The sequence below is a fragment of the Ruditapes philippinarum genome, unplaced genomic scaffold (assembly GCF_026571515.1).
Source record: "Ruditapes philippinarum isolate M1 unplaced genomic scaffold, ASM2657151v2 ctg6100_1_1_1_1, whole genome shotgun sequence".
Taxonomy (NCBI): Eukaryota; Metazoa; Mollusca; class Bivalvia; order Venerida; family Veneridae; genus Ruditapes; species Ruditapes philippinarum.
The window spans coordinates 49,900-121,988 of NW_026865023.1; the positions used below are offsets into that span (position 1 = coordinate 49,900).

General features: G+C 32.8%; 6 protein-coding genes across 10 annotated transcripts in view; 2 read left to right on the forward strand and 4 right to left on the reverse strand.

Annotated features, from left to right (window-relative positions):
• The first annotated feature begins 17,521 nt into the window (after nucleotides 1-17,521).
• On the forward strand, nucleotides 17,522-21,102 carry LOC132727592 (uncharacterized). Its single transcript, XM_060713151.1, has 2 exons — nucleotides 17,522-17,660; nucleotides 18,995-21,102. The coding sequence occupies exon 2, from the start codon at nucleotides 19,025-19,027 to the stop codon at nucleotides 20,435-20,437; it is 1,413 nt and encodes a 470-aa protein (XP_060569134.1). The 5' UTR covers nucleotides 17,522-17,660; nucleotides 18,995-19,024; the 3' UTR covers nucleotides 20,438-21,102.
• Nucleotides 21,103-22,225: 1,123 nt separating this feature from the next.
• LOC132727589 (gastrula zinc finger protein XlCGF71.1-like) lies at nucleotides 22,226-31,993 on the reverse strand. 3 transcript variants are annotated; one of them, XM_060713145.1, is made up of 2 exons: nucleotides 31,887-31,993; nucleotides 22,226-24,310 (listed from the first exon to the last, which is right to left on the reverse strand). In XM_060713145.1, exon 2 carries the CDS (start codon nucleotides 24,252-24,254, stop codon nucleotides 23,493-23,495), a length of 762 nt encoding a protein of 253 aa, XP_060569128.1. In that variant the 5' UTR covers nucleotides 24,255-24,310; nucleotides 31,887-31,993; the 3' UTR covers nucleotides 22,226-23,492. The 3 variants fall into 3 exon arrangements, with proteins under 3 accessions (XP_060569128.1, XP_060569130.1, XP_060569127.1); XM_060713147.1 differs by lacking the exon at nucleotides 31,887-31,993 and adding an exon at nucleotides 25,901-26,242; XM_060713144.1 differs by lacking the exon at nucleotides 31,887-31,993 and adding an exon at nucleotides 25,625-25,861.
• LOC132727587 (tRNA N(3)-methylcytidine methyltransferase METTL2-like) lies at nucleotides 31,917-50,926 on the forward strand. 3 transcript variants are annotated; one of them, XM_060713141.1, is made up of 10 exons: nucleotides 31,917-32,051; nucleotides 40,950-41,125; nucleotides 42,071-42,162; nucleotides 42,597-43,012; nucleotides 43,260-43,309; nucleotides 45,500-45,560; nucleotides 46,340-46,479; nucleotides 47,356-47,462; nucleotides 49,675-49,740; nucleotides 50,674-50,926. In XM_060713141.1, exons 2-10 carry the CDS (start codon nucleotides 41,028-41,030, stop codon nucleotides 50,838-50,840), a joined length of 1,197 nt encoding a protein of 398 aa, XP_060569124.1. In that variant the 5' UTR covers nucleotides 31,917-32,051; nucleotides 40,950-41,027; the 3' UTR covers nucleotides 50,841-50,926. The 3 variants fall into 3 exon arrangements, with proteins under 3 accessions (XP_060569124.1, XP_060569125.1, XP_060569126.1); XM_060713142.1 differs by having other exon boundaries at nucleotides 31,961-32,043; nucleotides 40,948-41,125; XM_060713143.1 differs by lacking the exon at nucleotides 31,917-32,051 and adding an exon at nucleotides 39,841-39,905.
• A 9,128-nt stretch (nucleotides 50,927-60,054) lies between these two features.
• The window catches only part of LOC132727593 (DNA ligase 1-like), a 13,331-nt gene continuing 1,296 nt past the window's right edge, over nucleotides 60,055-72,089 (reverse strand). Inside the window, exon 3 of the mRNA XM_060713152.1 lies at nucleotides 60,055-60,947. Within this exon, the coding sequence (XP_060569135.1) occupies nucleotides 60,059-60,947 (889 nt within the window). The 3' untranslated portion in view covers nucleotides 60,055-60,058. The remainder of the gene's footprint in view (nucleotides 60,948-72,089) is intronic.
• LOC132727594 (uncharacterized) lies at nucleotides 63,369-67,251 on the reverse strand. The gene is made up of 4 exons (XM_060713153.1): nucleotides 65,687-67,251; nucleotides 65,239-65,366; nucleotides 64,480-64,533; nucleotides 63,369-63,594 (listed from the first exon to the last, which is right to left on the reverse strand). Exons 1-4 carry the CDS (start codon nucleotides 67,196-67,198, stop codon nucleotides 63,369-63,371), a joined length of 1,920 nt encoding a protein of 639 aa, XP_060569136.1. The 5' UTR covers nucleotides 67,199-67,251.
• Nucleotides 67,254-68,448, reverse strand: LOC132727590 (uncharacterized). The gene is made up of 2 exons (XM_060713148.1): nucleotides 67,360-68,448; nucleotides 67,254-67,264 (listed from the first exon to the last, which is right to left on the reverse strand). The coding sequence occupies exons 1-2, from the start codon at nucleotides 68,207-68,209 to the stop codon at nucleotides 67,254-67,256; spliced, it is 861 nt and encodes a 286-aa protein (XP_060569131.1). The 5' UTR covers nucleotides 68,210-68,448.

A 72,089-nucleotide genomic window follows, 5' to 3' on the forward strand; every position in this document is an offset into this window, starting at 1 on the left:
CACCCGAGAGCTAGATATTCCTGTCTGTACCAACAACCGGTGTTTGATTCTTTTTCTTGCATTTAACATATCAATTATTTTCAAGCAGAAATTACAAAAACGGATATTCTTATAACGCACTTTTTACTTATAGTAGCGTATGAACTGACAATTTCATTCATAACGGTTAAGTGACGTCATCCTAAGAACGCAATTCATTCATAAATGGCTCGCGTCAATGACGTCATTTAAAACACGCGACTTGTCTTACATGGGGAGTGTAAGATAGAGTTTTCTAGCACCGGTGTAAACGGTAGATAATCCTGTCTGGTATGCAAGAAAATTCGCGTGCTTTAAAATGACGTCATTGCTGCGCGCCTTTTATTAATGAATTGCGTTCTTAGGATGACGTCACTTAACCGTTATGAATGAAGTTTTACGTTCATACGCTAGTATAAGAAAAAAATACGTAATGAGAGTATCAGTTTTCGTAATTTCTGTTCTGAAAATAATTGATATGTAATATGCATGAAAAAGAATCAAACACCGGCTGTCGGTACAGACGGAAATATCTAGCTCTCGCGGAAACTCGGCAGAACCTCGTTACCACCGTAAACAGTCACCCTCGAGCTAGATATTCCGGTCTGTACCGGCAGCCAGTGTAAGAGTCTTTTATTGTTAACTAAGCTTACCTTACAAATTATATTTTGTGGCAGAAAAATCAATTTATAGTCTATTTTTATCGCCTATTGTTTGAAATCTGTTCGTTTTAAGTAAAATTTAAAAATTACTTGCTAATTCATATATATTTTCTTTTCATTTGTGATCTTCTTCGTTGTCATACTTAATAATTCTAATTATAATGGAATGTTGCAAACGTTAAGTCCATGCTTATAAATTCATACACGATTTTTTTTCAAATGTCACGGAGTTCTTGTGATCACTCTGAAGATGTCCTAGAGTTCTTATGATAATAACTTTTGTTACCGCCAGTGCGTTTCATGTGCTAAGTTATGACACGTTTTAGCGTATTTTATTAGCCAATAAGTGTTTACTAGTAAATCGTTATGAAGCGTAGTACACTTATCATTTGCACAAAAATATGGTTACATGATATTGGTTTTGTGTGTATCTCAGTTCAAGAGATATTTTTTCTTACCTCCGTTTCTTGCGCTTGTTTTATTTTATAGAATTTTTTAGCGAACGCAGATTTTGTAAACAAGAAAAAGGTTTTATGTAGAACATAAACTTGCGGGATATAATTCTTCATTTATGTTCAATGTTTATGAGTCTACAAAATCTGAGTCAAGGAAAATTCTAAAAAAAATGAAAAAACAAACGCAAGAAATGGAGGTAAGAAAATATGATAAGAGTACAATGCTTCATAATGATTTACACACTTATTGATTGATACAATACGCTAAAACGTGCCTGAACCTAGCACAAGAAACACACTTGCATTAACAAAAGTTTTTATCATTAGAACTCTATAACATTTTCAGAGTGATCACAAGAACTCTAAGGCATTTGAAAAATCAGATATAAATTCATTAGCCTGGGCTTTACGTTTGCAACTTTCCATTATAATTAGGTAATTAAGTATGACAACGATGAAGATCACAAATGAAAGGGTCAACATGTACGAATGAGCAAGTAATTTGAAAATTCTAATCAAAACTACCAAATTCTAAACAGGAGGCGATGAAAAATGGACTAGTATGTTTTTTGTTTGCTTTATTTTGGGGGGAGGGGGTTTACAAATAATACAATTATAAGACAAGCTTAGTCATCAAAAATTCATTTTGTACCTCGAACTCTCTTTTTAATGTAGGAAATAACCATTTTAATGAGTGTTTCTTCGGTATATACAAAAGATTTTCGACGAATTCCGTGACGTTTTTCAGAAACTCCGTGACAGTTATAATACGAACTCCTGACACTTCATCCTTCGTGTAACAGTTCTTCCCCCGTACTTAGAATATAATATAAGTTGTTATCGTGTACCAGTCAATAGCACATTTTGTTAATGATGATAAACAACTTGAACGTAGCCTTTATCGAAGACTATACGCTCAGAATATGCTTATGTACTTAATTGGAAGCGAAAAATATTTTGATATTCGACAAATGTTCAGGTCATCATCTATATAACAGTATCATTACTTTTCATCAGGCAACAAGAGCAGTTGTTACACTGAGGTGCGCTGTTGTCCTCGGAGTAACGTCGTCCAGGAACACTTTCACATATCGCCTTGTCATCGTTGCCATACATTTCTCTATCTTTATCAGTTATATTGTAGCACGTGTGATCATAATCCCACACTACAACAACAGCAAAAATAAACATGAAAAAAAAACAAGAAAAAAAAAAACGTTAAAAAGAAATACATTGTTGCTGGTAATTATTCAGGGTTATATTTTGTAATAAAACAATCAAGATCCGATGGAAAATCACAACCAACATGTGAGACTTTGTTTCCAGATTCTAATAAGGAACTGACTAATGTTTTCAGATAGAGAGATATAAATAAATTTCAGATCATTCGCGCACTTCGTTTTTCCAGGATTATTATTCAAATTGTAAAATATGACCCAAAATGAAAAGCATTTAAACGCTTTTCACTCAAATCAGGCTAAGGAAAGCAGAAAAATACGATTTTCTATTTATTTCAAAGTATATTTCTTAACTATCGTTGCATATATTTCTGTTTAAAGTGTCCCAGCTCATTTATGTAATACATTCAAATGTTATGTTTCTAGGCTTTTAAACCTCAGTAGAGTCCCTTTAAATCGAAAGTGCTTAGTGTATTTTCTTCAAGCTTTTTATATTATACGAGTTATTTCCTACCGTTATGTGTATTATATAAATAAAGCCATACATATTATAGTGTTTTATTAATAAAGCCATGCTATAAAATAAAGTAATGCATTTACTAGAGTTTTATGAATACAGCCATTTAGTCACTTGTGTTTAATAAATATAGCCATGCAGTTACTAGTGTTTAAAGCCATGTAGTGACTACTGTTTTATTAATAATGTTCATGCAGTTATAGTTGTTATATGCATATAATGTTCATGCAGGTAGCGTTGTTTTATGCATAATGATCAAGCAGTTATCGTTGTTACATGAATAATGCTTATGCAAGAAGGGTTGTTATATGAACAATATTCATGCAGTTAGCGTTGTTGAATTAATATTGTTCATGCAGTTATAACTGTTATATGAATGATGTGCAAGCAAATTTTATCGTTGCTATATGAAAAATGTTTAAGAAGTTATCGTTGTTATATGAATAATATCAAAGCAGTTATCATTGTAACGTGAATAATGTTCAAGCAGTAATCTTTGTGTTATATTAATGATGCTCAATAAGTTAACGTTGTTATATGAATTATGTTCATGCCGTAAGTGTTCTTATATGAATAATGTTTATGCAGTTATCGTTGTGATGCGGATATGTTCATGCAGTTATAATTGTAATAATGCACGGATGGGCACTTCACATGCAAGTAATGGTCGGATGTCACCATGTGACATTTTCGGTATTGGTGAGAGTTAAAACCCAACAAGCAAACAAAAATATTTGACTTACCCTGTGGTACATTTTCATCACATGAAGGAATACGGCATGGGAAGTCTAGAATCACCCCTCGAAATCCACGTTTATCAGTGTAACACCAAGTGTAACCTAAATAGATACATGTATGGTCCTTATTGGTTTGTCCGAAAAGATTGATATGTTTATCTTTCTTGATAATACATGTATGATTTTATAACTTTGGAATGCACCTATAACGGACCCCTTGTATCCACGCTTGCATGATTGGGTTATTATTAATTTATACATGGATGAAGTTCCTCACCACTGTCCCTAATTATTGTCACCCCCAGATTGATATAATAGTCCTACCCTGTTGTTTATCCTGAGTTTAAAGATTTCAATATGAAATATTAATATAAGTTCTGGCAACCACAAAATGTTATATTGCTTTAAAACAAATTTAAAACTTTTGTTAACACAATGTTCCGCGATGGTAAATGTGTGAATATACCTGTATCGAAAAAAAATCATCACAAAATTATATGATCTCTTGAATTGTGTCTATTTTGCTTGGTATACATACAATAGTTTATTTCAAACCTTACAAAATATAACATAAGCATCAAATCTTATCAATTTAGCATCTTTTTCAATTCCTAAGTCCTAAGAATCCTTATCAAACCCATATGACTCTCATCCATATCGGCTTGTATTCAATTCAATAGTCCAAAAGGTTCATATCCAAACCATATCACACTCAATATAGCCTCTTATTCATTTAAGAGTCCAAAATGTATTCAAAATCCTAATTTTAATTGCAGGTACAAAGTTCTGGCAAAATATACGAAAAAGGTGGTGTAAAATATAGAAGTAATTAACATGGTTCAAAACAAAACTAGCTTTATTTGACTCGTACAAATCTGCAAAAGAAATGAATCATACGAGGCTACCACCTCCTCGGATATAGGTGTGACAGCTGTGTTCTCGTCAAGTAGGATTCAGTATTGTATCCAGCAATGTAAAATTAACTCATGACATATAGTTTTATGCTTAAAATTTCATTTTATTACCTCTTAAGTCGGGATCACGGCAATAGTTACTTGCATTAACCAGAGATTTTTCTGGAAAGTTATCCGGTTCCGGTACTTTCTGAAGGTATCCACCCCAATATCTACAAGTCTGTCCGTCATTGGTAGTACTCCATTGTCCGTCATACTCATGCGAATCGCCATTTCTGCAACCTAGAGTAAAGAAACTCCCATCATCAATCTGATTTCGTCACAAACATATGCATCAAATATGAGATATAGCTTCGTGACTTTCCACAAGACAAATTTTACTTTTCGTACCAATGATATATCTTTTGGCAACTAATAATTCTTTAGCTTCTTAATTTTCCTTAACAAAATTTACCATAGCTTTGTAACTCTTTGCAACAAACATTTTTTTCATAGCGTATGACTTTTTGTTATTGTTATGGTTTCGTGACTTTCCGCAACAAAGATTCCCCTAAACGTAGCAAAGATTTTTTATAGTTTCGTCACTCTCCGCTTGACATAAATATTCGCTACCATATTTTCATAGTATTTTCAGAGTGTATATCCATTTGTTACCATTGGTAGGGTTACTTACCGTTAGCAAAGGGTGTCATGACATAACTAGATTGAATCACAAGAAAATAAGAGAAATTGTAAATTCGTGAATTTAAAGGTAATATAAAATATTATATTTACTGTTCACATTTAACTCCAGCTGCAAAAATGGTGTAGTTGTAAAAGTGTTTTACAAAAATATTTTTTATAAAGAAACAAACTTATTGTTTTGATTTAACTGATGAATTACAATACAAAATACAAAAATAACCTGATCAAAATAAAGATTAATTTTAAGATCGGTATCTGGATCAACTGATTATTCACTGTACCGAGCAAAGTATAACGAATATATATAATAAAGTTTTCTTTGGTCTATCTGCCGTTTGATTAGATATATGTGATTGTTAAATGATCAAATATCAAGAACAATCAAGTTAGATTAATAACAATGGTTTTCCCAAATAAAGTCTAAAATACCTACTTAAGTGAGCAAGTATACAATAATTTCACAGCCTAATAAAACACTAATTTAACCAATATAGATATCAAGCCGCAACCCGATAATTCCCTATAGTCCAGCAACTACCTCCCTATCTATGAAGCGATATGCTTCTATTAGATATGAAGATAAGCTGCTGGTAGGGATTTATAACAAAGTTCCAGCTAGAATATATATATATAATATTTATATTATTTTATATATGTCTGGATTTTTGATAATTATACGTTACGAATTCCCTGATAGCGAGGCTTTAAGAAAATGTGACGGTCTATAAGTACCCAGAGTAAAATGCAATTTCACAAACTTTAATACAACGACACTTTATCCATGAAGCAAGGCTTCAGTTGGAAATATTTTCTTTAGCCAATTATTCTTTTATACCTAAGAAGCTAGGTTTTAATTAGATATACCTCTATGATATCAAATTTGCGTTTATTGAAAATACGTATACCAAACGTATATTGAGTGTACCGTAAACTGAAATATATTGTCGCAATATAACCAAATAACATTATAGTTAAATAACACTTAAATCATTTCAGTAAACGATAATTTTTATTCAAATCTAGCTTATTATTTTCAAACGTTACACTACTCACGCCACCATTTTACACGCGCCCCCAATGAACTTTCATTTTTTAAGCCACCGCTAACAATTAGATTTAACATGTTTACTCTTCGAGTCTCCTTAATCTTTATATTCCCTGACTATGTATTTTTGTACAATGCTGTCTTATATAAGATTTCTTTTTAAATTTTATTCTACAAAAATGACAAATCACGCGGTTACAACCTATCGGACCTCTAGGATTTATTTTCATCTTTTTTACCATTGGTTGTTAACTGATTATTTGGAACATCTATGACAATATTTCTTGCTGTACAAACATTGTAAATGTCTCTGGAAAACCTTTAGAAATAAAAGGTAGGACACATTTAGATGTTAAATTGAATGATGAGATTTCGACAAATCATTTTAAAGTTTCTGACATAGAGGGAGATGCAATATTAGGATTAGAATTTGTGACATAAAACGGTTCCAAATTTACTGGAAACTGACATCTATCTATAAAACTTGAAGAAATCATTGAAATTGTTGCACCAGTATCAATTAAACAATAAGCATTGATGCCATTTATTGTAGCTTCAACAAATACGAATTAGACAAATTTTCATAATCTTTCTCTAACACATTAATTTTTCGTTTTGATTTCCTAATGAATTTTCGACAATCGAATTTATTATGACCTTCCTGACCACATTAATAACATTTCAAATATTTTGTATATGATCCATTTGTAAATGTTCTTGGAAACATGCTATTGTTATGATTTTGCTTGGAAGTATTTTGGTTTCTTTTATCAAAAGTTTGAAAATAATTTTTGCGTTGAAACATTTATAACATACTCTTAAGTCTTAAAAAATAGTCTCATCTTTGTTAAGTGTGAAATTATATTTTGATAATTTTCACTGTGAAATTATCAAATGTAATTTTCACGTATATATCAGTAATCCACTGCAAAGCATAAAATAAAACCAATTAACATTATAGTTAAATATCACTAAAATCATTGCAGTAAAAGATAACTTTTATTCAAAACTAGCTTACTAATTTCAAACGTTACATTTTCATGAAAGTTCCGAAACATGCTTTTACGTGTACACTGTTATTAAGATTATATCAAACTTCAAATCTTTAAACATCAAAATTTGAGAACTTGACATTTTGAATTTGATTTTGATCCTGATCCATCCTCAAAGTTTAGTGGTAAGGGGGACTCTTCGGGGGGGGGGGCGTTTGTTAAGCATCGGTGGGCATGCATTTGTAAATGCTGGTAAATGTTTAACTGGACATATGCTCATTTTAAAGATGGTTAAATAAATGAGACTTACCTCTCCGCTCACAACATAAAGGAATATTGCAGTGTTTGCGAGCTAATTCAGAACGTAGAGGTCTATATATTTGGCCCATGCAGAAATACTCTTCACTGAAGAAGTCGCATTCGCCATTTTCTGGAACGTACCGGCATCGTAAGAAATCGGAATCAATACGCGCCTGTGAAGAGAGGTGATGTTATTATCATCTTAACGATTTGTTAAAGATTTAGTAATAGAAAGAGCATCGAAACACAAGGTTGATTTCTACGAGAGGGCGTAACCGAGTGTTTTGATGTTCTTTTTCTTTTGTATCATAGACAAAAATAAAAACGTTCCCTGTCTTCCAGAGAAAAGTAACTATTGTACGAGCATCTGATTTTTGTATCACAGTTTGGAGACTTTACTTCTGAAAACATGTTATAGTTTAATCGTATACCAATACATGCACAGTGCGTTCACTGGATTGCAGGTATTTGTTACTCGTACTCACTGTCTGTCTAATGAATGTTCGTTGATTGGCTCTTTATTCTAAGGTTTACTTATTGGGTCAACAGGGACCGAAACAACGAAAAAGACTTTAAGACAGATGCTCGTAGATTGATAACTTTATTGGACGACTGGGAACGTATGATAAAATCTGAATGATAATTCCGAATCGTTTAGAATGGAAACTGAAACACCAACTAAGTTCTAAATCAAAACTCAACTATTAATGATAAAATAGTTTAATCTCGTTTTAAACACCCTGTACCTATACAGAGTACCATAATAATGCGTAAAAATAGAAATGCGCGAAGACATAATAAATATATAGATGATTTTGAACAACTGTAATTATTAAACAAGTTGCTTATACTTATGTTATGCGGACCTCTGATAAAAATCTTACTCAAAATTCATATTATTTATCACAAACCAGAAAATAAGACCGTTTGAAGTGAAAAGAAACATTTTTCATCGCCGCGCCTATAGTATAGCGCTAACATTTAGCACATAAGCTGCACTTTATAAAGTCCATAAACACAGAAAAAGAACCTAGCTACATTTCATTAATTAAATGTGTTCTATATCAACTCTCGTTCTTATTTTAGTATCAAGACAACCAAAATGAGTTTGATACAATTCTGCTACCTAATTGTGGCAAAATCGGAAGTACTATATTTGTTTGCTTGTGAAACTTTCGTAAGTGCAATATTTCTCTCTGCTTGAGAAAGTTTTGGAAGTACAATATCTGTTTTCATGAGAAACTTTCGAAAGAACAATTTCTGTTTGCTTGAGAAAATTTGGGTCATCCGAATGAGGGTGTTCAAATATGAATGCAACTGTGTCAGTTTTCAGGAGTGCTTAAAAAATAGTTCCAAAGTAATTATCTCAATTCCAATACCATGTGATATACAAAGTTTAGTATTATAATCTATTTTTTCATTTATTGCGTTTTCATAATCTTTTCGCTTTATACTGTTCAGACACTGAAAAATAGCCGAACCGAGATTTTTTCGTGTTTGGTATTTTCTTCCAGCAAAGTGTTTTATGGGCCTCGGAAATAGGAAACAGTCACAAGGGGCAAGATCTGGCGAATGGGGAGGGCGAAGTAGCTCGACAACATTTGCCTGTTTCAGATATTCACTTTGTGTGACGAAGCATTGTCATGCAACAACTTGACACCACGGAGACCTGTTGCTGGTCGACGGTTTTTGAAATATTTCTTTAATTTATGTAGAACCTTAACATTTACAGATTTAGTCATTGGTACGGCAATTTGAATAGCAGGATCTTGATTGGTCAAGAAAATTACAAGCATGTTTTTTGGCGCTAATGGTGCGTTTTGTATACAAAGTCTTTGACTGCCAATATTTTGTTATGTATCTTTCGCTTGGGTTCATAAAAGTGAGCCTACGTCTCATCGCCAGTGATAATATTTGCAGAAGATCGATTGATGTATTTAGGAAACTGTTTCAACAATTGTTTGGAGATTCTTACAAGAGCTTTAAGTGCCAGTCCGAATTTAATGATATATTCTGCATTTTTTTACTGGAGTTTTCATACATTCAAATTAAATCATTACTTTTTTGTAAGGCCAAGATTATACCATATTTCATTGTGTTCCAGATAGCAACTATTGATTATTTCAAGCTATCACATAAATCGCGGCGCAGGAGTGTAATAAAGCCATTTAATAAAAACGATATTACACTAGTGTAATAACACTTTGACGTGATGTCATTTGCGCTCGTATATAGAAACATAGCGTTAAAGCGCGCTAATGATACGGTTACGCTATAGGCGTGTCATTGAAGGATTACTCATTTTTAGAGTTTACTGTTCTTATTTTGTATAAATAGAATATTATATTCGTGTAGATTCAATACAAAAATTATTGAACTCGTTGAATAAACAATATTATGCTCGCTAGAGGCATAATATGTTTTTATTCAACTCGTTCAATAAATTTAGTATTAAACTACACTCATTCAATATCCTCTATTTTTTCCACTGTGACGTAGAGCATACACGAGCTAATTTCATTTGCATTTATTTAAGTGTTTGCAATAATAGATTGTTTGCTGTTAAGTCGACTGAAACAAATTTTACATCTTTATAAAATGCAGCTTTTGATTTTAAAGTGCAAGCCGTGCATTACCATTTTTACGGAGTCGCAGAAGAGGAAAAGGTTTATAAATATTGATAGATTTAATGAACATGAAAATACATAATAAATGTTACAACCAGATGGTAGCCAGGGCTCGAACACTCCGGAATGCTGCAATACTCTACACTTACGCTTGGGTTTGTTGTGTAGCAAAATAATTTACCTGGAATGTTAGGGAAAAAATAACATGAAAATAAATAAAAGTAATAAAACATCATTATAAGGGAAAATTCTAAATTTTACTCAAATTTAGTATATGTATTTTAAACAACAACAGGAACAACATCACTCAAAACGACAATGGTACCAGATGATCTATAATAATAATAATGATAATTTTATTCAACGAGTTCAATACATAGATTAAAAACTAGTACTCTATTCATCACATATTTGAAATAAGAAAGGTAAACTGTTTCAAAAGTCATCATTAGCGAGCTTTAACGCTATATTTATACTCGTATATAGCGCAAATGACGCCACGTCTAAGTGTTATTGCTCCACGCCCTTTAATTACACTGCTGCGCTGTGGCTTATGTGATAAAGACAAATAAACAGATGCTGCCGATGATGATGTTGAGGATTATTTTATGATTTTACAGTAAAAAAAGATTAGGGAAAATATTAAATACTAGTATTAAAACCGATCATTTTAGCAACATTATAAAAAACAAACAAGGAGAAATACAAGAAATACACATAGATCTAGTAATAAGAAGGTAATACTAACCATTTCCATAAGGATCCCTGCAATAATTACCGGCGTCAGAAACGGAGGCATCATCGGGGAACATTGAGGGGTCATTTCGGTCATGTTGATGAGGTTTATTACTATCCCAACGTTGACAGAGGGTGCCGAACAACGAACGGTTCATTGTACCATTGTAGTGTTTACGGTCTTTTAGATCTCTCTTCTCCCAACAGGTTTCTTAAAATATACGACGAAGTAATTTTTTAGAGTCAACAGGTAAATGAACGAAGGTATTTATCAAGGTATTAGGGAAAATCTTTTCAGAAAATGTACAAGCTATATATCTCCCAGAAATTTGGCAGTACAAGCCATTCCAGGCATTACAATGGCCCACTTTCTACCTCAAGTTACCGTTGTGAAACACACGAGTGCAACTTGAAAATACTCTTTGCACACAAAATGAGTTTTGTTAATCAATGTCCTTTTAAATATGCACGTGTATAGTCTATACCCGTATTAAAGATATATCTTATAAACTGACTGGTGTTCTTATTTTTCCCCATTGTCTAAACAAAAAAAAAGAAGAAGAAAAAACAACTAAAGCTCTATTTTTAACATGTGATTTTGCTATTTCTTTACTCTCTTTTAACATTAATCAACCGCTGCGCATAGTTAATGTCTGTCATTATTATGCCATTGATTATTCCTTTTATCAAGCTTGAATAACATCAAATTAATTAAGGATATTTTACAAGCTTATATAATCAATCTGTCATATTGTAAGTCTTGTATAAACAGTGTTACTTTTCTTATAATTTCTCTAGAAGATAAATATTTGAGAGAAAAGGTAATAAAAAATTATTTCTTGCATTATCGGTTAATTCCCAATCGTCATATGTGTTTTTTTGTTTGTTTTGTTTATGTTTTAATTTAGTAAATTCATTGTCATAGTTCAGTTTATTCATTAAGTCACCGTTTTGACTGAACGTTATATATCTAGCGTTTTTCATTAACTTGAAAGTCAGTACAGGAAACGTACACGTAATCTCTAAATTACATTTCTTCCAAACTTGGAAAGCTATAAAAAACGCTATGAATGAATGTATTATATAATATTTGAAAAACAAACGTATGAAAATAAGATAAATTAACTAATAATTTAAACTCACCTGCACCCAAGACTACGCCTAACTGATATATCGCTAAGAAAAGAGTTAACGGCCTTATCGCCATTATTTTATCTGCAAATTACACATCGCAAAGATAAGAACCGTGGAACAAATACCTTATATATCATGTCATTACATAAAAAATTATCAATTTTCATTGGCTGTTGCCCAGCTACAAAAACTCCCGTAATAAGGAAAAAACAAATTTTATACGATGTAATACAAAGTGTACTGTTTTTCATAATTTCAGACAAAAAATAAAAAATAATTGGTAGAAACAAAATACCTGTTTCAATTTCATTATGCTAGATTTTTGCTTGTTTTGTTGCGTTTTAAATAAAAAGTCATTTGGCGGCTTTCGAAAGTTTAAAGGTGGATAAGGATCTCAGGTGCTCCTTCGTAATTAGTTCAGGGATGGGCGTACATCTGAGCAACCGTAAGTTAGTTTTATAGTACAAGTTTTGATACTTAGAAAAAGTATATTTCTGTAGAAGAACATTGATTGAATGTATCCTTTAAAAAAACAAAACAAAAAAAACTTCATTTGAAGCCCAATTTTGAAAGGCTTTATTCAGTATACAAAATAGGTACAAACACCTTAATTAGATACAAATGAGGTATATACATTTCTATTCCTTCTTTCTTCTTTCTTCTAGGTAACGCTTTCAACTCAAAATTGGTAAAAATAGACCTATTTTTCCTCACAAAATTTATATACTTTTCACCACATTTGAAATTTGCATTTTTGATCGCCAGAAAATATTACCTAAAAGGGTAGCATGTGTAATGTGTCATTTTGAATGATACATAAAATAAAAGTGTTTTATTATTTCATGTGAATTCAGAAGGACACTTCTGGTAAGAATTTATATTTATCAAATTTCCCTTGTCAATATTAAACCGTTCTAAAGAAATCATTTTTTATAATAATTTTTTGTTGATAATTATTTTGCAACAATTCCTCTTTTTAGTAGCATGATTTTTTCCCTGTTTTTTTTTTAAATTGTACACTTGGTTCGAACAGTTATCAGAATCAACCACTAACAGATGTTTTTCTGTTTCGCTCTTGCCAATTATATATTCGGCAATGAAGCGTAATTTTAATGCTCACAATTCTTGGAGATATTTCATAATAAAATAAATAATTAAGTACACTTAGATCTACTTCTTAGCTTTTTAAAGTAACTGGTTAACTAAAGTACAGCCATCCGTAAAAGCTGCAATATTGGAATGACTTTGTCAACAATTATATAGTTACGTTTTTTTATTTCCAAATTTCTAACGTTTTATGTTGTTGTTTTTTTTTTTTGTCGTCATCTTTGAGCTACACAAAGTTAAATGTAACAGATACAAGTTCAAATTCGTATTTTTGTTAAAAAAGATTATACGAGGTCTTCACTGTTAACTTTATACACATCATTATATAAACTGTCTTTTACGATAAACTGATTTGTTAATTAACCGTGATACCGTGTTGATTTTCCGTGTTAAGGTGCTACCAACAAAGATGGCGAAACAATTATCAACAGAGAGGATGTGCATGCTGCCATTTTAAATCAGATGTATAAGAACGGTAAACTGCACGTCTCGGTACGCTGATTTTGGGTTTACTGGTAAGTCACAATGGACAATGTCTGGTGAATAAAGAAGGGTGCAGTAGCAGTTACAATTTCTTTTGTCAAAAAGTCTAATACTGGCTGACTTATGAGCTGAGGCATTTTCGTATAGAAGTCGAAAATGTTTTGATAGTATTATAACGTTCTTCAATACTACATCTGTAAAGTGCTTTCCACTGACACATTTGCCTTTTTCACTGGAATTAAAATTGCAACACCTACACTAGAAAATGCCACACAATACATGGTAGCTCACTTTTATAAATTGTCAAATTTTTCTCAGTGGTTCAAACTTATGCACCAGTTGCTATATTTGCACATTTCATTTAATTATATTTTGAAAATGTTTTGAGCAACTGATTTGCTATTTAAGCTCGATCGTCATTAAAAAATGAAGCACCCACCTTAAGATTAATATTCTTAAGAATGCATAGAGCATTTGATACTGAAGATTGAAAAACGTATATCTTGCATTGCTGTCAACAATTTCTTTTACATTTGTTATACTTTGGCACCTGATCCTGATTCGGGTGCATTTCAAAACAAGAATCATATTTCTTTTTCCTACTGAAACCTGTGTCAAAACACTAATTAGAGGTTTTGCAAATATCAGATATTTCAGTAAATATCTGCTTCAAATGACAACCAATCATAGAACGAAATTTTATATAAACCCATATGTCTTCTTGTAAACGCTTATATCAACAATTTTACTATAGCACTCAACGAGTTTTTCTATTCGCATGGCATTTCTCTATTCTTCAGTAAGATCTTTAGCTACATGTATACATCATTGTGAAGGTATTCACCTGCTCTATTTACATGGGTATGTACATTCGTTAAAATATTGAAGGAGGCAAAACAAAACAAAAGAGATCTAACATTGTATATATGGTCTTATTTAACAAATGCCTTACGAAATCAGAGGTTATAACTCTGTATATAAACAAAGGCGTCTGATGCAAGTAAAGTTTCTGATTGGAAAATTCTTTTCAAAAAATTAACAAATTTAGTAGAATAGTACTTCTTTTGCAAAAAAAAGCAATACCTCATTTAGAGACAAAAAATATACAACACGATCTTGAATTTTTGTGTGTGTGTGTTTGATTTTATTTTTACTTTTTTGTAAATGTATTTGTTTCTTAATGTCTTCGACATTCTATACTCGAATAGAAATCGGACAGTAATTCCAATTAGGTTTAATATCGTCACGATTTCATTTACATCAATATCACATATCATTTAGAACCCGATATTTTATGTTTGCCGACAATTAGCTCTATAAAAGCACATCTGTAAAAGATCAGAATTATAAAAAAAACTTGGTGTTTAGGAAGGAGCGTAACTGAAAAAATTATATAGAATATAGGAATTGTATTAAAGAAAATAATTCGTTTGAAATTAATTACGTTTTTTCTTCTTTTTTTTTCATTTTATTTCATAGTCAAACCAAACCTTGTATATCCTACGGAAGCACAGAGGGGACATTCAGATATGTTTGCCTTGCAACAAGATTGCATATTGTTTTGTTTTTTTTCTGAGTTATATCTCGTGGTCACGGGATAGGATAAGAAACAATTGGAATGGCCTCACAAAATGTAACTAAGAAACCAACAACAAAACATAATGCTTCCTCGTGGCCACGAGATATAACTCAGGGGGAAAAACTTAAAACAAAGTGCTACCTCGTTCCCACGAGATACAACTAAGAAAGGAAAAAAACAAAACAAACAAACAATCCACATCTCGTAGCCAAGAGATATTACATAAAACAAAACAACAACAAAATTTGCATTGTTGTTCCTGTAGTAAGCCGACCAAATAAATGAATGTGGCACGTTTTTATGGTCTCAGCGATTTCTGAGGCAACGCTGACTACCTCATAAACAGTTCCAGAATTCTTCTATACTGTACTTAATGTCCAAGGTATACCGGAAATCAAAACGATAAAGTTGTATAAGCATTACAGTAATTATCAATAAATAATTTTATTCTGTGTACTAAATGTATTACTCGTTGCGACCATTAAATGGCACAATTTTGACGTTACTTTTGTACAGTACCGCGCAGATATATCTATTTTTCCTTGTGAAAAAAAAACATCTTAATGATTAAGAACGCAATTAATTATACAAATTCGTGACTTAATTAAGGACTCCAGAAATTCAAGGTGCGGTACACTGAGCAACAATTTAATAAACCTAATATATTTCTAGAGTACATAAGTGTTGAATACGACACTGGTGAAGTCATACGATCACACTGCCGATCGTACGATGTTTTATCTTCTAGGACAGACAGTTACAGAGACTGTTTAATTGACGAGATCGGACTCGCTGGCCGCATTGTGCTGAGGGCGTGCACAGAGTGCTTAATTAACACTGGGCGCTAGAGTCCGAGTCTCCTCAAAGCTGAGTAATCGGTATATAGCGTTTGACACCTGCAATAATTACGTTAAGACGTTAATGTACAACGTATAAAGTTAATTAACAACAGATGATTTCCTTCCTCGTTGAGCTTTAATATTATATGACTTTTGTAGGACTGATAAATTTTATCGGCCAGTTACCTCGATTGATATTTTACAAAACGCGCAATACCAACAATTTTCTGTATTCTGTAGCAAATAGCGTTATGAATTCTAATCAACTTAAAATCGACCCAGTTAAAAATTAAAACAATTATACATGAGTAATAGATATCATATTTATTATTGCTAATCTTTTCAATGACTTCAAAGTTATCATTTAAAGCGCATGTATACTTAAAATAAATAAAACAAGTTGTTAAAAGGTACTCCACTGAGGTTTATGACATTTTCGTACTAGACTGCAAATATTTTTTACCATAGATTAGGTCTTGGTCAAGTTCATTTATTTCCTATCATTCGTTCACTCCAATTTTCCAGAATGATAATTTCTGTTGTGCAAAATAACCCAAAATTTAAAAGCTTCTAAATCAAATCGGGCTAATAATCACAAAAATGAGTCAAGACAAGTCAGTATTTAATTTTCATTTCACAAAACGCACAGTACCATAAAAATGATTTTCAAACTTATTCTGCGTATACTTCTTCCTTGTCTTTTGTATGTTTTTCATTGTAGTCTGTAAAAGTTGACTTTAGTGGAGTCCTTTATTTCTCGCTTTGTAAAAAACGAAAGTTGCTTTGGTATTTTTCACTACGTAGAAAGTACTACAATCTGCGGAAATCATTTAAGTGCGCAACACTAATTTTAAGAGTTCAAGGAAGTAAAAGAAAGTCATATGACATAAACATTACATGTTTAAAATGATGTAATGGTGCTTATAGGAACAAGAAAATATTCTTATTCATCATTTACTTAATTAAATATTAATTTACAAAACAAGAACAAAACAGTTGGAATAATAGGAGTTGCTCTATATGGTAAATATGTGAGTATATGTGAGAATATGTGAATATTAATGTGGCAGGTGTAGATGATATTATAGCTGTATTTACATTTGAAATCACTCTATAAACTTAAAGTGAATTGATCTATACTGGAAGGCCTGTATAAAAAGGTTGGTAGTATTTAGTGTTACGATACTGAATCTACGTATTTGAATTCTTTATATATGATCAGGTGAGAAAAGACATATCTATATAAAGCAAATAATAATGTATTCTAAAACAAAATTTAATTAATCATCATATAAATTTGCGTACTAAATCACTTACAGTCACTGCTCTATTGGCCTTTATTTTTCAAGAGATGTTTTATAAGAATATCCAAACGATACAATAGTTTTGCTTATATCAATGTTTAAAACAGTTTCTAAAGACGCCGTATTGATTCGTTTGCACGAATAACCAGCGGTTGACTGGGTTTTTACACCCTGCTGTTCTAGGGCAAATTCTTTTGGGCAATATTTGATACCCTTCTATGCATTATTTTGACTCAAGTGAGGCCCTTGATGGGGATCATATGGGGCACCTGATTGAGCTAACGAGCTAAATGAAAAGCGACCTCCCATGACAAAATCCAAAGTCCCCATTGAAATTCGATCCCAGTGCGGTAAGTGCGAGTGATATTTGTAATATATACATATAATTATGTCATAATACATTACACGTACTTGTTTCTAATATCCTATAATCGTTCATCACCTCGTCATCTTAATTTTAAGGTTGAACATTTCTTAAGAACAAAGAAAAAAATATGTTTTAGCACTGTTATGATTCTATCATTATATGACTGAAATAGCATCATTATAGCCCATATTCGAAGGTAATTAATGAAGGATGTTCCTGTAAAATTGTTAGTATTTAGAGATTAACTCCGCCTACTTAATTATACACTTAATAAATCTTATAAGTGTGCACCTTTTATGTCCTTATAACTTTTTTGTTCATCAATATTTCTTTACAAAATTTTGGGTTCTGACTATTGGCTGCATTTCCACACTTTTCTCGTGCTCAAACTTGTCAAATTTAATTATGCGGCGCGTTCAACCGTGAACGTACAAAATTCATACAATGCACGAAAAAATTGAATGAATGCGTGAAAGATAATTGCACATGATATTATCGAATACAACAGAGATCCACATATCAGAAAAACATAACAGATGGGTACATTATCTATTCAACAGCGTGACATAGCCCTAGGATTGGTCTACGCTGGAGTACACCAATCAAAGACTGGTAAAAAATAATTTGTTTACTAGTATATAATTATTTAAACTCCATTGCATTGTAAATGCTGAAAATCATTTAAATTCAGTTCCTTCCAAAGACGAACGTAATTGCATATTTGTTTTTTACTTTTTACATGTTTATATCATTTCGAGGTTGCGCAACGCATGGTGGTCACCGCAATGTAATACCAAGGCTTAAGAAGGCTTATCTTCATAACAGAGTAACTGGCAGCGTTTATAAAATTCCTCGCCAACCACAAAATTATCTCCAACTGTATGTTACATTGATGCGACGACGCTCCAAGGCTGTAATGCACAGTCAGAGTGGCACACACGGTTTAAAACATCATTTTGCAACATCGACTTTCGACACACACTCACATTTTTAGAAATGTATCTTAAAATTTATCTTGAATGAAAAAAGAAAACAAATAAAAATAATAGCCCGTCTCTTTTCTGTATTTATTGAAATTTTCAGCATGATCGGGCAAATATTGATACACCTATGAGACCATTTATGCATGCACACTTATAAGATTTGTTAAGTGTATATGCATAGTCTGAGTCTTCTTTGATAGAATACACTTTAGATTCCACATGCCAGCAAGACTTCTGCTTAAATATTAGAATAGTCTTTGATACAGAACAATTGCGACTTGGATTAAAAGAAATAAATAGATTATGATATATATACTCATCTCTTTTTTTACAGAACAAAATAATACTATTATATATTGTATACATGATGGAGAAGATGTCAAAATGGTCTGCAATGTCTGTGTTATTGTCCAATGCTATGGACATTATGGGGTATAACACTGAAATGATCCGATGCAGGCAGGAAACGTACCGCACACTGGACAAAATTTCAAATATAAATAACAAAGATGGACCATGTACTCGATTCACTACAGGTGGTAAGGCGGAGGGGATTGCACGCTACTTTGAAAGTGATATCGACCATTTACACACGGTGAAACACGTTATTTGTACAGACAAACCTTTATATATTGACCACTCGAACATTCTAACGTTGTTTAAAGTAGAAAATGAGAACACCCCACCCGGGTATGTAAAGTTAAAGCTTTTAGAACACAATGGGAACTGCCTCAAGGAAGAAATTTCTGCTTCCTTATTCGAAAATTCCAGCGGCGAGAAATACATATCTAGCATAAAGTTTACAGAAAATATCAAGGAGTCTACCATATGGTTGCCGGGTTTCACTACGCAGGCGAAAAGTGGACCGTCTTCCCCGGTGAGCAACGGTTACTTATCAATAGACAGAGTTGTTTCCTTTAGATGCTTTCTTCCACGGGATCAGAATATATTGCGGAACAGATCAGAACTTTCGCGTTGCCGTGACGTGAACGATACGTCATTTGGTTTTGAATCTCAAGTGCACGCTGTCCCTGTGGGTAATAGCTACAGTGCAGACAAATATTTGGAATGGCGTCTAAGTTATACGGAAGCTGAGCTTAATCTCGTTCGCAATCTAAGCCATGCCGATTTAAAAGTTTATATTTTCCTCAAGCTTGTAGCGAGATCTATTTTTAAGCCAGTTTGTAATGAAATGACGTCATATCTTATGAAAAATGTGATTTTATGGACAAGTTCACGTTGTTGTCATAATTCAAAAAGGAGATCAAATATTTTAGACACACTGCAATGCTGCCTTGAGTTCCTAAGAAAATGCCTGGTTACAAATTATCTTCCAAGTTTTATGCTTCCACGGAGAAACCTATTTCGCGGTCGCGTTGGGTTGCACGAGAACAAAAAATTACAGTCAATATTAACAGATATGTTAAATTCTGGACCAGCCATGATATTTTGTTGCAATAAAGTTAAAATTGCAATTCATTCACTCATCAAAATACCAGAAATGTTTAAAGAATATAGTTTATATCGAAATGAAATCGAGAAAATGATTCTCGTGCTATGCACGTGCCGGGCACGCCTTAGAACACATGGTGTCACACAGGAGCAATACGACAAATTATTAATACGGGACCGGCTATACAGGACAACCAAATTAAAAATACTTGCTAAAATCGGACTCTATGACCCGTCTGCTGAAAATGAAGCAGAAGACGTGGAGAAAATTCTAAAGTCTACAAAGGGAGAATATTATGAAAGACTATCTCGAATGCTTTCATAAGGTTGTGGTGAGAATAATAAGGTTGTCCTTCGGAAGGATTGTTCACGACAAAAATACATGAAAATTGAAATGAAACCGCAAGACCAGAATTTAACAAAAATGACTTGGTTAGCTGGAAGTTTTTGGAAATTGTGTACTTGACAAATAACAGTCAATAAAGACATTTTGTGTTTTATTTCTGTTTTTAAAAAATAACAAAGCTTTAAGCATATTTCATATTATTATAATTGTGTTCTATCATATGTGCAAGGCATGTTGTTTGTTTCATTTTACGCCTTTTTCCAACAGTATTTCAGTCATGAATATAGGCGGGTAGTTTCCTACCCATCGTTCCTTGAGAAATATACCAGTACTAAACTACATTCCTCCGCGCTAAACTACCAAAGCATCTCCCGGGGATTGAACCCCTGCCTGACAACTTGTAACTGGATTAGAAGTCATCGACTCTTACCCCTCGGCCACGGAGGTGGTCGCAAAGCATGTAGAAAAAGGTCAAAAGTCAGTCCGGGTTATTGAATGAGAGGAACAACTTTGGTAATGCTCAGTACAAGTGCTGCAGGAAACTGTTTTACAGCAAAGCCAAAATAACCTGTGACATATATTCAAAATTATTTATTAGTTTGGTAACCAAAACATATATTGAAGAATAAATGGAGTATATCGTATGATTTGTCTGCATTTATAACGACATGAGAGTAAACTTGTTACATTCAGAGGCATAAGATAATGTTGACAAAACGACAGACTAGAATTGACTTGTTTTGTGTGAAATAAAAGCAGTCTAAAATGATTCTAAAATATCTTTTATAGCTTTATATAGAGTATTATATCTATTTTGTGATGCTGCAGGTGTTAAAAACGCATGATAGAAAAGCAGTTCCGTGAAAGAAAAGCAGTTCGTCTACGATTATGGAAGCAGTTTCATCATGATGGCTGACTTGATGGTTCACCAAGAAATAACATGGGTCAGCAGCATAATCAAAAGTTACATTCACCAGAAAAACAATTTGAAGATCACGTGGTTTTGCACAAGGGAATAGGAACTAAACCTGCCTTTTTGGGAAGATATTCTGTTGTTTTCCCCCCTCCGTGCATAGCCGCGAAGTAATTTGTTGTAATTGTGTTAATGCTCGTATTACAGGTGCCACATGTGTATGTGGCCGGGTGACTAAACGGCGAATCTGTTCAAAACACATGCAACATCACAAAATAGATAACACACTTTATATAGAACTGTTAAATTTATTTCAGAATCATTTTAAGTTAACACTTGTATTTTACTGCTATTACTCAAAGACGAATAAAGGCTTTTCTATTCTGTCATTTTGGCAGAACAATTAAATGTTTATTCAACTTTCGCCGATGCACGGGTGACAAGAAAATCTCTACTTATCAAATAGCGAGCTAAAAACAATAAGAAACAAAACAAAAACGGTTAACGTCACCATTAATGCCTGAAAAAATGAATTGAGTCGCGTCACGACAAAACCAACATAATGGGTTGGCGACCAGCATATGGATCCAGACCAGCGTGCGCATCCGCACAGTCTGTTCAGGATCCATGCTGTTCGCTATCAGTTTCTCTACTTGTAAAAGGGTTGGTAAGCGAACAGCATGGAAATGATCAGCTTGCGAAGGCTGGTCTGGATCCATGCTGGTCGCATACTCACTATGTTGTTTTTGTCGTGACACGGCTCGATTGCTTTTAAATAACCTGTGGACTGAAATTATATAACATTATGAAGAAAAAACATGCGAACTCAATTAAATTTGGATAAAATTGCACCAGTAGTTTATGAGGAGTAGTCCGGACAAACTTTTGCGTATCTGGCAACACACAGAAAAAAACACCTTTTTATCAAAGGGCCATAACTAGGCCAAAAATCATTCAACCGGAAAACCCGTGCAATTTGCGCAAGGACTTGAGCTACAGATCAATCCTGTAAAGTTTCATTGAAATTGCATAAGTGGTATAAGAGAAGTAGTCTGGACAAACTTTAAAAATAAAAATTATTATTAAAGGGCCATAACTCAAACAAAAATCATTGAACCGGAAAATGCTGACAATATGCACAACTAGACTTGGTACTGATCATTCCTGTAAGTTTGGATGAAATTGCACCAGTAGTTTATGAGGAATAGTCCGGACAAGCTTTTGTGTATCTGGCAACACACAGAAAAAGAAACCTTTTTATCAAAGGGCCATAACTCGGCCAAAAATCATTCAACCGGAAAACCCGTGCAATTTGCGTAAGGACTTGAGCTACAGATCAATCCTGTAAAGTTTCATTGAAATTGCATTAGTGGTATAAGAGAAGTAGTCCGGACAAACTTTAAAATTAAAAATTATTAAAGGGCCATAACTCTGACAAAAATCATTGAACCGGAAAATCCTGACAATATGCACAACTAGACTTGGTACTGATCATTCCTGTAAAGTTTGGATGAAATTGCACCAGTAGTTTATGAAGAGTAGTCCGGACAAGTTTTGTGACGGACGGATGGACAGACAGACAGACGGACAGACAGACGACGGAGAAGTGATCCCTATATGTCGCCACTACTCCGTAGAGGCGACAAAAAAACCGCGAAACCAACCTTCATGTTATTGCAATAAACCATAAATAATTATAAAAGAAAATGTTTAACAAGTCATGAAACTAACTAATTGTGACCCATTATATACAATATATGTACATAAGCTAGCCTATTTACATCCAAACAAAATGTTCTTTAAACACACCTCGATACAAAACAGTTTCGATTTATCAAAATAATTGGTACCTGTTACATACTAGTACATATCACATAAAACATAAAATCGCAGCAGTGTATTTCAACCTGCATGATCTCAGTAAATAATTTAGCACCCCCTCCTTCCCCATGGCGAACTATTTTGTAAAAAAGAACTACATAGTAACATACGTACATGTATATGTTCTTATGTTAAATATATGACTTCCATCAAGTTCAGTGAGTATAACGTGTTGAAAACATTGATTGATAGCATTAATGGGGATAAAAAAAAACTGTTGGGAGAATGTAATTTTCAGAATCATTCCGTTTTATTATTAGCTTTAGAATAATGGATCTTTTCGTGTCTTTTTAGGTTTGATTTTAACGAGAATGACTTCTCACACTTGAAACATTGATGGTCCCTGTCCCCGGTGTGGACAATCATATGACTTCGCAGTTCTCTATTTGAGAAAAATGTTTTATCACATACAGAGCAAGCCCAGCGTTTTTCTGACTGGGAATGTAAGCGCGAAATATGTTCTGTTAATCTCTGAATGTCCGACAGTTTTTTATTACAAATATCACATGCTAATTTCTCTCGCCCAGAATGCAAAACGTCCGTGTGTTTTTTAAGATCGTCCTTTGTTTTGAAATGGGTATAGCAAATTTCGCACGTGACAGGTCGGCTATTTGAATGTACAGTTTTGTGGCGTTTTAAATGGGAGCTGGAGATAAAACGCATGTCACATATGGAACACGAGTACCTTCTGTCGTCATTGTGGTACCTCATATGGATATTATAACTTGTATACTGCAGGAATGCTTTGTCACAAATCGGACAAACTCTTGGTCTTTCATTGGTATGAATCATTTTGTGTATTTTCAGATAAGAATTTCTTGCAAAAGTCTTGCCACAAGTGTCGCACGGAAATCTTTTGGGAACTTTTTTGTTGTTGCCAATCACCAGCTGCTGATTCTTGTTGTTAGACTTCTTATCTACATTTTTGGAGACCTTTGAGCTATTTGATTTTACACGTTTGCCAGTATCAAACGATTGATCCTTTATTTTGCCTTCGCTCATTTCGAAATATATTGCCTGTTCTAACTGATGCTTACACTCTTCAACCAGGATAAATTCTGTAATAAACAATGATAGAAATACATACATTAGTCACTAGATCATCTGTTTTACCCTTTCACTGCCAGAGGGTTATTGTTTTATTGATCACCTATTTGCCAGAGGGTTTTCTAAGAAATTACTATATTATTAATTAATATAATTATTATTATTTGTTATTAGTATTATAATAATTATATATGTTTCCAAATCTGTGAGTATAATAATAATTGTTGTCGATGGTATAATCTTCTTTATATTTATTATTATTTTCATTATTATCTTTATTAATTTATTATTATTACTATTTTTATTATAGAAACGGCTAAAGCCGTTCATATGGCAAATACGCCGAAAAGAACAGGGACGGCATAAGCCGTCCCTACGGCAGTGAAAGGGTTAATTAATACAAAATAACGCATGATTTTGTTTACGAAATATTCTTTACTGCTCAAGGTTGGAGTCGTAGCCGGACTATATTTGAATGCGGATAAAAATATTTCATAACTAAAAGGAATTAGCCACATAACAGGAATAAATTCCGAAGTATGTACATTTTTGCTTGTTTAGGAGAAGCAAGAAAATGACTGCATACATTGTGTTAAAAATGAAACAACCCTTTACAGAGATTTTTTACAGAAATACGCTCAACGCTCGTCTGGTATTGTGACGTTATGATTTGATGAGGTCATAGAGAAGGACACACGACGTTACGCGGCAAAATCAGTAAAAAAGGCTTAAAATCACTAAATAAGTATGACATAAATAGAAAAATTATTTGTTTTCAATGTAAGTTAAAATGTATCATATACTTTTTTATATACTTATGAATGTAATATTGAGAAATATTGATGAAATAAAATGCGTATTTTCATTGTCCGTATTTTCACTGGTGTCTTAATTGCCGGACTACTTTCTTCTAATTTCTGCCAGTACACAAAATTTCAGGGAAGTCTATCAAATAGTTATGTCAAAAAAATGTATATAATATATCTAATACATATTGTAGTATGAAAATTATAATTTTTCACTCGTGACAACCGCCACTTATGAAATCTCTATTTTCATACCTTCCTTTGTTACAAAATAGATAAGTGTTTATGCACGAGTTTTCCGTGCAGGGTAAAATCAATGTGTATTAAACAATAACGAGCAGATCTTGTCTAGTTTTGCTTGCCACGTGTTTCCGCACCCACATTCTGAAGCGGTTTTCGTTCTTAAATTGTGTCATACAATTAGTCAAGATTCTGTTGCATTTTTTTTTTCAAAATATACTATCATACCATTCACATTACTTGAATTGAAAACTAAATAATAAAACACTACCAACTTACTTTCAATTAAATCCCTTTATAACACGTATGCACTAATTTAATTATAGCTTAGATGACCGGAAGTGATTAAACAGTAAGATAACGAAAAATGTGAGAATATTAGTACAGAGATAAATAAATTTACATCCGGGAAACAATTTGTGTAATATTTGTGCAATATATTACATCTCTATTATGTTATGCACGCTTTTAGTGTCCGCCTTCGTAGGTCACGAGGACAAAATGTGTGGACATCAAAGTGAGATACACCTTATCTATTTATATACATGTACATACTGTTCCAGGGTGACAACTTGACAGCTGGCTAATAGTCACGTGACTTTACTGACAAATATAGAGAGTGCGTTTTAACAGTACATTGTATATGTAAGAGCAACTTCAAAATGTTTGACATCTAAATGATGTATCCATCTTTGTTGAATATGTCAAACACACAAGTTATCGGCGTGGGACCATTGCAAGCCCTACTCCCCAAGGTACCACCCCCAGGACCCACTTAATTACCCAAATATACTTCAACACATTCAAAATACATGTCAATACAAAATCAAACAATTCTATCAAAAAATATATATTACTGATACTATAAACTATGTACATATAGTCACATTTAGAAAAACCGGGATCGTTTTAGTTATATAGAGATCCTGATAATTGACCACTACCCTATCATATTCAGGACAGCCGGGATCCTTTTAAAAGCATGCCGTATATGCAAGGGGCAGGACGTGAAGTGGTTGCACACTTGGTTCAAGCGAGCGAATTGGTTGCAAACTTGACAAAATGGCGAACACGGTGTAATTTTTTGAAACGGGTGAACGAATTTTTGCCAGGCAAGTGGGTTTCTTTGTTATTTTGAAGTTCATAAGTATGTCTATTCCATAATGCAATATATACGCCACACTCGGTTAAAGGTTTCAGCATCCTAGATTCTGTTTTGACGAAGTTATTGAAGATATAAACTGATCATGTAGATATTTTGAAATTTGACATGTGACTGTTCTGGTCGGTTTTTCTCCTAATTTATTCGAATTTGTAAGTTTTAAACTGCTTTTAACAATAACAAAATATGTTTCTGTCAATGCTGTACAAGTTGTTTAGTTCGCAAATCCGAAGATAACGTTCAATACACAAAAATATCTTGTTCAGGCACATTTTGGTTGCAGACTTATACTTCAAGCATTTTTGGTTGCAAACTTTTGTGTCAATAATGTGGCATGCATATTTTTAGCGAGGAATAATAATCTTTTTTTTTAAATAATTAGCAATATTAAGGCAATATTATACCCGTTCATCTAATAAGAAATATATATACAAATTGTGCATGCGTGCAGATATATCCTAACACAGGGTCTTTCAAATAATATGCTAAATTGAAGTTCAGTTGTGTTTATCTTCATCATTTTTCTCCTCGATGTACTTCTTTTCTTTTTACAAAGTCTTAAGACTTTTTTTATAACTTGGCATGACTAACTGTAAAGGAAAAGAAAAAAATAGCAACAAACAGCTTTCATAATTGTTCGTTTTAGAGATTTGAAATAAATTTGATTATATAGTAGATAAAAACTATATTAACATTGACACAAGGGCATTATTCACATGTTTCTTTATTACTGACCAATCGAAACATCTCCCAAATTCCCTAACTCGAACAATGACTTTAAGTAGTTTTGTCACGTATCAGTCAATGTAAATAACCAATCGTTTATCAGTTATTTAGAATACCAATTGTTTGTTTGTTTCATTTTACGCCCTTTTCCAACAGTATTTCAGTCATATAGGCGGGTAGTTTCCTAACAATCGTTCCTGGAGAGTTACACCAGTACTAGACTACCTTCCTCCGCGCTAAACTACCAAAGCATCTCCCGGGGATCGAACCCACACCAGAGAGGTAACTGGATTAGAAGTCATCGACTCTAACCCCTCGAACACGGAGGCGGTTGAAAACCAATTGACATATGATATACATCAAATCCGAAATATTGTTAACAAGCATGTCATTTTAACTTTTGGTTTCTAAAAATATTTTAAGTACATTTACATACTTTATGTCTAAAGCAACTGCTGATCTTTACATACGAAACAATTAACATTTCTTGTGGTTTTGATAAACTTTAGAAATTTTGACGAGTAACATCGTATGTGTGCACATGTCCTTATGTTTATGATGAAAATAATTCACTTACAGTACTTTCACATACCTTTGTTTTGTATGTAGTTTTCATTTGCATTTTACATATGATGACATATTTTAGAATTGAAGTATCAAAATATATTTTTCTGTACAGTATGCTATTTTTGTTTGCAGGCTTTTACTGATGATTATAGTATTGAACTGAGAACCATGTTATTTGAAACATTAAGTGCATAATTGTTGTAAAAGAAGAAAGAATAAATGACATTTATAACAAAAACAAGTAACAGAACATAAATGTCAATAATTTCCATTGAAAATATAATTAAATGATTACATTTAATATGTACAAATATTTGCAGTACATATTTTACACATTTTTCAATGTTTGAAAATTGTTGTTTTAGCATAATTATATAAATATATAGTTTCACGCAAGTGTAGTATACAACCACAATTACAAAACATACAGGATCTTTAATAAAAATAACCTTCTACACTTCTTTTGCAAAGTTTTACTATGGATTTCAATAGAATAAGAATAAGTTTGCAACCAAAAATGCTTGAAGTATAAGTCTGCAACCAAATGTGCTTGATCAAGATATTTTTGTGTATTGAACGTTATCTTCGGATTTGCGAACTAAACCACTTGTACAGCATTGACAGAAACATATTTTGTTATTGTTAAAAGCAGTTTAAAACTAACAAATTCGAATAAATTAGGAGAAAAACCGACCAGAACAGTCACATGTCAAATTTCAAAATATCTACATGATCAGTTTATATCTTCAATAACTTCGTCAAAACAGAATCTAGGATGCTGAAACCTTTAACCGAGTGTGGCGTATATATTGCATTATGGAATAGACATACTAATGAACTTCAAAATAACAAAGAAACCCACTTGCCTGGCAAATATTCGTTCACCAGTTTCAAAAAATTACGCCGTGTTCGCCATTTTGTCAAGTTTGCAACCAATTCGCTCGCTTGAACCAAGTGTGCAACCACTTCACGTCCTGCCCCTTGATATGTCAAAAGGTTGTTTATCAGTTATGTTAAGAATATTTCAAGCCAGTGTAAAGTCTAGAAGCTGTTGTATATTTGACACCAAGGGTTTGGGACCCTTACAGATCACGTGACTAATGTATAAAGATTATAAAACCGCTACTGGTCAGGAATTTAACAAGGTGCGTCTATCATCATCATCATCATCATCATTATCATCATCATCATCATCATTATCATCATCATCGTCATTATAATCCCTGATAAATCAAGTTATTATAATAAAAAGAGTGAAGTCATATGAAGTGTTATATATTTTATTCTTAAGCCAAGGTTATCAATATACGTACGGGTAAATTCTACATTCATTTATAAAATCTCCTTATTGTCATGAATAGAACCATGGAGCTAAATATAGATTGAATATATATCTGTGATAGAACAGATGATAATATCTTTATATATGTATATATTTTGTATAACTGTGATCTATGTTGTTGGAAAAAATAAAAATAAGAAATGAATAAAAAATAATGATTCATTATATAGGCATTCCATGTACCATGTTGTTTTTTTTGCAGCAGCGAAAACAAGTTGAAATCAAAGAAGAGAAGGCGGTGAATTTGTTTGGGTCTCAGAATGTCAGAAAGGAGAAGGTTGTGAGATTATAAACCAATTTGTTTTTGTATAGTGCCACCAATGCTTTCCAGTGTTTTAACTGTAGTAAATTGGCTATAAGACTAATTGCAACACTGATATTCAATTCAATGTTTATTTGACTTAAACAACTTAAAAAAATGAGTTGCCTTAACTGGGATTTTAACTCCAGACCTCTCGATTCCTAAGCGAGCGTGCAAACCCCTCGGGCACGGTGAAGTTATATATTAACGGCCTGAAGAAAACCATGTTATTCTAAATTAGGGTTTGTAACTCTTATTATTTCGACGCTAAACCTGTTGTTTAACACAGATGTAAACAATCATGGAGCTAACTATAAGCATGTATATCTATAAAGAATAAAACAAATTAGAAATCTTCGACCATTCGGGAACTATTTTGCTTGAAAATTAATGCGCCTGTCATTTAACAATCTTTACGCAGTGATCTCCCCAATCTCCACACAGTGATCACCCCTTAATTCTTCGGCGTTAGTGTACATATAAAGGGAAGTGACCGCTTCAAAAAAGCGGACTACTTTCGGCATTTGCAATTCACAGCATCAGGGTCTGAAATTTCGCTACCATTATTTGTTTGGTCTGACGACCCAAACAAATAAAAACTGCCTTATCATGAATAACTGTAATGTAGCTAACGATTTATTTATTTATTTATTCCTATTACAAATCAAAGCACAGAAGGCGCTGAATTTGTTTGGGTCTCAGAATGTAAGAAAGGTACAGGTTGTGAGATTATATGTATAGTGCCACCAATGCTTTCCAGCGTTTTAATTGTAGTAAATTGGCTATAAGACTAATTGCAACGTTGATATTCAATCCAATATTTATTTTACTTAAACAATTTGAAAAAAAATGAGTTGCCTTTACTGGGATTTGAACTCCAAACCTCTCGCTTCCTAAGCGAGCGCGAAAACCCTTCAGCCACGGTGAATTTATATGTGAACGGCCTGAAGAAAACCGTATTATTCTAAATTAGGGCTTGTAACGACTTTAACTGTTGTTTAACACAGATGTAAATAATCCTGGAGCTTACTATAAGCATGTATATTTATAAAGAATCAAAGGGCTGCAAGTTCTCTGGTATTTTCTGATCTTTGCAATCTAATTCGTACTGTATATCTGTATGTATTTTCCTGTATACTAGTAAGTTTATTTTTATGTATTATAATTCATTTTGCAAGGCACCAGAGTTTGATACATACGGAATTTTGCATAACTAGAGTTGCATAAAAATATCATTTATGTTCATTTTTTACGACAGCTACACTTTATCCTTGCATATCATGGCTACTTCCTTAACAAAGACACTTAAAAAAGAATTAAAAAAAAAAAGTTTCCTCGACTGGGATTTGAACTCCTGACCTCTCACTCACTAAGCGAGCGCGTTACCCCTGCACCTCGGAGAATTATACAATGTCTGAATAACATCAAGTCATTCTAAATTTAGAACAAACAATGTCTGCATTTCGGGTTTGTAATCCTTATTAATTTCGAGGTATTTTGTTCAGGATATTAAAGCCTGTTGTTTAAAATTGAAGTAAATAATTTAGCGAAAATCTTCTATATATTCCACTACTCGGTTTGTGTAGTATTCGGTAATCGACATCGCTAAAAATAGTATTTTCATTGATAAAATCATATTCATCCGCGTAATTTGTGATTGTGCATTTATTGACAATATATAAGCCAACGCTATTTTTAATTTGTTGGATACTTGTAACAAAATAAAAATATTTCTTTCTTTTAAATCGCTAGTTTTAAGCTGTTTTGAGAACTACTTGTTGTTAGGTTTGTCGTAAACTTCTATGTCAGAGATTGAATACCCGCTTTGTATTTACTTATTTTCGATCAGAAAATACAATAAAACAATATTAGAAATCTTCGACCATTCGGGAATTATTTTGCTTGAAAATTAATGTGCCTGTCTTTGGCAATCTTTACGCAGTGATCTCCCCTGAATTTTTCGGCGTTAGTGTACATATAAAGTAACCGCTTCAAAGAACTGGACTACTTTCGGCATTTGCAATTCACAGCATTAGACTCTGAAATTTCGCTACCATTATTTGTTTGGTCTGACGACCCAAACAAATAAAAAGAAAACATTATGCCATTGCGATAAAACAGTTATAGTATATGCACATGTGCAGGAACTTGAAATTCTATCACTATTAACGATAATATGCAAAATATACCCCCTACATACTATAAAAAATTATTTAAAGTATATAGGGGGTATATTTGGATATTATCATAAATATTGGTTATTTGATGGAATTTCAAGTTTCTGTGCTATCATACACGGACTCGGGATTCCCCCACCCACCTAAAAATTATTATTTTGTCCTTCACGCGCCTTAATGTAACGCGCAAATGATGTCACGTCAAAATATATACGAGCATGCACGTGTAACACCATTGTAAGGAGTCGTAAAAGCGACAAGGTTACCTATGTGATAAAAATAACACTTTCAGGAACGTCAGCCAACGTCTTGACGATAGGTGTCCTTTCCGGGTAAAGATGCCGTTTTGTTAGATATCGTTTCGCATGCGTTCGAATGATCCGGAGCAAACCTTACTTTGACATGCGTTTTCGCGTTATCAGTAGAGCTAGGTAAACATTTCGATTTTTGTATTTTAAGTTGTCTAAAACTCTTGGTAAATTGTTCACATTAGTGTTAAATTCTAGAATAAATATTTTTTTGGAAGAGTCTGGCCTATTAATTGAGGAGCAGGCAGGGTTTCGTAATGGTTATGGAACTATCGTCGAGCTGGAACATACGATACGTACATCAGGTCTAGGATTTCATGATATTTATGGACAGTCTGTTAATTTTTGGACGATCCATAATTTTACAGATTTTTTAATCTGTAAATTTACAGACATGAACTAAGAAAATAGTAGAAGTTGCATTAAAATTCAAAAACCGCAGGTAAAAATGGATAAGGTTACTTATTATATGAATAAATGTTACGGTATGGTAAGATCCAGAACAATTGGTAGCTAAAGATACTTCAGCGAACAGGTTTTATAGTATTGCTAGACCTGTTCGCTGAAGCCAACCCCGTATCGAAAGTCAACCAGACCCGTGACATTTTTATGTCATGCTGTAATTCAATAAATCTTCGTGATCTGGACAAAAACTATTTTAATACAGGTAGTTAGATATATTTGGGACCCTTCAGTCTATATTTTTGAACGCAGAATGTTAGATTAATGAAATATTGCCTCAAAGTTTATCAGCGGGTTCACATTTCATAAAATTCTCCGCCATTGCTGCCCTAATTATCACGTGACCAGCGAGAATTTAGGTTCGGATACCTTTGCATGACATTTGGTGACACGTGACCTAAATGCTATTTTTAATTGAAAACATGGCTTTGCAATTATGAATAACGGTGTATTTATTCAATAAAAGACATTGTACCAAAAACATGGTTGGATTTATATTGTTTTGAGTGATGATTCATGAATTATTTGTTTGTTTTTATATAAAATCATACACTTACTAAAAATAGTGTATGGTCCGTTACTAAAAATAGATGCTAGAATTTCCAAAACATGAAGTCCCGCGAGATCTCATTTGAAAGCAGACTCCATATTGGTAAACATTCTCTACATATTTCTCTAAAAATAGTAGGGTACACAATGTCATTGAAGTTTCATTTAAAAACAAAACATGAATTAGTTCAAAATTGACTTGTTTATCAAATGGTATTTTTATTTGACCCAAATTTGATTAATAAGGGTGATTTTAATAGGTTTTAATGTACGGTGCACAAACTGTCAAATTCTGGTAGCCTTTGCAAATAGGGTTGACCCATAACTTTACTGTCGCAACGTCAAAATAAAAGCGGCATATAAAGTTATGGAAGCCAGAACTAAACAATTTGATGACTTTCAATTTTCACTTTTAACAAAAATTTCAAAATCATCATACAAAAATGAAACTCACCCCATTACCTTTGTAAATATAAACAATCAATAAAACAACTTGTCTTAAGCTGCGGATTTTAGTTTAAAACTAAAAACAGCAAATTTCACATTGAATATCTCTAAATTTATGGATTGAAAAATCTTTAAAATTCTAGACCATCTATGAATTTACGGACAGTCCGTAAATATCATGAAATCCTAGACCTGTACATCCCAGCGTCGAGTGACCCGTTTTTACGCTGCCCTATTTCGACGCCATTTATATTTTGCCTCATAATTGATAGAAGCGGCCTCTTACGTCATTACTGTACTACGCTATAGCAAAAGGGGATTCCTCTAGTTTGTCAGGTAACAATATGTAGTAAGTAAGACACCCAAAGGTAATGTCATGCTTTCCTTGAAAACATCAGCTGGAAAATACCTCCCTGTCTGCTGACCTCATTTCCTCATTCTCAGGTCACATGGCAGTATAGTCCAATAGATTAGACTTTACAGGCTTGTTATAGCGAGCTCGACGAGCTGGCCCGAAGGGCCTGCTCGCAAAGCGAGCTATACGATAACGCGAGTACCTGCTAAGTGATGGTTTTGAAAACTTTCGTCCGAAGTACCGAATTGGACACATCGCAACTTTTCGGATTTAAAGATAACGATAAAAACTGAGGAATTCTGACTGAAAACGGATGTGTAGACTGGTCACCCGCGCACGTCTATGGGAAACATAATTGAACAGGGAACCAGAATAACAGAAGCTGTGTATAAAATATCGAATGAAAATTAAAAGCGCCATTTTGTTTGAAAAACGTGATAAATAAAAACAATTTTTTTGTCGAATTTTGTTGTGAAAACTATCTAGAATACTAAGAAAATTAATCCGAACACCAATATCTTTTATTCAGTCGTTAACGCTGTACAGACGTTTAAAGTATTGTTTACGTGACGTCACAATGTAGCGCCAAACAGCACGTGCAAAACAAACAAATCAAGTATGCTATTTTAATGTCGCAAACGTTTAAAGTTTTACATTTATTTCACTTTTAATAACCGTTATTTCGCTTGAAAGTCATAGAGTGAAATAAAATAAACAAACAAAGTTTTATCAACGTTTCAAAACTCGTTATTCATTTAACGACAGGGGCAGAGCCAAATTTAACAAAATACATGTGACGTCACACGCACTCGTCACTGCATTTGAAATAAAAATGAACGATTATTTCATACTATTTCACGTTTAAAGTACATCGAGCTCGCTTAGAGGCTTTGCCTTTTTCATATTAGTTTTATTTTGGTCAAGCCTGACGTCTAATAGTTATTGCTCATAAACGCGTAGCATTTTGAAAAATTAAAAAAATGTCTGTTGGCTTGCCTTTCAAGCTTTATTCAAAAGCCTATCCTCTGTTCTTTCAATTGCATGGTCTATCATTAACAAAAACTTTCAAACAATGTACTTATCAATTAAAAATAAAATAGAAATATCAGTCTATTTCGCTCATCGGCCATACTGGTTAAGTAAAGCGTTTTACAGATTGATTCCAATTTTTTGAACGGAAAAATATATTCGAACACACTGACGGTGCATGGGCAATTATTTCGTTAAAAAAATATTCCGTTAGAAACTTCTGGACTCATTTAAACGCTTGCATTTGTATTAGCCAATCAGATTTCGCGCACTTTATGGCGGCCATTTGTATATCGGCTGTACAAGGAATTTAATTAAATGAGAGGATTTAATCATGACTTTTCGGATGTGACAGTTAAATTATTTTGTTAAAAGGTATTAATTTTTTAGTTTTGTTTATAAATAGGTCAAAATTAATGTAAATACAGGCTGTTTTAATTGTTTAAATTCATTAGATCTAAATCGATGTCTAATGTCAATTTTTTTGCTACACGATTTTGCAAAGATCTGTTAAGACCTAACGTAACATGGAAAATGAAAAATGTAAAATATCAGATTAATGAATGATAAATATGAAATAGGTTACGTATAGGTCTTATAATTAGGACTAATGGCAGTAAAATTACCCAATAGTGTTGTTTTGGCGCATTTTTTCACCCTAAAGCAACCTGTACGTGTTGTATATTTTTTTAACGGTTAATAATCGATGAATGAATGTTAATTGAAAATTAATTGGATATATTTATCTTATTTGGATGGAATGAATTGCCATGATTTAGTAAGTTGCTCTGCTAAATGTGTTATTTTGCTTTTGCAGGTTCAACAAAGGAAGTTACTGTGCTATTTTCCAACCTTTATTATTCAGCAGAGGAGGTCAAACAGACTAGGGCAACCACCCAAACCACAGTAAAAATACAACAATAGCATTTACCATATATAATTATGCTTTATTATTGAAAGAAATAAAGAATAGATAAACTATTTTTCACTTGTTGATACTTTGCAGGTCTATGCTCTTGATATTGATGAATAGCGTAAGTAAAAGTATTATGGTGTACAGTCTCCTGTAGTGTGTAATTAAATTAGCCAATCAATAGCGTCGTTTTAGGGCACTCTCAATCAAAATGGCCGCTCCCGGATGAAGTGAAAGTAGGATTGTTCTTGAAAAGGAATAGCTGGAAAACTGCTTAAATTTACTCATTTCATAAAGGTTAGAGATTTTTTAATAAGTTAAAACATTTTATACAATACAATCACATGGTTTTAATAGACGCATACAAAACAATCCTTATGGGCGTCGAAACTGGTCACTCGAGGATACGGATCATATTTTTTCCTTAAAAATGTTGATTGATATTTACTTATCGAAGAAAAAGAGATTGTATTGCTCTTTTATTGATTACAAGAAAGCATTTGATAGTATAAACCGTACTGCTCTCTGGAGGAAATTGTTAGCACATAATATTGATGGGAAAATACTTAAAGTTATTCATAATATCTATGACAAAGCTAAGTCTTGTGTTAAAGTGAATAATGCATTGTCAGATTCATTTGTAAGCTGTTTATGTGTCCGTCAGGTTTCTCCGATTTTGTTTTCAATTTTCCTTAATGATTTGGTTTCTTATATGTCTACATATTGTGAAGGGTTGCAGTTTTTATCAGACCAGATAAATGAACAGTTAAGTAATGATGAAGTTGATGTATTCTTGAAGTTGTACTTATTACTCTATGCTGATGATATAGTTGTTTTCACGGAAAGTCAAACTGGCCTTCAAACAGCACTAAACTGCATGCTTGATTATTGTAAATTATGGCATTTGACTGTTAATACCGATAAGACAAAAGTTGTTGTATTTTCTCGTGGTAAATTAAGAAATAAGCCTGTATTTTATTTCAATAATGCACCTCTAGAAGCTGTAGATGATTTTAGTTATTTAGGTGTGATATTCAACTTTAATGGTAAATTTAATAAAACAAAAAAGCACTTGACAGATCAAGCGAGGAAGGCTATGTTTAGTATTTTAACTAAAATTAAGAAATTGTGTTTGCCAATTGATATTCAGTTACAGTTGTTTGATAGTATGGTTAAGCCAATATTATTGTATGGGTCGGAGGTGTGGGGATCTGAAAATAATTCTATTATTTCTCAGTTTCAATTGAAATTTTATAAATATATACTTAAACTTAAGATGTCAACTCCTTCGGTTATGGTCTTGGGAGAACTAGGTGCATTTTCATTGAAAATGATATTACTTGCAGAATGTTAAATTTTTGGAGTAAATTAGTTAATGGTAAAAATGATAAAATATGTGCTTCTTTGTACCGCACTATGTATAATCTTCATGAAAAGGGTATTTTACATTGTCAGTGGATCGAGAAAGTAAAATCTACTTTGAATAATCTTGGTTGTTCTGATTTTTGGATAACTCAGACTGTTGCAAATTTTAATAATTTTAAAAATGTAATAAAATCACGATTACGTGATCAGTTTTTACAAGTATGGAATAGTGATGTTTTTGATTCTGCTAAGTGTTTAAACTATAGAATATATAAAACTCAATTTAAATTAGAACATTATTTACTATGTTTACCAAGAAATTTAGCAATTGCTCTCTGTAAATTTAGATGTCTCAATTCTAATATTCCTATAGAGAAAGGTCGCTATTTTGGTATTGAAAGAGAAAATAGAACATGCTCACTTTGTAATCAGCAAGAAATAGGTGATGAATTTCATTATATTTTTAAATGTACTTATTATACCCCCAAAAACAAAGTTTGGGGGGGTATATAGGAGTCACCCGGTGGTCGGTCGGTCGGTCGGTTGGTCGGTCGGGCGGTCGGTCGGTCGGTCGGTCGGTCGGTCCAGACGTCCGTTGCATTTTCCTTGTCCGGAGCATAACTTGAAAACTAATGGTTGGAATTCAATATAACTACATACAATGGTCAAGCACATTGAGAGGAAGTGCAGTGCACAAGAACCATAACTCTATCTTGACTAATTACAGAGTTATTGCCCTTTGTTACTTTTCCTTGTCCGGGGCATAACTTGAAAACTACTGGTTGGAATTCAAAACAACTTCATACAATTGTCAAACACAATAAGGGGAAGTGCAGTGCACAAGAACCATAACTCTATCTAAAGTAATTACAGAGTTATTGCCCTTTGTTGCTTTTCCATTGCTTTTTTTTTGTCCGTTGCATTTTCCTTGTCCGGAGCAAAACTTGAAGACTAATGGTTGGAATTCAATATAACTACATACAATGGTCAAGCACATTGAGAGGAAGTGCAGTGCGTAAGAAACATAACTCTATCTTGACTAATTACAGAGTTATTGCCCTTTGTTACTTTTCCTTGTCCGTGGCATTACTTGAAAACTACTGGTTGGAATTCAAAACAACTTCATACAATTGTCAAACACAATAAGGGGAAGTGCAGTGCACAAGAACCATAACTCTATCTAAAGTAATTACAGAGTTATTGCCCTTTGTTGCTTTTCCATTGCCTTCTTTTTTTTGTCCGGACCATAACTTGAAGACTAATGGTTGGAATTCAATATAACTACATACAATGGTCAAGCACATTGAGAGGAAGTGCAGTGCATAAGAACCATAACTCTATCTAAAGTAATTACAGAGTTATTGTCCTTTATTACTTTTCCATTGCTTTCTTTTGTCCGGACCATAACTTGAAGACTAATTGTTGCAATTCATTATAACTTCATACAATGGTCCAGCACATTGAGAGGAAGTGCAGTGCACAAGAACCATAACTCCATTTTGACTTATTACAGAGTTACTGCCCTTTGTTTCTTTTCCTTGTCCAGAGCATGACTTTAAAACTACTGGTTGGAATTCAAAACAACTTCATACAATGGTCAAGCACAATAAGAGGAAGTGCAGTGCACAAGAACCATAACTCTACTTGACTAATTACAGAGTTATTGCCCTTTGTCACTTTTCCATTGCTTTCTTTTGTCCGGACCATAACTTGAAGACTTATTGTTGGAATTCATTATAACTTCATACAATGGTCAAGCACATTGAGAGGAAGTGCAGTGCATAAGAACCATAACTCCATCTTGGCTAATTACAGAGTTACTGCCATTTGTTACTTTTCCTTGTCCAGAGCATGACTTGAAAACTACTGGTTGGAATTCAAAACAACTTCATACAATGGTCAAGCACAATAAGGGGAAGTGCAGTGCACAAGAACCATAACTCCATCTTGACTAATTACAGAGTTATTGCCCTTTGTTACTTTTCCTTGTCCAGAGCATAACTTGAAAACTACTGTTTGGAATTCAGTACAACTTTATACAGTTGTCAAGGACATTAAAAGGAAGTGCAGTGCACAAGAGCCATAACTCCATTTTGACAAAATACAGAGTTACTGCCTTTGATACTTTTCCTTGTCCGGAGCATAACTTAAAATGTACTGGTTGGAATTCAAAACAACTTCATACAATGGTCAAGCACAATAAGAGGAAGTGCAGTGCACAAGAACTATAACTCTATCTTCAGTATTTATAGAGTTATTGCCCTTTGTTCTTTTTCTTTGTCTTTCTGGACTTATTACAGAGTAATTCAATTAAACTTCATCAATGGCCAACCACATTGAAAGGAAATGCAACATACATGAACCACAATTATCTTTAATTGCCCACAACCATAACTCTATGTTTCAATTCTATTACAAGGTATTCTGTTACTAGTAACATCCTCATTTCCGAAGCAGACTTGTGGGGGTATTAATCACATTTAGTGATAGTTCTAGTTTTAATCATGAAAGACACAGGTATATCAGTAACTATTATTCAAGGTTTCCTAGTATTTTAAATTTTCAGGCTCTTATGTGTAGCGACAACAGAAATACTTTATTTAATCTAGCCATTTTTGTCAAAGCTATAATGCTGAAATTTCAATAAGTCATCTTCCTTATTTACTTATTTACTTCATGCCATGTTTGTATTATTATTTTTTGTTTTGTTGATTGTTCACTCTTATGCCCTTAAGGGCCATGAGTTTTGTTTATAAATAAAAAAAAAAAAAAAGTAAATTTAATAAAATTATTTGACTTCTTGAGGTTATTCTGAAATACATTCGGTGTTTTAGCATAGAATTTCACTTTCATACAGGTAAATACATTAAAATGGGTAAAGAAGGATACCGAAAATAAGCTATTTTTGCGAAAAAATTATATCGGGCATACGAAAATAAAAATAAATCCGGCCCCACATTATTTTGATTTGGTCAATGCGGCCCCAAATCGGTTAATCCGGGTTTAAAATGTTTCTGTTATCACATTCTAACAACATGCCAAGTTTAAAGAAATTCTATTGAACAGTTTTAATTTTGCCTATATGTCTATATGAAAATTCCCGAAAACGTCTTTAAACAGTATTTAAGATACAAATATAATCTTTATGGAAGTGGCTAGCAGTAAGAGCCCATACAGCTAGCCAAAAGTTCTAGCCGTATGTGAGTCACGTACGACTAGCCGGGACGCACTGTATTGTATAGCCATACGGCACTTTTCAAAATTTTATGGAAGTCGAACATGCATATGTTATTTTGTGTCTTTAAACGAGGATAATATGAAATTAGGCAAAGCCTATGAACGGGGAAGTCAGTAAAAAGTCCTTTCATTTTTTCCGTTTTAATTGTGTCATTCGGTATTATATGTACCCGCTTCCGTTTTCACTCGGATCACTCGACGATTATTATTAATCCAAAAAGTTGAGATTTGTTTCGTTATCGGTATACACGGCCTTTTATCGTTGGGTTACATTTAAATGGCGGCGCCTAACTAGAACTGACACTGAAAATTTCATTGATAGGTATGGAATTCTATATATTTTTTAATTGTTTTTTTATTTGATTTTCTTTTAAATATACACGTGTAGTCTATAGCTGGGCAAGCCAAAGCCCGGGCCCGCTTCACTTTGACTTCCCCGTATTAATCAAGTCTCCGTATTTTTCCTGGTGTGTACACTTTAATAAAGATGCTCCGCCATTTTGAAAAGTGCCGTACGGCTAGCCAATACAGTGTGTCCTTGCTAGTCGTATGTGACTCACATACGGCTAGAACCTTTGGCTAGCTGTACAGGCCAGTACGGCTAGCCACTTCCAATCTTCATTACCCCCTGGATTAAACTTTCTTTTATTTTTTTGATTTTCAGATTGGTGCTGTTTGAAAAAAACAGTGTCTTGAAAATGTTTCAGTAGTCATCCAAAACAAGAGAAGAAAATCCAGTAAAATGGCAGAATCAAATATAGAATCAGATGGAGATAAAAGGAAACAGTTTGGTAACAGATTGCTTACAGATTCCAAAAATGTATTTGAGCATAATGCATGGTAAGTGAAGCTTAACAATGACATTATTTGAAACCTGTTATTAAACATGTTATATAACATATATGTTTTCAGTAATTTTGCCCATACCTCTGAAATTGTGAGTTTTTAGCTTGAAAACCTGTCAAATTGTGAAAAAATAAACAAGAATAAATCATCATCTGTATTTACTTTATTGATACATTAAATCGAGTTGTTTATAGTTAAAGCTTTTTTCTTTCTATTCCCTTATCAACCAAATTCTCAAAATTGACTTTTGTCAATTCATTACTTTTTTCGGTACCGAAAAACAATCCCACTAAAGTGAATTTTCTTCATATTCTTGTGAAATTTTTATGTATTTGGCATTAGTGAAGAGACTGAAATTTGAAGGTAATATCAGGCAAAAGAATAAAATCACTGATTTTACATTTTATAAGCAAGTTTTACATTTTTAGCTTGACTATTCAAAATATAGGGAGAGTTATTTCATGTATTTACACCAGCATCTGCATCACACTTTGGTTAAGTTTTTTCATGCAAGGTTTGTATCTCAAAAAGTACCAAAGGCAATGGATTGAAATGTCACACACTTATTTGAGAGCATAAAAGGAGGTCATAACCTAAGACGGATATCTCTAACATGGATTTTGACAGAATTATGGGGGGGGGCCCAAGGCCTATGAGTGTTATACTGATATATAGTGTTATATCGGAGAGCACTATATAGAGGCTCCAGTGTATTGGATGATCACATGATACAATTCTGGTGGCTGTGCAATGGTGCAATGACTGAATGTACATGATTTGAAAATGATCGGTATATAGAATATTATGTTGTATTTCAAGCTATTTGAATGCTGCCCAAAAATGCCCGTAATTATGAATAAATTTAATGTGCATATTTAATGTGTACGCTTCACAAACAAACAAATATGTAAAAGAATTGACCTGTGTGAATGTTTTCAGGGATAATGTGGTGTGGGATGAAGAACAGGAAAAACAAGCTAGAGCAAAAACTGAAGAACAGTTAGCCAACCCAGCTACTAAAGAAGATATAGGTAAGTAGATTTCAATATGCAGTTCAGACTGAAGCCTTTTTGTAAAATAAAATTACAAACATTGAAAGCTTTCAGTATATTATGCTCATTATAAAGCACATAACAACATTTGAAAGTTGAAATTATCTTTGCATAATGTTCTTATTGATTTATTTAAGATAAATTGTAGGGTAACCAAAGACCCCAGTTTAATAGTCACAAATAGCCTTAAAATACTTGAAATAAAAGGAATTTTATAATTATTTATGTCGTTTTACATACAATATTGAATTAATCATAGAAAAGTTATTAAGCTCGCCACAAGTTTGCTCTCTCTGTAACTCTTTCATATACCTGTTTGAAATAATTCTTTAAAAGATCTTTTATGTACACTTAAGTCTTTGTTAATTTTATATATAATTTTTACTTATGTTTGATTTTTATGTATATTTTAGAGAAATTCGAAAATGATGCCAATGAATATTGGAACAAATTTTATGGAATACATGAGAACAAGTTCTTCAAAGACAGGCATTGGTTGTTCACAGAGTTTGCAGAATTAGCACCGGAATCATATCTTTCTGCCGACAAATTGTCAGAACTTTCTCTCCTTAGTTCTAATAAGGAGATATGTAGAAAAATTGTTGATGTTCGGAAAAAAGATTGTGACACAAATAGTTCACATAGTGTATCTGACAATGATGGGAATCATGACAGTTCACAGACAAATTTGTCAGAATCTGACAACAGTAAAATGAATAATCAGTGTGGAAGTTGTTCAGGGAATGTTGAGAGTGGGAGGGATGATATTGTAACAGAAAATGGGGCAGAAACATTTCCAGGAGAAAACGCTAAATACAGAATGTTGGAGGTTTGTTGAATTTACAAGAGTTTATTGTACAAATTGAAATTCAATGAAAAAAAACAACTTTATCATGTTTTAGTACTTTCTATTTCTGTTTGTATTAATTGAGTGTAATTAAGTGAAGATATTTGTTTTTCTTGTTCTACATTTGAATATTTCCATGCCTTACTATATTAAGTGTTGTCTTCAAGCTGTTGTGAAAATTAAAATGAAATCAAATTGTTTTAATCCTTTTAATTTCTTACCTCTTCAGGTTGGATGTGGGGTAGGAAACACTGTGTTCCCAATATTACAGGCTAATAAGTAAGTACCACTGGTTCTCAGGGCAGTTATTAAAAAACTGTGTCCAAAATCATATGTTAAATTTTATGATTTTTAGCTCGACTATTCGAAGAATATGAGAGCTATTGTAGTCGCCCCGGCGTCGGCGTCCGCGTCGGCGTCTGCGTTGGTTAAAGTTTTTTGTAAAGTCAAATATCTCAATTATTACTTGAGATAATCTATTGAAACTTACAATACTTATTTATAGTAACAAGGTACATCAGATTGACAAGTTGGATAACTCTGCCTACAATATTGACAGAATTATGCCCCTTTGGAACTTAGAAATTTTGGTTAAAGTTTTTTTTGTAAAGTCAAATATCTCAATTATTGCTCGAGATATTCAATTGAAATTTAAAACACTTTTTTATAGTAAGAATGTACATCAGTTTGCAAAATTGCATAACTCTGCCTGCAATATTTGCAGAATTATTTGCCCCTTTGAAACTTAGAAATTTTGGTTAAAGGTTAAAGATCTTCAAAGATATTTACTTGAAACTCTACACATGCACTTAGGGTCATAATTGGAGGGTAATAATTGTATGTCACTGACCAAGTTCCATAACTCTACCTTGCATTAAGGCTGATTCATATCCCTTTTCTACTTAGTCTCTTGGTTAATGTTTACATGCAAGTTTTACATATCTCAATAACTATTAAAGATATTTATTTAAAACTTCACATATGCATTTAGGGTCATAATTGTAGGTCACTGACAAAGATCCATAATTCTATCTTGCATTTAGGCTGATTTTTCTCCCCTTTTTCAACTTAGAAATTCATGGTAAAGTTTTGCTTGTAAGCTGTTATCTCAATAACTTCTGAAGGGTTTGTGCCTTTTTTGGGACAATTTTATGCATTCATAATAATAAAGCAGTGATTTACTTGATAAAACATCTTAATAACAAGCCTTTGTACCATTTCTGTCAAATTTATGTATTCATAGGTAATTAGTATTATACTCAATAAAACACCCTTGTGACATTACCTTCCGAATAGTCAAGCCAATACTGTATAATTAGACTCTCTCTAAGGCCTATAACATGAATTTATAAAAAAAAATTAGCCATTTTGTGAACTTAAAAAATTTAACATTATCAAGGCTCTTTTACTATCAAGCACTTAGAATAGTCGAGCGTGCTGTCCTACTGACAGCTCTTGTTTATTGTAATTTTCAGTCTCTAAAAATTCAAACATGTGCAGAATGATGTTCTCAACATTCTGACTTCAGTTAACCTAATTATTTATAAATAAATTGTCATACATTTACTTCCATTACTGTCCTAAGATGATAATTTGGTCTTAACGGTACATGGGAAAGTCGAAAAACGGGGTTATCTGGATTATTATCCGATATCGTAAAGTAAACACTTACATATACTATATAGCATTATTCTTACAGAATCGTTTGTGTATTACCATTATGGCTCTGTCGGTAGGTCGGAGTAATTGTAACTATTAGTGTTTTGTACTCATAGGTTCGAACCCAACTTAGTGTCATTTTATAACCACAGTTTTTTCTTCTTACTCTGTTTTTTATCATTATTCTTTATTTATTTTTCGTTTTCCTTTTTGTTTTCTTCTTATAATATATATTTTATAGTATATATTTATTTTTTTTAAATTCCATTCTATTTTCTTTTTGTATTTTTTGATCGCAGTGTAATAAAATATTCGATATCATATTCATGTATGTATATGAAAAAAACGGTCAAACTTGTTTTCTGAACAATTGGCTGTTCTGAGGTAAAAAAGAAGTGTCTTACCAGTAGTCGAACTTCTGCCTGTACGGGCAAAAACGCATTACCGACACGGTTGCTCTACCTACTGCGCTAACAAGTCATATGATTATGTAGTTTTATTTTAATTTTTATAGGTTGTAGCATTGATCTGCCTCACCTATTTTTCGCATTGTTATTGGTCTTTGTTATGTAAACAAAGGCTCAAGTTATCATCCTAGGACAGTACATCTTTGACGTGACTGTAAAGCCTAGTAAACAACCCAAAAAATTCAACATTCTGAAATTCCATAATTTGAAAGGTACGAGTTGCTGCTAAAATGAATGAAAATGAGTGAAATATGATATTTGTAATGACACTTTATTTTGTTTATGTAATGTACCATTGCAAATCAATATTAAAATTTTTTTATCAGAACTATTTGTACTTCAGTGACCCTGACCTGATGGTTTATTGTTGTGACTACTCCTCCACAGCCATTGATCTTGTGAAGGTAAATATCTAGTAATGATAGACATACTTTTAAGTTTTCAACATAATACCAGGATAAATGACTGGGCTTTCCATGGGCCACCATGGCCACTGTGGGTTGGAATTTTGCCAGTAACTTTGGAATATTTCATGTGAGGAAGCGTTCTATCAGGCGATAGGTTGGTTGTCCCAATAAAGTGCCCGCATAAGGTAGAAGTAATGCAATCACGTGATGTTATCATCAAGCAGAAAAGCTTGACACTTGTTTTTCAGAGATTTTTTCTTTATTTAAATTTTTATTATTTTGTATTAATTGTTGAGTTCTGCTTAAGACACTACTAGGTTACGTGGACCATCCATGAATAGGCTCAATCAAACCAAGCCTGCAACAGATTTTTTTTTTTATATTTTATTTTACTTATTTAGGCATTCCATTTTATGTCTCCATTTTATGGCATTTACAATGTTGGTATGAAAATGGAAATTTGTTTCAATAATTATTATAATGTACCATAAGAAGTTGATATATGCAGAAAAATGTCCAATATGCCGTGTAGTGAATGACATATTATACATACTTATTATGTATAAATTTTGACCTAAAAAGAAATTGAATGTTACTGAAGGAATTGTATATTTCCTGGCAAAAATGTCTTTTTTTGTAATCTTAGGAAAAGTAATTGGTATCATATGCTGATAAAAGCTTGTTTGAAAAGGAATTCAGGAGAAGACAAAATATAATGTACCCTCTAAATATGTCAGTTATTGTTTGTTGCATAGATTGTATAATATATTTTACAGGAGAACAAGGACTATGACAAGAGACGTTGTCATGCGTTTGTCTGTGATATATCTGACCCATCTGCTCCTGTACCTTTCCCTGAGGGCAGCCTTGACATTATCATCATGATCTTCATTCTCTCCGCCAACAATCCTGACAAGTATGTACACCTTTAATTTATTATTATATAGTTGGTTAAAAACTGATTATGATAATGAATCAGATTTCACTATTCATGATTTAATTAGATTTAATATATTTACAGGCACATAACTTGATAAGGATAGCATAGTATACCTTTATATAAAGAAATAAATGATATATTTGGATAAAAACTTGATCCTCCATTCAGCAGCCACCTGTCTTAGCCAAAATGTCTGCATCCCTTGCCTGGCTGCTTAAGACAGTTTTGACTGTACACAGAATGTAGTGAGAGTCTCTAGAAACAAAATGGGAGACCCGTCGGAAAAATGGCTTCTCCAGTTGGTCAACTTTATATACATGTATCATAAGCATTCCATTCTTCTTGTGGCTGAAGGATTGGCATCAGAATTGCAGCCACCATTTATCCCTGCATGATCATTAAAGGTGATAAATGGATTCAGATTACAAAAGTTGAGCTACGACCAGTATTGAGTTTGGTCAGACTGTACAGATGTGCAGAATGGCTTGGATCTATCTTGTTGGCATAGACTAATCAAGTAAAGGGTTATAAACATTTGGATTGTTGCATCGGGACATGTAGATGTGTTGGTGTTGGAAGTTCACCCTCGGTATCACGGCTGTATTCACATTGAATTTACCAGTGCACAGCTCAGCCACTGCATTGTTCCTTGGCAGACCGACAAGCAGTTTACCACTACTAGTTGCCTTAACTTTTGCAAGAATTTTGCTTTAAAGTTTATATATTCATTCCATTGCAGCTTGCCAGTATTGAAGATTTTACTATATACATGTATATTGCAATGTCCTTAACCCAGGTGTTATGGTTATGTCTGCACATTTTAGTCAACACATTAAAATAACTGATATATAGATTTCAGGCAATAATTAACAGACTAGCAAGTTTTCTTCGACTAGGGGGCACCATCTTGTTCAGGGATTATGGTAGATATGATCTGGCACAACTCAGGTTTAAAAAAGGTAAAGTTTTTATTATGCCCCCCTTCGAAGAAGAGGGGGTATATTGTTTTGCTAATGTCGGTCTGTCTGTCTGTCTGTCGGTCCGTCCGTCGGTCTGTCGGTCTGTCCCTCGGTAGACCACATGGTTTCCGCTGATTATCTTGAAAAGTATTTATCACAAAGTCTTCATATTTTACACAGTGATTGGTCATAGCTAGTAGATGACCCCTATTGATTTTGGGGTCACTAGGTCAAAGGTCAAGGTCACAGGGACCTTAAATGTCAAAATGGTTTCCGCTGATTATCTTAAAAAGTATGTATCACAAAGTCTTCATATTTCACACAGTGATTGGTCATAACTAGTAGATGACCCCTATTGATTTAGGGGTCACTAGGTCAAAGGTCAAGGTCACAGGGACCTTAAATGTCAAAATGGTTTCCGCTGATTATCTTAAAAAGTATGTATCACAAAGTCTTCATATTTCACACAGTGATTGGTCATCACTAGTAGATGACCCCTATTGATTTTGGGGTCACTAGGTCAAAGGTCAAGGTCACAGGGACCTTAAATGTCAAAATGGTTTCCGCTGATTATCTTGAAAAGTATGTTTCACAAAAGTCTTCATATTTCACACAGTGATTGGTCATAACTAGTAGATGACCCCTATTGATTTTGGGGTCACTAGGTCAAAGGTCAAGGTCACAGGGGCTTTAAATGTCAAAATGGTTTCCGCTGATTATCTTGAAAAGTATTCATCACAAAGTCTTCATATTTCACATAGTGATTAGTCATAACTAGTAGATGACCCCTATTGATTTTGGGGTCACTAGGTCAAAGGTCAAGGTCACAGGGACCTTAAATGTCAAAATGGTTTCCGCTGATTATCTTGAAAAGTATGTATCACAAAGTTTTCATATTTCACATAGTGATTGGTCATCACTAGTAGATGACCCCTATTGATTTTGGGGTCACTAGGTCAAAGGTCAAGGTCACAGGGACCTTAAAATGTGAAAATGGTTTCCGCTGATTATCTTGAAAAGTATTCATCACAAAGTCTTCATATTTCACATAGTGATTGGTCATCACTAGTAGATGACCCCTATTGATTTTGGGGTCACTAGGTCAAAGGTCAAGGTCACAGGGGCCTTAAATGTCAAAAGGGTTTCCGCTGATTATCTTGAAAAGTATTCATCACAAAGTCTTCATATTTCACCTAGTTATTGGTCATAAGTATTAGATGACCTCTATTGATTTAGGGGTCATTAGGTCAAAGGTCAATGTCACATGGGCCTTAAATGTCAAAATGGTTTCCGTTGATTTTTCCATAATTGAACACTTCCATGTACCCATTTTTGGCAAGTTTCTTTAATAAAATTACCAATTATGTGAGTCAATGGCTAGAAAGGGGGGTATATGTGTCGTTCGACATTCTTGTTTATTTTAAGTTTTTGTTTTATTGTTTTAGCTAAAGCCCTTTTCAGAATATTTTCATAAATATGTTTCTACATATTTTTGTAACCGCCTCTGTGGTCGAGGGGTTAGAGTCAATGACTTCTAATCCAGTTACCTCTTTGGCGTGGGTTCGATCGCCAGGAGATGCTTTTGTAGTTTAGCACGGAGGAAGGTAGTCTAGTACTGGTGTAACTCTCTAGGAACATTGGTTAGGAAATTACCCGCCTATATGACTGAAATACTGTTGGCAAAAGGCGTAAAATAAAACAAACAAACAAACTTACATATTTTTGTTCTTTCTTGAACATTTTGCATGGATGTCAAAATAAAGAGTTGAAATAAAAATATTTCTTTCAATTATATTCAATAACATAGATAATTAATCATTTTCTGTTTTGAAATTTTGTGATTTGTTAAAAGGTAGAACATCAATTTAGTATAACAATAATTACTCTTTTATTGTTAAAAGTTCAAGAGTTTAAACTTGCTATGATTAAAATTAGAGTCAAATGTTCTTTTATGTCCAATCTTATATGGTACATTTTTTATTTAAAATCTCAGTGAAATGAAGATGAAAACAAAATGTTCCATGTGGTGGGATATGTTATGTGTTGGTGCAAAATAAAACTCGACGAAAAAGAAAAGAAAAGAAAAAAAGAAGAAAAAAATCATCTATATCACTATCTCCAGTTTCAGAATAAATGTGATTTGCTAAACTTCTACATTATTATTATCATCATTGTTCAGTACTACATGTATGCTTAATATTGTATATTATAGGTAGATGTTTAGCGGACAATTTTTATGCGAGGGGCGATGGTACACGGGTGTATTTCTTTACTCAAGGTAATATATGAACTGGACCAGTTTCTTTCTTGTATTACAATCACCAGATTCATAAGATTGGTTGAAATAAATATTATCATGAAGTGAAAAGGTTATTATTGCCACGTTGGCAGGGTTTGTTATGGTTGTTATTGAACCTGTTGTTGCTTATACAAAGACTAAGATTAGTAGGATTACTCATAGACTTCTTGGCTTACTTTGCTGGGCCTTTTCCAGCTATTTTGGAAAAATTTGCCCCTTGTATAAATTGGGAAAAAATTCAGCAGTTTGGGAAATTTGAGATTTTTTTTAAAATTTAAAATCTACCTTACACATGACTCTTAAGTTTTAAACATCTGTATGACCTTATAACCTTTTACTTCTTTTAGAAATAAAGTCAAAACAATTTCACTCTCTGAAGTCAAAATAGTTTGCTTTTTTGATTGCTGTTTGGATTTTTTTTTTATTAAATTTTGAAAAAGAGGCTATTTAGATTGTGGCCTTTTATCCGCCTCTGGTGATAGGGTTAAATGCCCTGGTTTGTGTTATAACTTTTGGATAAAATGTAACGTAGTTTAGCAATCAGTACCCTGCATTTCTGTTACTATGCTGTTATTCTTACTTATGTTTTTATATAAATATGTAAAAAAATGGGTGAGGGGACAGCAGCCCCCAAAAAGCAGGAATTCTTATATTGTTTACCTTCAAGGGTCTGCTGAACAAGGAGTGTTCCTAATTGTCTTTTGCTAAAAAAAATATACATGAAGATACTTCTTTGAAACAAATGTATCAATTTTGAAAGAAATTACCTCTTCAAAAACAGGAGGCTTTAAACCCATTATTATCTTTTCAAGAGATTGTAGCTTTCAAAAAGATGGAGGTAGGGTTGCACATTTATGTAACTTAAAATCTGTAGATTAATTTAAGCACATGAATATTATATGATATTTACAGATGAGATGAGGGAAATGATGACAAAAGCTGGACTTGTAGAGAAACAAAACTTGGTAGATAGACGATTACAAGTAAACCGTGGTAAACAACTCAAGATGTATCGTGTATGGATACAGTGTAAATATACGAAACCAGAAAAAACAGACTCAAATGTGGAGAACAGATGATGTTTAATGACTATATTAACTATATAAGAAATTAAAAGAGTCTTAATTATTGATAATGTACATGTATATTGATAAAGTGTTTATTAAGCTCAACAAACAACTGCCAGTTAATGTTAATGTTGATTTTAATATTAGAATATCAACTAGTGAATGAACATTTATTATTACACAAATGAAGAGTTAAATTCAAGTTACACACTAGCATTGTAACAAGTCCGATATCGTAATAATTGCCCTCTTTGATCAACGTAAAGGTGAAATATCAATCTCTGTGTAAAAATTGAAGGGCTCTGCCTTTGAAATGAATTTTATAATTTATAAAAGGAATTGTGTCAGGTGTATACTAGTATATTAATTGCATACATTAGGTAGAAAAAAAGTTACTCATATAAAGTGTTTGGTTATTTCTTATTTATAAACTTACTATGTGAGATAAGATACAGCAAGGGAGAGCACACTTCAAGAAATGCAGCACCCTCTGTATAAAGCTGCACTATCCCTAGCATGACTACACAATGGGATATCTTGCAGATTAAAATGACTGGTGTTAGTCTTTGTCAACATCCTTTATGCTGTATAAGACTTTGATAGTTGACACAATCAAGTTTTAAGATCAATAAATCAAGAAAGATTTTTGGGAGTTGAAAACAAAAATAATTAGTTAAAATTAAAAGTATAATCTACATCACATAGAGAAATAACATTAACATTTATTTTTTGCAAAAGAAAAAGTTTGTGAGCCAAGAAATAGACAAAATGAGGAAACAACAAAATTATCACACTTTATAATTATGGGGATACCTAAAATTATGTTTTCAAACTGATAGCTAAAATTATGTTTTCAAACTGGACAAACATGATAAACAATGCAGGTTTAAATTATCAATGTATATTTATTGCTTCTACCATTTTAGGACAAAAAGTAACCCCTACCGTTTAAAATCATCGTCAGATGCCCACAGCTGAACCATGAACATTTACTGTATGTTATGTAACATGTAAATAAACCTTGGGTATCTGACCATGGCTTAAAATATTATTCTTTGTCCAAGAAAATTTAGGTCTCAGAAGTTTATTTTTTTTAAACCATTTTATTTGTCTTCCTTTTTGATTAATTTTGTTTGTGCAGTTGTCTATATTACGATGCCCCTCAAGTTGGTTACCGGTCAGGCCTCGACACTAACTTTTTTAGCAGGTGGTACGCCGGACCACAAGATTTGAAAGTTAGGTGGTCCTTCAAGAAGTCAGGTGGTCAGTTATCATTATTATATCATTTTACTGCAAATGTAGAAAGAAATGTTTATACTTTATGACAAAGATGTATTATTAACCTTTAAAGAAAACAGATATTTTTAGATATATATTTTTCATCTAATCAGAAAAGGGAGAACAAGTCAGTAGGTATTTTATCGTAGAGTTATTTGTTTATTTGTTTTTATCTCATTCAAAAATACACAGCAGAGCTCTTATTTATGTTAAATTTTATATTAAAGTGATTTCTCCTCCAACTCAAGTTAGGGAATAGTGAAGCCATTTGTGTCTGTTATTTTCTTACTGTTATTCAAATATTCATTGCTGATACGTGGTACGTCTTATAATCATGATAATAACATAGCATCTTTTATAGATTAACATTTTTAATGGAACTAATAAATTATCTTATTCTTGTCTTTGAAAACAAGTAAATATCTAAATTATTAAAATAATGACAACGTTATTATTTACTATAACTTATCTTATTTTTCTCACAGATTTATAATACAGAATTTTACCTCCTTGTTGCTTGTTGGTTGATATTCATTTTTGACATTGGGTATTTTTAACCTATTAAAATAATTTTAACTCTAGAAGAAACAGATCTCTTATCGTTAAACAGTTAAAACTAGAACTATCGCTGAATGCGATTCATACCCCCACCAATGTCCTTTGACAAAAGACGACTTGGAAAGGTGGTTAAGGGAATAAGTTGAGTGGCACAAATACTTCGAAACATGATAAAATGCCACATATTTTCACGAGCCGTGACAGCAAGTGAAAATATGTGGCATTTTATCATGTGGAGTGAAAATATATACCATATTTCACGAAAAACGAAAAAAATAATCTTTTTATTTAATTTCATTATTAAAGAAAAATGGTAACGAACCCCCCTTGCTTGCTACGCAACTGCAATTGTACAATTATAATATAATTATTGTCTTGTTTTGCACGCGATATTTAGCGCTACATTGTGACGTCACATAAACAACTCTTTAAACATCTGTACAGCGTTAATAACTGGATTTAAGGTATTGGTGTTTGGATTCATTTTCTTAGTTAGACCATTTTCTATCATATAGATAGTTTTAAAAACAAAATTCAACAAAGTTGTTTTGTATTTATCAGATTTTTTAAATAAAATGGAGAAAGAAGTCCCTTATAATAAATATGAGTTTTGACTCTGCCCATTTTCATATTTATATTTCATATTTAAAAAATATGAAATATATTTGACTGATATAGCACCATATTTCATGGGTAAAATTAAATAAATATACATATAAAGAAATTATCTCTGGTGAAAAAAAGACAAATTGTACAGGTAATGGTATAAATATATATTGTCAAATCATGTTTGAAACAGTTACAAATAACCTTTCATTTTCCCAGTGTACTAAAACAAACAAAAGCAGTGAAGTTAAGAAAATAGCATAATAATGTCTAAATGTAATTAAGAGTGGAAAAACTTTGCATACTGAGCTTACTTGTGACCCTTTATATATATTATATAGTTTCAAGTGTCTGGTTTCAGAGCTATTAAAGTAAATGTAAATTTCTATGAAATATTTATTAGTGGTAAGTTATAATGCAGTGTGAAAATAAATGTCCATATGTGACTGAAATATTTAGGTTAGTTCTTTAACAGTATAGATATTGTGTTAAATTATGAACTGAATAAATTATCATGAATAAGATGACCATGTATTAAAAATTATAGTAATTATTGACAATAACAAAAAATTTGTACTGAGATGGAAACACTTTTCATAATATCTCAAGGCTAGAGAAGAAAAATAAAATGTTTGTACATATTTATTATTTGTTGCTAGTTGCTAGAATAACTGTTGCAAGGGAATTGCCATCTGGACTTCAGTGTTGTTATATTTTCTGGTCCTTCGGGATCATTGATGCCAGCACTATTAAGTGTTGAGAATTGAGTACCGCTCAAGCCGGTGCTAGGGGGCGTGAGAGATGTTGCACTTATTCATTATCTCTCATGTACAGAACCAATCAAACCCAGTCTGCAATTCTTATGTAATTTTGTTGTGATTAATGCTTCCGAGGGATCACTTTGTTTCCAGAATTTTGTTAATTTTGATGTTTTCTCTACGAAATTCTTTGAATAAATATAGGCCTTCAAGATTTTTAACCCTTAGAATAACTGTTGCATGGGAATTGCCATCTGGACGTGGAAATGGTCTGAATAATGCACAGGAGTGACGCACACAACTGCATCTTCCACATGGCGATTAATAAAAATGTAGTCTAGTGTATTTCCATTTCTGTGTGTTGCTGATGTTACATACTGGGAAAACCCATAGTACATTGTCAGTCTTTGTAATTGTCTGTAGTTGGCATTTTGTTGACTGTTGTTCACATTGAAGTCACCAGCCAATATTGTTGGACCATTGTGGACATGTAGAGATGAAAGAATTTTGTCAAAATGGCGTAGGAATGTTTTCAGACTGGTAAGTGGGCTATTATACACGCAGACGATCATAATCCTGTGTAATGTAGCCCTGTGCTCTAACAGTATGGCTAGACAGTCAAAGACAGAGGTGTCTATCGGGAACTGACATCTAACATGGAACTTGTGCTCAACTTGTATAGCAACACCACCATGAGGATTCAAGTTTGATCTCACAGGTGTTCTGTCTTTTCTATAAATTTGGTAATTGGGTCCAAGTTCATATGTTTCATCACAATGGTTTGCTTGTAACCATGTTTCAGTAAGAAAGATTATGTCCGAAGTTTGAATATTTTCATCACAATTAAGACACTGAAAGTGTGGCTTTAATGAGTTGATGTTCAACAGACTCAGGTTTAAGTATATATCAGGAAGTGTTGGAACTTGTAACTTAGGTACTTTGAACAGTTTTGTTGATGACAATCGCTGCATTTCTTTTACAACATCTGTATTAACTTTGATGTTTTCTCTACGGAATTCTTTAAATAAATATAGGCCTTCAAGAGTCTTAACCCTACTAAGAGCTGTATACATTTGGCCAGTCCTGTAAGTCCCAACATTACAGACGACAAGTTGATCAAGTGTTTTCCCTTGTGCTTTGTGAATCGTAGAAGCCCAAGCTAAAGTCAGCGGAAATTGTGTTCTGTGAACTGTGACTTGTTTTTTTCTGATATCAACAGTTGTCTGTTTAATTGGTGTAGAGTCTGTGTTTCCAAAGATATTTTTCAACTTGGTTCGTGTGTTTTGACCACATCTTTGATCATCAAACTTTACCAGAATATAATTTGGTTTGTAATCATTATTATTAACATTGATCACTGGATAGAAACCAGTCACAGTGCCTGAAGCGGAATTCACTAGTCCATCTGTTTGATCTATGTTGACTGTCAGCGACACCCGCGCTCCTTCAGCAACTTTCAGTTCGCTCAGCAGTTGGCCCTCTTTTGGCCCTAACTCTATTTCTTTTAACTGTTCAGTTTCTTTGTCTTTCTTTGTATCTTTTGATTTTAATGTTAAAATAGTTGTCTGTAAGGTTTTCAAGGTTTGGCTATTGTGGCTGTCAACATCTTTATTTGTTGGAAAAATATGCAATGCATATTTTGGATACTGTGGGGATGATTCTTCAATTTGCCTAGATTTTATCAGCAATATGTCACTTTCTGTTGGTTTATTAATGCGAATTCTGTTAAGTGCTGCAGCGAATTGGACATCATCTTTCTGTCTCATAATCTCCTCTAACTGAATCAATTGAAAGTGTTTACACCATAGAGAACCATAAAGGTTTGCCAGTGGGTCGTTACTGTATTGCTTGAATATAGGGCATCGAGCCACTGGTGGTAACTGGTACAAATCTCCTACTGCCAGCACTGACACCCCACCAAATGGTTCATCACACATCTTGATGTCTACCAATCTCCTATGAATGGCCAACAGAAAATCTGAGGAAACAAAAGAAATTTCATCAATAATGAGTATGCAAAAATTTCCAAGTAAACTCTTCATACGTGCTTATTGTTTACTTGTTAGTGGTATGTAGCCTGCATGTCTTCTCTCAAAAACAGGTATCTGAAAAGTGGAATGTAATGTTTGTCCACCTATGTTGAAAGCTGCAACACCAGTAAAGGCAGCAACTAATACAGTTGTTTCTTCATCTGTTTTGGAGATGGATAGTACTCTGTTTGCAGTTTGCACAATCGTTCGTACTAGATGGCTTTTTCCTACTCCAGCTCCACCAGACAGGAACAGATGGAATGGTTTAGGTCTTCGTCTTGTTTTGTAAGTCAATGACATTTCTATACACCACTGTACAATGAATTGGTGCACTTTCTTTTGATCGTCATTCAACATGCATGTCATTTCTAACCACATCTCCTGACTTACTTGGTTGTTATTGACCTCATATTCATATCTTTGCAAACCAACATCTTGAGGATTTACAGTGTGTCCTCCATCAAGGTGGATGTAGTCTTGGTGCAGTGAAGTGCCTTCTTGTCTATCTTCTTCCTGTTGTTGTTCAACTGTAGATGCTAATGTTGCCCATGCATCCTCTGGTTCACCATTTTCTTGCAACTCTTGAGCTGCATCTTCAACAGCATCAGAATTTGGTTCATAAAGTAGTACTTTTTGTTCAATATCATCAAAAACGTCCATATACTTGGTCTTGTACATGCCGTCTTTTCCCTTGAGGTCAGTTTCTTCATGTCGCCAAGGGTAGTACAACATGAGTTTTGAATGGTAGTATTCCTCTGGTGTTTTGATTTTGGAAAACTTGTGTGTACGAATGATCAAAGGTCTTTTTCTCAGTGTTAATGTTCCTCCATTGTCTTGTAGATGAATGGTTTTTGGAAGGTTTCGTTCTGATGCCTCTGGTACATTTATGTCTATGTCAATGTCAATTTCGGTCTGTTCAATAGATTCTTTCTTGTTTTCATATATATAGTGGGAACAGAAGTCTGCAAAACACATGTTTTCGACACTGGCTGGTCTTATGATATAGCGATCAATTATGCCTTTCTGCACAAGATCATCATCATCATCTTCCATGGTCTGGATGACTTTCAGTGGTTTCAACAAGTAAGTTCGATTCTCAGGCAAATTTGATGGTACAAACGTTACTTGTCGTGAGCTTTTTGATAATGGAAGAGACAATAACCTATACACTGCTTCTTGTGCACTCACCTCCCTATGTGAAAGAAATTTTTTAGCAACCTTTTGCATTTTGGACTTAGCACCAAGTGGCTCACATGTTTTACTTACTGACTTCAAAAGATCTCCAAGTGTTTTTCAGGCTTGCTCACATATGATGCTACATACATTATGCAAGCAAACACATTTGTCACAAACTGTATATCCATATTTGCTTCCCATGCTGACAGGAGATTGGCATTGTAGAAGTTTATCCTGTTTTCCGCTGGTTTTCTTCGTAGAAGTACAGCTGGCTGCCCATTCTTTGTTTTTAGCCAACGTATAGCTTGTAAGTATGTGTCCATATTTATTTTCAATTGTTCAAGAATGTCACTTAAGTGTAAGCTGGGGTTCAACAGAACGTCATTTACTTTTGTTTGAACTTCATGCAGAATGTTAAACTTTTAGGAGGTAAGCTTACAAATGGGAGAAAATCAGTTGTGCTTTCCATAGCTGGAAGAGGGAAACCAAATCTACATTGTTTTCCTGATTTCTGGCATGAAATAGAATGTGTGTGCATCTGTACAGTTTTCAAAGTTGAACGTAGATCGTCTTGGTCTTCAGGTAGAGCACAGGTAACATATATATCTACAAATTCTTTCACTTGCACTGTTGTATGTTCTGTTATAGTTGGTGCTTCTTTAACCCAGATGACGATATGGGCATGGGGTGATCCGCGTTGTTGGAACTCAATCCTGTACTTAAAGTCTACTATTTTTCCAACAGGATGTGCTTCACCACACAACACATCATTCACAAATAGCTGTAACCTGTGGTCAAAATGCCGAGCTGCACTCACTGGATTTGTCCTTAGCCAGAAGCTTTTCTGCTCCCACGTCATATTGTTGACATCATCATCTGTGAATTTTTCACCATGCTGTTTTCCTATTATTTGGATAGTGTCTGTCCACCTCATGTCTGCTGCAGACAAAGTGAGGAACCATGTACAGGCACCAAGTTGTCTGATCATGCCAAACAAATCGTAAAGCATCTTGTTATAATATGCTGGAGATCCTCTGACTTTTTGCAAGAAATGGTAACTTAGATCATTTCGAGTGAGCTGTCTCATATTTTCTGCTTCATTGATTTGACCAGTTGTAACTCTATTTGTTTGTACTTCTCCTTTGCACTTTCTTAATGCAATACTGAGGCAATCAGATATATCTTTGGCTTCACATCTATATTGGGCGTAAAACAAGTATTCAATGGATGAAGAAAATCTTGTATCATGGTTTAAAATTCTGCTTTTAAAGTACTGTTTCATTGTTATTTTTTTCGGTCTCTTGCAAGAGAAACCAAAACATCCATCTGGAAACAGATTTGGGAATGATAGGTCTTCACTGAATTGATCTGAATGAAAACTTTCAGGTTTTTTCCCTTCTCCTGGAGCCAATGACAGAATAAAGTCCGAGTCAGCACTAAGATCCTTTGGTTGTAAACATGAGTCATATGGAAGGCCTGCTAGTTTGGTTCTCACATCCTGTTGCTGTTCTTCTTCATCAGTATCAAGGTCACTGTCACTTTGAGCCTCATCAGAAGTATGCATATTTGGTAAACTAGTCTGCTCATGTCTATTTTCTTCTGAAGTGTTTTTATCACTACCTTGTATCACATGATATCTTTTATTCCCATCACCATGTCTTTTTACAGTTTGTGTCTGATCAGAAATATTCCTATGTTTTTCAATGATATTCGTCTGATCACTTGACTTTTCGCTATCAAATTTTTCATTGTCTCTTTCACAAACAACAGCATCTGGCATCACTGATTCATCATTGTCACTACCATGATAGTTTGTAAGTGATTCCCACAGGTTAGGATTTTCAATACTGGCATCTTCTTGCCACTTATTATTTATTAGTGATTGTTGTTCATTTTCAGGTAATACAATGCAGTAAATCCTTTCCAAGGCCGTATGACTTGTTTAATAGTGTGGCCACGATACTGAAGTTTTCTCTTCAGCTTAACTGTCAGAGTTGCTGATGAAGGTAGACGAGGCAAAATACCACAGGTTTCATCTGGGTCAACAGGAACATTCACAACACAACCGTGAACTGCCTTTTGCTTGCCTCTAGGTAAACCTAATATTTTCATAAATGGAATACGCTTGCTTATCAGTGTCACTTCTAAACTTGAAAGGTTCTTCAAGACATCTGGAATTTCTGTAAGTTGTAACAAATTTCCAACTGATAAAGGAGGTATGTGACCTTTACAAAGGCTGTTATGGCAGCTGTTACAAATATATCTCATGTGATCAAAACTTTTTATGTTATTAGTGCAATCTGCAATAAGTGCTGCACTGTAAATATCACTCACAAACTTTTTCACATTATGTCTATAAAGCAGGAGTTGACACGAACAGCAAATGTATGTGGGACCTTCTTTAATTTTACTCCTGAAAGCTTGAATAGTTGATGCAATGCTTTTTGAACTCTGCTTTCTGTATTTCTGTTGTCGTTCATTTTCGTACAGTCTCTGTCCTGATGTGACTTCCTTGTTGCCTTGTTTCTGTCTCATTCTGGAGTTAGCTTTATGTGTTCTCTCTTTCAGCTTAACCCGAGTGTCATTTTCTTCTCTCTGTCTCATTCTAAAGTTGGCTTTAACTGTTCTCTCTTTTAGCTTAACCAAAGTGTCATTTTCTTCTGTCTTTCTCATTCTGGTCTTAGCTTTATGTGTTCTCTCTTTCAGCTTAACCAGAGTGTCATTTTCTTCTCTCTGTCTCATTCTGGAGTTGGCTTTATGTGCTCTCTCTTTCAGCTTAACCCGAGTGTCATTTTCTTCTCTCTGTCTCATTCTGGAGTTGGCTTTATGTGCTCTCTCTTTTCAGCTTAACCCGAGTGTCATTTTCTTCTGTCTGTCTCATTCTGGAGTTGGCTTTATGTGCTCTCTCTTTCAGCTTAACCCAAGTGTCATTTTCTTCTCTCTGTCTCATTCTGGAGTTGGCTTTATGTGCTCTCTCTTTCAGCTTAACCTGAGTGTCATTTTCTTCTCTCTGTCTCATTCTAAAGTTGGCTTTAAGTGTTCTCTCTTTCAGCTTAACCAAAGTGTCATTTTCTTCTCTCTGTCTCATTCTGGAGTTAGCTTTATGTGCTCTCTCTTTCAGCTTAACCCGAGTGTCATTTTCTTCTCTCTGTCTCATTCTAAAGTCGGCTTTTAGCATTCTTTGCTTAAGCTTATATTGTATCTCATTTTCTTCTCGCAGTCTCTTTCTGAGGTTGGCTTTAAGTGTCCTTTTTCTAAGTTTAACTTGAGTCTCATCTTTATGTCTTTCTCTGTAAGTGGCCTCTTTCCTTATTTCACTTTCTTTATTTTGCTTAACCTCATTCACATTTGTAAGCACATTTTGCTCGAAGCATTTATCTGTATTTTTTTTATCTTTGACAACAATTTTATTGTCTGAAACTATATGCTTTATTCTTTTAGCTTGTACACTATTGTCAACATCTAGCCAATTTGTATTTTCAGAGTTGTCAGGAGTAATAGGAGATCCCTTTGTATGGCATTTCCTTTTCATCCCAGTAAGAAACCTTTCACTTTTCACTTTTTCACTTTTTTTATTTTCCTTTTGCACAGACTTTTGCCTTTGATCTTCAAAATAGTTGTTTAGTAGGTTGTCTTGTTTACGAGTCATGTGAGAGCAGGAAGTTGAAGGTTCTGAAGTACTGCTACATTGCTCAGTTTGTGTTCTGTGAGATCTGTAAAGAAAAATAAAAAAATATATATATATAAAATTATATATATAAACATCATTGCCATCATTATATCAATTCCCTAAAGATGTAATGAAACCAGTTGGCAAATAATAAATAAATAAGTACAATTACATGTAGTTTATGTTGTTAATTACTTTTGTCTAAACATATATACATAAATACATACAGAATGGATATTTTTTAATATTTGGTTCTTTGAAAGAGAAATAAAAGCAAAAATATTGCTATGTACAATGCAGTAGTTTCATAAAAATAGTACCATTGCTTTAATCAAATTGTTAACTTTGTATGATGAGGATCCTTTAATATTTTTCTAATAAAGTCTTAATAAATATTTTATTAATGCAATGGCATGTCTGAGGAGACTTGCAGTAAACATTTGGGTTAGATTTCCTTTGTATTTTCTTCAGAACTTAGAAGGATGTATGGAAGGTAGCTATGCTAATGAATTATGATGAAAATACAAAACCATCACTAATCCATTGACACAATGCAATAAATAGTTTCATTATAGAATTTTTGTTAACACAAAGTCTTTTGTTCAGTGAGTTTTATTGATCTTTTTTTAAGGAAATTATAATAAATATTTTATCATTAAGGTGATTCCGCATTGTCAGCCATGTTGGATTTTCACTATGTGGGTGCAAATTGAAATAAGATTAAACTTTTATAAAGACACTTGTCATAATGTCAAAAGATGAACCATTTGCAATAAAACTTTAAAGAGAATGCATTTATGAATAAAATTCATAAATTTAAGAAATATAACAATAAAAATATTTACCTGTAAAGTGTTCAATTTCTGAAGACCAAATTCAATCTTGTATAGGGTTTTATTCACAATTCATGAATGGCAATATCCAGATTAAAGTCTTTATTAGTGCATACAAAAACTATCTTCTTGAAACAATGAGAATAAACCTGCAAAAAATTAATCCAAAATAAACACTTTTTCATGTCCTTGAAAATTCCTATCCTCCATATTGTGTGTAAAGAAAGTAGTGCAAGCTATATAAACATCAATTATGTATGTATGGTGTACAGGACAGACCATCTAAATTTACTGATAACATATAGGAATTATGAAGGTTAATTTTACATTTCCAAAGCAGTTTACATTAGAAAGTACCATTGTGTATATATGTGAACTGAGTTTTGCTTTACTGTTTTAACCATGCAAATATAAGGGATTTTTAGCCCAGAAATCAATAATTAATAAATATGTGATGAACTGAGAACAAAATTATTACAATTTCCTTTTTTCAATTTCTTCAAAATTCATAAAGAAAGGTCTATCATTGCCCAGAAATGCTTTTATTTATCTTCTGGAATGTTTTTCTTTTAATTTTGATGTCTTTGTATATTTTTAAAGTCAGTCATTGGTCAATTAATTGGACATCTTATGCTAATGTATTTTTTTTAAACTAATGCAATTATTTAATTAGTCTTTTTATTGAATAAAAATAATCTTTTCTTAAATTTCCATAACATTATCACAAATTATTTCATATTCAGTGCTACTTTCTCCATGTTATAAGTATGTAAGATGCTGGAAAACCATTATTTAAATGTAATTAAACTTATTTTTTGTCCTTGTAAATATTTAAAACATACAAAATCATCAATATAAAGCTGTTGTTGCCTTAACATGGTATAAGATGAGGTTTTAATTTTCATTTTACCCTGCAAGCATTCAATGAAAATAATATTTTAAATTTACTGGCACAAATTCCACTTTTGAATTTATTCTACTGTATATGTAAGTAAATTTCATTAAAATTTACAATGCTCCGAACTAATTTTACTGGCCACGGGCCACCACACATAACAAACATTTACATAGTGCTGCAAGTAATTATAAAATAATTATTTTTTAAGGGTGGTTGTTTTACTGTTTCTAAAAATAAATAAGATAAAGTGTATACACAAGAAATTAATTCTTTCCTTGACTGGTATGTAACTATTCATAAGAATATGAATGTAGTATTAAAAATAATTCAATTGATATACATATTAATTTTTGTTTATATTCAAAAATAAACCATCAAATGTGTAGTGTATGTATTATATTTGTACCAGAACTTTATATATAAATCAGTAGCACAAAAACCAGTGAAGGTGACATCGCAAATTTGTACCTTTATTGGTGGAGGAAGGCCTCAAATGCCCCTCTGTAATTAATTCCGGCACAAACAGGCACCTGAGTAGAAACACCAATGCTAAGTAATATACCTGTAAAGCTTTCTGACAATGAAAAACCCAGACATGCTGGCAACGCTAACACTTACAGTGGTTACAGAAAAGCACTTAAAAATTTGGCAGTCTTTCAAATTATCATTGATATATATTGTTTTTGATTAATGTCTCTATTTGTTTAATTATTTGAAAAATTTTACCTTTAATTTATATATCAATAAATTTCAATGATCCATCAAGGAAATCAGTTTGTAAATCCTCAACATCATAAGATTCATCTTCACCATCATATAAAAGTTGATACACAGCATGTGGGTTACCGTCTTTCCCTTTGGTTACTGAAAGTACTGATCCAGTATACCACTTTAATGAGCCGTCATCTAACTTCCACTGATGATTTATTCTCCTTCCAACAAATTTCTGTTTCCTGATCCTGTCAATTCATTTTGATGTCATATTATTTCAAGGAGAAATACTTATAATATTGCAAATAAAGCACTGATATATTTAAAATCTGTTTTGTTCCAGGTTTTGAATATAAATTGACTTAAGTGCAACGTCATATACTATAAATAAAAACTAATACATATCAGATGATTATATTCTGATAAACCAATAGTGAAATTTATAAAATATAATTTTCACTGTAGCCGGATTATATCTGAATGCGGATGAAAAAAAAATCAAAACTGAATGGAATAACAGGCAAAAATAAATGCCGTCATGCGTAAATTTTGCTTCTTTCGGAAAGAAAGTCAATGTCACCATACATTATGTAAAAATAAAACAAAATTAGAGAAATTTAACAGAACTATATTTCAAACTTGTTGATGTGATGTCATGATGTGATGACGTCACGAAGAAGAATGCGCGACGTTACGCAGCAAAATCAGTAAAAATTACTTAAAATCACTTAAAACGCAGGAAATAAAAACAAAATTTATTTGTTTTACATATAAGATTGAAATATATTTCATTCGTGAACACCAGCTATTATATTTTCACTCGTGGCTACGCCACTCGTAAAAATATTGCATCTGGTGTTCACTCAGTGAAATTATATTTCAATCTTACATGCAAAACAAACAAATATCCTCTATATATTGCATTTATTTCTATATGCACAAAATAATTTCAGGGCATATCATATTACACCCCATGGCATCCGTCCATCCATCACTCCTTATGCAATTTGGTTTCCGGAGCATAACGTAACTTCCATTTCACCCACAGTATTCAAAGTTCATAGGATGATTGTCCATTTTAGGGTATAAGACCCCTTTTGATTTTGGGGTCACAAGGTCAATGTCACAATTACCTTGAAACTGAAGACAGGTTCACCGGAATAAATGCAGTATTAATCAACCTACAGCTGTAAAATTTTATATGAAAGATGAACAGCCATGTCCAATACATGACCCCTATTCACTGCTATTGATTTCAGGGTCAAAAGGTCAAAGGTCTGTGTCAAAATGACCTTTACATTGAAAATTGTGCTTTCTTGAGCATAACTTAAGTTCCATTTGGCCCACATTGTTCAAACTTCACAGAATGATTGCCATTGAATAAAAGATCCATAAATATATTGGGTTCACCATGTGAAAGGTCAATATCAAAATACCTAAATATTGTTAAAAGTTTTACAACTATCAAACTTCATAGGATGATCACTTATATTGAGTACATTCATTTTATGCCCTTAAGAATTGGCATAAATTATGTAATACCCCTGGCATCTTTCTGTTCATCAGTCATAGCACTTTTACTTACAAGATAAAAAAATTAATTATGGTGCTTTGGAAACAGCAACTGTATATATATGAAACTTCTTCATCTATAAAGAAGGATTGCTTTTTGAAGGAGGTAATACTTTATTCAATTCCCATGCCTTACAAATGCTTCATCATAAACTAAAAAAAAAATTGGGCCATATAATCCTCTACCTAGAGGTGCTCTTGTTTCCAGTAGTCAAAAAAGCAATCCATTTCATAAATAAATTTTCAAAACTGCCAATCAACAAAAAGTGTTTTCCAACCAATTTAAAGTTAATACCATAGTGAAATAATTATTTATTTACCTTTTACTCTGGGAACAAGATGGAGGTATATCACTGGATGATGTTGATGGTTCATTTGCAACTGAACATTTGTCGGGTTGAACTGCTTTAATGGTAGGCCTTTTCTTCAACAAAATATCTTCTTGATGCTGTAATAATATGATAAAATATATTTTAAATGGTTTTGCCAAATTGATGTAAACAAACTCATTAAGATAATGTATATTAAATATAATACCTAATATTAAAAAGAATAACCATCTATCATATGTAGCTGCATAAGTTTTGTAACAAATGTACAAACCTGGTGCAGGGTATTTGACAAAATCAATAATAAACCCTTTGAATAATAATTTATTGATTTCTTCAATAAATTAATATAAATTGTAATTTTATACAGTAATGAAAACAATTGTTAAACGTGCTTGTTGACTTGTGTGAATTTTTTCAACCTTTTCTAACAACTTACCCATGGTAAAGAAGGTTTTCTAATCCCGGAAACAGTTCCATGTCTAGGAACAGCTAATTCTGGTAGCATATGAGAAAAGTAAAAATCTTTTAATTTTGGAACCATTTTTCTTTCCCATAAATCTTTGTCTTTAAATATTCTTTCAATAAATATATCATTAGGGTTTATCCTTCTCACTACTAAGTCACACCAATCATAATCTAAAATATTAAGTTGTCCCTGAATTTGGTAGAAATATTTATGATTTCTTTTTAAACATATTTTTCCATTTTCCATTTTCAAGCAGAAGTTTTTATCACTTTCAGCAGCTTCATGTATTAATTTCTTACTGTTGTTAAGGAGTGTTTTTATCTCTATTAGCCCATTTGGTCCTTCTTCACATATAACAATTCCATCACTTGATGAAGCTAAGTAAGGCCTTTCTTTATCTACTACAAGTCCAGGAATCTGTATAGTTTTTACAGTGTTGACACTTTTATTTTTTATGTTCTTGTACTCAATCCTTGCATTTTCTTCCTCGTTCTGCCCTCGGATTGTATAAATGTTTCCTTTAAATTTGGAATATAACAGCCGTTTTATGATGTTAGAAGAATTATTATTTAGTGATCTACTCATTACATCTCCAAATATTGAGCTGGTTAATCTTTTCTTCCTTTCATCATGCCATAAATCATTAGATGATTGTCCCCGAGTTTTTTTTTCTATTTCATCTATTTTCACATTCATAATCTCTGTCTTAAAATAATTTTCACATTCCAATTCTAAATTTTCTTTACTAATATCATCTGTGTCTATTAACACCTCTTCTCCATAATCAGCTTTTCCTTTCTTTCTCAAAATTGAGGATTCTTCCCTCTTTCTTTTTCTTCTTAAGATGTTTTCTTTCTTTTTTGAGGATTTAATAGCATTTAAACGTTTGTTGACTCTATATTTATATGTGTTAATGAATATTTTGTCGGGTCTTTTTTCAAAAATTTGTTGAAAAGCTATGGGTGACCAAGCTGGCCCAAGTATTGATCTTAATGCAGCTCCATAGCATCTTGCATAAAATGACCCTTTAAAACACTTATTGTACATTTTTCCTCCATCAAATTTACATCGCACATTCATCCATGCTTCTGCTAAATTGCTTGTGAAATTACAGATTAATCTGTTACTTTTTTCTGCTAAACGATTCAAAAATATATACACATCTTTTAAAAGAGAATGTGTGATGGAATCAATTTTTGTTGGGAAACAACCTCCTTTTCTTAAACTTTCTGTTTCTTCTTTTGTAAGGTTCTGCATGCTGTCTCTCCAATAATCACTTTGGCAAATAATTACATCTCCAGAGTCATTTTGGAGTTCTTCAAAATCATCATTTTGGAGAACAGGTGGTAAATCATCTTTTTTATGTTTACAAAAATCAGTTGAACACATATCGTGATGACCTAAAACATGTCTTCCAGCATTTCTTATGTCTTGCCTCAATTTCTTAATTGCTTCATTTTTGTTTTCTTCTTTGCTTCGCATAATTATAGCGCATCGTACCCCGGCTGTTATCCTTCTTATGTTGTTTTTGGTGAGTCTACCTTTGCCCTTATAATGAGTTTTTTCCGATACAAGCTTCTCTAAGTTTGAGCGTAAACATTTTGTGGCATGATTGGCACATTCTATTTTTTGAACATGCGGACCCCAAATTGGAATATTTTTGATAATCGTAGCATATACAGAGCTGTCACCATCTGCAATCATCTGCATATATCTTAAACCGTACTTCTTTTCACATTCTCTGAAACCTTCCAATATTATGTCACTTTCCATCGATTGTGACGATTGTTCCCAATTTTTGAAACATTCATGTTTTACGGGTTCCTGGTTTTTAGTTGCTGCCCGACTACAAATATAACATAGTTTATTTCGTATTCCAATATGAAGCAATTTTTTGGTCTTCAATCCAAAGATTACACCTACACCACCCATTGCATTATACGTATGCTTATGACTTCTTTTCGACCAGCCACCATCACAGACAACAGCTATTGCTGGTACACCCTGAAAATATTCATCATTTTCAATGGCAATTCTCTTCTCTTCCTCTCCAGCTTGTTTCATTTCATCCTGAAGAACATCATTCCATAATTTTCCAATTTGACCCTCAATTTTAGAGTAAGTCCTCTCATTAATGCCTGGAATGCCCATTGTTCCCATTGACTCATTCAAGGATGAGCACCCACCACCAGTCACCATATTTCCCCAAACACATCTCAAATTAATTTCCTGTATGTTTTCATTTCCTATTTTATCACTATTATCAATATTAAATTTTTCACCACATCCACAGCAAATGATAGTCAGAATGAAATAAAATCCGTGCTGTTTCTCAGAATGTAAAGAAACAACATTTTCTCCCTTAGCTGCCTTAGCCCTAGCAGAATCACACAATGCTGTGTGTGTTGTGATATCCATGACATGCTGCTGAAATTTTTTAATGTTAACTATTCTATTTCCTTCAAAGTTTGGTTTCACTGAATGTAAATACATCTTATGACTTTCCTTGTCATTTATCAGTCTATACTTTTGACTAATTTTTGATGCTATTTGGCATACAGATATTTTCAAACTATTACTCTTTTTCACAACTGAAAATGATTCACAATTTAAGTTCTTCAATGTGTCTAGTCTTTTCTCAATTAGTTTCTGTTTCTTCCACTTTTTCAACTTTTCTACATTTATATAAAATTGTATCAGCAATAAGTATCATTTGCCATAATTTTATTCAATATTTTTTCATTTAACTTCCTCATAACAGGTTTTAGATTTGATTGAATGATATTTTATTTTATTATATACTTATAATGGAATTGTAATAAATACTGATAAAATAAAATGTTTAATTTTCATTTTATACATTTTCATTTTAAAAATTATATTTTTCAATAAATTGAACAAAATTTTATGTATTTTCATTGGTGTCTTGTCACAATGACTTCTACTTCTTACATAAATGAGCTGGGTCACTTTAACAAGAAATATATGCAAAGATATTTAAGAAATATACTTTGAAATAAATTGAGAATTGTGTTTTTATGCTATTATCATTCCGATTTTACTGAAAAACGTTTAAACGCTTTTTAATTTGGGTCATTTGTTTACTATTTGAATAATAATTTTGGAAGTGCTAGAATAATCTGAAATTTGGCCCAAAGATTAGTGGTGTAAACCTAAATCAATTTGTGCATTTATCTGTAAAAAATATTTTCAGTCCCGTAATATAAAAAAAAAACCTCAGTGGAGTCCCTTTAACTTTTAAAGAAATATTAGGCCAAATAAAAAAATATGTCTGGTTCAGGAAACATTTAGGAGGGTAGGGATTTGTTTTGTTTTTTGTTTTTTTTTAATAGTCTTATTTTCCATTTTGAGATGTGTTGCTTGCTTAAACAGAGATTGTAAACAATCAATGCCAACACCATTTTGTAAGTTCCACCAGCAGTGTCAATGAATGGTATTGTTAAAGAAATATATTAAAATGATCACTGTCAACAAGTTAAGAATGACACTAGCAAACAGTTTAGCATCTTTTCACTTGAAGCAGCTCTCGTAAATGAATCACTTTTATCAAACAAATGCCCTAAAACATGTTACTTTACCTTCCAAAATGTTGCCCCTTGGATGGCCGTTGACATCTCACACTTCACATCGTATAATACTTATAATTTTTTTTGAGATTGGCCAAACATTATTTAAGTTGACTAAAACAATTCATGTACTTAAAAGTTTATTAATTAACTCATATCAAATATTTGAAACAATGAACAGCAAAATTCATTGCTTCTTCATATTCCCAAATATTGAAGTTTATAAACTTTTTGTAACCAAAAAATTATGTATTGAAAATATAAAAAAAATAGTTTAGGGTAGGTGGTAAAAAATAGGGTATGTCGGGTTCCCTGAACCAGACATATTTTTTATTTTTGGCTAATATCAAAGTTTCACTTCTACATAAGTTCTGCTATATATATATATACAGTAGAACTTTGGTAAGTCGAAGTTGGAGGGACTTGCGTAAAAACTTCGACACATCGGGACTTCGACTCATGAATCGATCTGAATTTCATGACAAAATTTCAACCCGTGACTAGCCCTAATTATAAGATCTATAACGTAACCTGTTTCATGTTTTTCTTTCATTCATTAATCTTATTTTCATTTTAAAAAGTTTGCTGTTAAAATTTAAAATATTTGGGGCCCCCTTTGAAGTATACAAAGAAGTTTAAAAAAAAAATACGAAAAGGGAAAAACTAAACCCGTTTAATTTTTGGTTGAAAAGCAACCCGGGGAAAGGAATACACAAAAATCTTAAAAGTTTTCTTCCTTTTTTAAAACCCCTCCATTAAAACAAAATTAAGATTTTTACTAATTTAAAATAAAATTTTGAAAGGGTTTTTTAAACATTATAAAATTGACAAAACCTTTTGGGCAAAAAAATTAAATTCTCAATCAAAGTGAAAATAAAAGAAATTCATTTTGTTGTAAATTTATAGTTTAAATTTTTAAAACCAAAAAAATTTGACCTGAAAAAAAATAAAAAAATTGTCTAAATAGCTTTTTAAAAAATAATGGGAAAAAAGGGGGCTATATTTTTTCGCAATTTAAAAATCACTAATAAATTCGCTATAATTTACTGTATATATATTTGAATGGCTGGATGATACAGTAAATTCTTATGTAAGATGTTACTTTGACATGAAACATTTTAACTATTTAATCGTTCATTGGTGTATCGCAAAGCAGTTTGCGTATTGCTCCTCTGTATGTTGAAACGTATGTTATTGTCTGTACCCTGACAATACACAGTCATATTCATATTACTAGTCTATTATATTATAGGCACATACAAGCAAATGTGTATTTTAAAAATATTTTAAAATAAGCAAATGATACTAATTGCTGACCAGCACGAGAGTATCTCAAACAATATTTGTTGAACTTTCTATTGTGCTGACCAGGCCTATTTCTCCGATAAGCCATGTTGAATGTTTTAATTTCACAATTACACAGTAATATAAATATTAAATATCACAAATTATCCAAAATAATGTCACAAAACAGTTGAAACAAATCACTATAACACAGGCACAAAAGCTAAATTAAACACTCGTTATAAAATGATGTTTTGGTCACTGTAGCACACCATATGACATGTGGTTTCATTCATGAATTCACACTTCAACATGCATGTTATTATTTATTTTTCTTAATAGAACAATTTTACATAAATAACATATAACAATAATTAAATTTATATATTTACCTATACTTTTCATTCATAACTTAATGAAAAAAACAATACTTATAATAAGTTATACAATTTACCGTTATATTATGATTTCCATACAAAAATAAACAAACCAACACGTTACATGTCAACACCCATGTTTACATATATCTATCAGCAAAAATAGGGCGAATTTACACATGGATGTTTGAGAAAAAGTTAATGTTATAAATATCTGAAAATTGTGCCGGCGATCACCAACTGGCTTGTACCTACCATCAACAAAATATAACACGTTCATGTCAGCGTTGAAATGCCGCCATGTTTTAGTAAACAGTGTTGTTTGATTAACTTGCGGGGTTTTGTTCTGCAAAGTAACCGCTTCTGAAAATGGAAATGAAATTGCGCGTCAATTATATGAAAATAGAATATAAAATCATTATATTACTTTTTCATCACTAAACGATTAATAATAATATAATTTTAAGATCTTGTCCTTTACTTTCAAACAATTTTATTATTAAAAAGGTACACCTGCCATGCAATAGGCCCTATGTCGTTAACTCGATTAAGTATGTTTTTTATAGATAATGTGAGAATCAATAAAACCGGAAATAAACCGCTTTACAGATAAGGATTATAAATACATAAAAAAAATCTTTACATTCGGCGTTTTGTGTAACATCTGCTTTGCTAAAAAGAAAATTCAATTTATATTTAATTTAGATTGAAGTAAAAGAAGTTCCTTGAATGTATAAATCATAAAGATATTATCTTTATATTTAATACTCAATGTGCGTATTAACATATGAGATTGTGAACAGTCTCCATTTCCTGCCGCAATAGAAAAATGTAAACATTGAAATACTGACAGATACTATTAAACAATTAGAAAGATCAAGCCATTACATCCCAATGAAATGGTAATATTTGATAAGATACATATCAGTGTTAAATGAAATGCGTCTTTTTATTATATGTTATTGGCTTACATTCGCGAGATTTTGTGTTGAAATGTCTTTTATGCACGGGCATGAAAAAACAAAAATGGCGAAGATAAGGTGTGCATTTTCCTCGTGGCTTTCAAATTTATTTCGGTAAATAATGAGAAAATCTCTTTTTAGACTTTTGTCGTCACTTCTTTGG

What these genes read in the sequence shown, in the direction of transcription:
- LOC132727590 (XM_060713148.1), bottom strand. Translation starts at nt 68,209, where the DNA reads ATGTATTTACATTCAGTGAAACCAAACTTTGAAGGAAATAGAATAGTT.
- LOC132727589 (XM_060713145.1), bottom strand. Translation starts at nt 24,254, where the DNA reads ATGAGCGAAGGCAAAATAAAGGATCAATCGTTTGATACTGGCAAACGT.
- LOC132727592 (XM_060713151.1), top strand. Translation starts at nt 19,025, where the DNA reads ATGATGGAGAAGATGTCAAAATGGTCTGCAATGTCTGTGTTATTGTCC.
- LOC132727587 (XM_060713141.1), top strand. Translation starts at nt 41,028, where the DNA reads ATGGCAGAATCAAATATAGAATCAGATGGAGATAAAAGGAAACAGTTT. An exon ending in GTATTTGAGCATAATGCATG is followed by an intron (nt 41,126 to 42,070) that starts GTAAGTGAAGCT and finishes GAATGTTTTCAG; the next exon opens with GGATAATGTGGTGTGGGATG. An exon ending in CTAAATACAGAATGTTGGAG is followed by an intron (nt 43,013 to 43,259) that starts GTTTGTTGAATT and finishes TTACCTCTTCAG; the next exon opens with GTTGGATGTGGGGTAGGAAA.
- LOC132727594 (XM_060713153.1), bottom strand. Translation starts at nt 67,198, where the DNA reads ATGCGAAGCAAAGAAGAAAACAAAAATGAAGCAATTAAGAAATTGAGG. An exon ending in GAAAACCTTCTTTACCATGG is followed by an intron (nt 65,367 to 65,686) that starts GTAAGTTGTTAG and finishes ATATTATTACAG; the next exon opens with CATCAAGAAGATATTTTGTT. An exon ending in TCTTGTTCCCAGAGTAAAAG is followed by an intron (nt 64,534 to 65,238) that starts GTAAATAAATAA and finishes AAAATTTTACAG; the next exon opens with CTGTAGGTTGATTAATACTG.